The 72,089-nt window shown below is 46.5% G+C and overlaps 5 protein-coding genes across 5 annotated transcripts; 2 read left to right on the forward strand and 3 right to left on the reverse strand.

Annotated features, from left to right (window-relative positions):
- Positions 1-27,558: 27,558 nt before the first annotated feature.
- Positions 27,559-28,917, forward strand: LOC127315065 (putative F-box protein At2g02030). Its single transcript, XM_051345596.1, has one exon. It carries the CDS (start codon positions 27,559-27,561, stop codon positions 28,915-28,917), a length of 1,359 nt encoding a protein of 452 aa, XP_051201556.1.
- A 12,081-nt stretch (positions 28,918-40,998) lies between these two features.
- On the reverse strand, positions 40,999-42,940 carry LOC139829737 (serine/threonine-protein kinase STY13-like). Its single transcript, XM_071824644.1, has 2 exons — positions 41,840-42,940; positions 40,999-41,760 (listed from the first exon to the last, which is right to left on the reverse strand). The coding sequence occupies exons 1-2, from the start codon at positions 42,781-42,783 to the stop codon at positions 41,421-41,423; spliced, it is 1,284 nt and encodes a 427-aa protein (XP_071680745.1). The 5' UTR covers positions 42,784-42,940; the 3' UTR covers positions 40,999-41,420.
- Positions 42,941-45,009: 2,069 nt separating this feature from the next.
- LOC127311869 (serine/threonine-protein kinase STY13) lies at positions 45,010-46,792 on the reverse strand. Its single transcript, XM_051342354.2, has 2 exons — positions 45,833-46,792; positions 45,010-45,753 (listed from the first exon to the last, which is right to left on the reverse strand). Exons 1-2 carry the CDS (start codon positions 46,774-46,776, stop codon positions 45,414-45,416), a joined length of 1,284 nt encoding a protein of 427 aa, XP_051198314.1. The 5' UTR covers positions 46,777-46,792; the 3' UTR covers positions 45,010-45,413.
- An 847-nt stretch (positions 46,793-47,639) lies between these two features.
- LOC139834013 (F-box/kelch-repeat protein At2g43270-like) lies at positions 47,640-49,028 on the forward strand. The gene is made up of 2 exons (XM_071824396.1): positions 47,640-48,595; positions 49,007-49,028. Exons 1-2 carry the CDS (start codon positions 47,640-47,642, stop codon positions 49,026-49,028), a joined length of 978 nt encoding a protein of 325 aa, XP_071680497.1.
- A 913-nt stretch (positions 49,029-49,941) lies between these two features.
- On the reverse strand, positions 49,942-52,613 carry LOC127311868 (serine/threonine-protein kinase STY13). The gene is made up of 3 exons (XM_051342348.2): positions 52,468-52,613; positions 50,765-51,844; positions 49,942-50,685 (listed from the first exon to the last, which is right to left on the reverse strand). Exons 2-3 carry the CDS (start codon positions 51,709-51,711, stop codon positions 50,346-50,348), a joined length of 1,287 nt encoding a protein of 428 aa, XP_051198308.1. The 5' UTR covers positions 51,712-51,844; positions 52,468-52,613; the 3' UTR covers positions 49,942-50,345.
- Between the last annotated feature and the right edge of the window lie 19,476 nt (positions 52,614-72,089).

The raw sequence follows: 72,089 nt of genomic DNA on the forward strand, positions 1-72,089 counted from the left end.
TTTCCAATTCCAACCATATAACAATTTAACGAAGGAGAAACTTCGCCATGAATACTATGAGTAGAAACCAAGGACATACTTGTCCATATGCTACAGCGGAGCGTGTCTCTCTCCCATAAAGTGAATGCTAGGATCCATTTTATTCAAACAAAACAAAAAACAAAAACAAACCGACGCTCCAAGAAAAAGCACATAAGATGTGATGGAATAAAAATATAGTTTCAGGGGAGGAACCTGATAATGTTGTCGATGAAGAAGGGGATGCCTTGGGCATCCCCAAGTTTAGACGCTTGAGTCTTCTTGATATATGCAGGGGTGAACCACCGGGGCATCCCCAAGCTTAGAGCTTTCACTCTCCTTGATCATGTTGCATCATACTCCTCTCTTGATCCTTGAAAACTTCCTCCACACCAAACTCAAACAACTCATTAGAGGGTTAGTGCACAATAAAAATTAACATATTCAGAGGTGACACAATCATTCTTAACACTTCTGGACATTGCATAATGCTACTGGACATTAATGGATCAAAGAAATTCATCCAACATAGCAAAAGAGGCAATGCGAAATAAAAGGCAGAATCTGTCAAAACAGAACAGTTCGTATTGACGAATTTTAAAATGGCACCAGACTTGCTCAAATGAAAATGCTCAAATTGAATGAAAGTTGCGTACATATCTGAGGATCATGCACGTAAATTGGCTTAATTTTCTGAGCTACCTACAGGGAGGTAGACCCAGATTCGTGACAGCAAAGAAATCTGGAACTGTGCAGTAATCCAAATCTAGTACTTACTTTTCTATCAACGGCTTAACTTGGCACAACAAAACACAAAACTAAGATAAGGAGAGGTTGCTACAGTAGTAAACAACTTCCAAGACACAAAATAAAAACAAAGTACTGTAGGTAAAAACATGGGTTGTCTCCCATAAGCGCTTTTCTTTAACGCCTTTCAGCTAGGCGCAGAAAGTGTGTATCAAGTATTATCGAAAGATGGTACATTCTCAGCGGGGTGTGGAGTTTTCTCAACCAGGCATAGTATATTAGATACATAAGTTTTAGCATCCCCCTTTTCATTAGTCTTAGGCGTGCTACTCTCATCAAACAAATTTTCAGGAACAAGCCAAGCATAGTTATTTTCTAGTGCATCATTCATAGCTAAGAGTTTACATGGTATTGGTGCTTTGATCTCCCCACCATCATCAATATTATTAGTGTATCTTATTCTATCCATGTCCATCTTTTCAAGGAGACTAACAAAATTAGTATGTGAACCAAGCATATTAAATTTAGCAAAGACCTTTCTAGCTTCTCTTGCTAGACCACTAAATTCTCTAAGAAGGGTTTCTAAAACAAAATCTTTCTTTTCCCCTTCTTCCATATCACCAAGTGTGAGAAACATGTGTTGGATTATAGGATTGAGATTAACAAATTTAGTTTCCAACAGGCGAACTAAATGCGCAGCAGCAATTTCATAAGTAGGCGCAAGGTCTACCAAGTGTCTATCTTCAAAACTTTCAATGGTACTAACATGATTGAAAAATTCTTCTATATTATTTCTCCCAACTATAGACCCACGTCCTACCGGTATGTCTTTTGTGGTAAAATTAAAAGGAAACATGATGAAATAAGTAAAGTAAATGCAAGTAACTAATTTTTTTGTGTTTTTGATATAGCAAACAAGATAGCAAATAAAGTAAAACTAGCAACTAATTTTTTTGTGTTTTGATTTAGTGCAGCAAACAAAGTAGTAAATAAAACTAAGCAAGACAAAAACAAAGTAAAGAGATTGAGAAGTGGAGACTCCCCTTGCAGCGTGTCTTGATCTCCCCGGCAACGGCGCCAGAAAATATGCTTGATGGCGTGTAACTCACACGTTCGTTGGGAACCCCAAGAGGAAGGTATGATGCGCACAGCAGCAAGTTTTCCCTCAGAAAGAAACCAAGGTTTATCGAACCAGGAGGAGCCAAGAAGCACGTTGAAGGTTGATGGCGGCGGGATGTAGTGCGGCGCAACACCAGGGATTCCGGCGCCAACGTGGAACCTGCACAACACAACCAAAGTACTTTGCCCCAACGAAATAGTGAGGTTGTCAATCTCACCGGCTTGCTGTAACAAAGGATTAACCGTATTGTGTGGAAGATGATTGTTTGCAGAAAACAGTAGAACAAGTATTGCAGTAGATTGTACTTCAGTAAAGAGAATTGGACCGGGTTCCACAGTTCACTAGAGGTGTCTCTCCCATAAGACAAACAGCATGTTGGGTGAACAAATTACAGTTGGGCAATTGACAAATAAAGAGAGCATGACCATGCACATACATATCATGATGAGTATAGTGAGATTTAATTGGGCATTACGACAAAGTACATAGACCGCCATCCAACTGCATCTATGCCTAAAAAGTCCACCTTCAAAGTTATCATCCGAACCCCCTCCAGTATTAAGTTGCTAACAACAGACAATTGCATTAAGTATTGCGCGTAATGTAACTAGTGACTACATCCTTGAACATAGCACCAATGTTTTATCCCTAGTGGCAACAGCACATCCATAACCTTAGAGGTTCTTGTCACCCCTCCAGATTCACGGAGACATGAACCCACTATCGAGCATAAATACTCCCTCTTGGAGTTACTAGCATCAACTTGGCCAGAGCATCTACTAATAACGGAGAGCATGCAAGATCATAAACAACACATAGATATAACTTTGATAATCAACATAACAAGTATTCTCTATTCATCGGATCCCAACAAACGCAACATATAGAATTACAGATAGATGATCTTGATCATGTTAGGCAGCTCACAAGATCCGACAATGATAGCACAATGGGGAGAAGACAACCATCTAGCTACTGCTATGGACCCATAGTCCAGGGGTAGACTACTCACACATCACACCGGAGGCGACCATGGCGGCGTAGAGTCCTCCGGGAGATGATTCCCCTCTCCGGCAGGGTGCCGGAGGCGATCTCCTGGATCCCCCGAGATGGGATCGGCGTTGGCGGCGTCTCTGGAAGGTTTTCCGTATCGTGGCTCTCGGTACTGGGGGTTTCGTCACGGAGGCTATTTGTAGGCGGAAGGGCAGGTCAAGAGGCGGCACGGGGGCCCCACACCATAGGGCCGCACGGCCAAGGGGGGGGCCGCGCCGCCCTAGGGTGTGGCCCCCTCGTGGCCCCTCTTCGTCTCTCCTTCGGACTTCTGGAAGCTTCGTGGAAAAATAGGCCCCTGGGCTTTGATTTCATCCAATTCCGAGAATATTTCCTTACTAGGATTTCTGAAACCAAAAACAGCAGAAAACAGCAACTGGCACTTTGGCATCTTGTTAATAGGTTAGTTCCAGAAAATGCACGAATATGACATAAAGTGTGCATAAAACATGTAGATAACATCAATAATGTGGCATGGAACATAAGAAATTATCGATACGTCGGAGACGTATCAATAGGCATATGCATCCAAACGGGCGGGAGGGTGAGGAACAAAATCAACGGGACCAGTTTTGATCTGTTTACCTCCGTCCATCGCGTTGCTTGCCACCGAAGATGTCGATGATGTTGAACGTGCCATCGAGATCAGCTCCTTCACGCCTCAAATCCCCACAGACGGCGCCAATTGACAAGGTATCGACTTGTCAATGCCTACGGATTGTAAACTAGGGTTTTCGTGGAAGTAGAGGGAAAGTATATCTCAAGGGTTTCAGCCAGAAAAGGACTCGACTGCTAGAAAACTAGGGTTATGTTGACAATGAAATCGATCCTTTCTTCGTCCCTCGACTCCCCCTTATATAGGAGACGGAGCCGAGGGTTTCGTATTACACAAGTTACATATTCCGGGAGACTCTTTGAGTTCGACCCGTAAAGTTACAAATCACTTTATTCCTAATACAATTCTATCTTTCCATATCAACAGCTAATTGGGCTTCCGAACTTCGTATTCGTCGACTCATGGGCCTTCAGTAAACCCCGGGTACCATCTTTGGCAGGCCCATTGGGGATGCCTATGTCAGCGGCCTCGGGTGACCGTCGCGCCGGCTGTCGTCTCGGAGGTCCCCGGGGTTGGCTGGTGTGGAGGGCGCTTCCCTCCCATCATCGCTGTGGGCGCCGCCGCCATCGCGTCGCGAGGTGGGAGACGACCTTGTGGTCACGGAGGTTTCGAGGTGGGCCACACCGTGGCGTGGGCCGACCACCCGCCCCTTCGTGGGGTGCGACCCCGACCCCTGCCCCTCCTCGCTTACTGTCTCCACGGCCTAGGTGGGTGCTGGTGGAGTGCGGGATCTGTCTAGGTCGTTGGGCCGTGCGTAGGGGAGTTGAGGGCTCGACAGCAGCCTGCTCAGCCTGAATAACCCGGTGGGGCAACCTCAGCCCACGCAGGAGCCGTTTAGTTGCTGGTTGTGGCTCCTGAAGGTGGCTAATCAGCTATCCTTAACACGCCCTCCAAGGCCACTAGCGCGAGAAGGGAGGTGTCGGGGGATGCGTCGCCGATGGAGGAGGATGGCCCGATGCTGCAGGAGGTGGCGACCATGGAGGAGGTCCAGGTCCCTCGCGGACATCGCTCGAAGATGGTCCATGTTGGCCCAACGCGCATGAGTGCCCGGTTCAGCGGTACGGATGCATCGGTGCCGGTGATGCAGCGGGTGCTCGAGAGGACAATGAATAAGAACCTCGACGGTCCAGGTAAACTCCTAGAATCAGACTTTACTATCTTACCGCATGTTTCTGATTCTCACCTTCTAGAGGTTGCACATGATTCAGGTATGGCCTTTACTGTGGAGTCAGGATCGGCCATGGAGGCGATCTCGCTTATCCGCGATAAGGAGGAGGCGCAAGTGGCGTTGGCCCTTGCGGCATACTGGCGCTCCTTGTTGCGGCCGGAGGTGGAGACCCAGCTGGGCCCCACCGTCAAGGACACAGTTGGGGCTGTGTCGTCAATCTCGGGTATGGATGTTGAGGTTGCCTCTACGAACACTACCCAGGCTCCCCCGTCAGCCAAGACGCGGGGTAAAGGAAAAGCTACGCTGGTGTCCCGCCGTGGGCGGAGTAAATCCTGTGGTGCTTTATGAGAGCGGGGATTTGGAATATACGTGGGTAGCGTGCGCCGGGACGCCGGACCCAAATTAAGGACTTCATATATAGGGAGAATATTGACTTTGTTGGGCTCCAGGAAATGATGAAGGACACGTTTACCCCCTCTAAGATTTTGGCGATCGACCCCCTGGGGAAGTTTGCTTGGCATCATACTCCGGCGTTGGGGCGTTCAGGAGGGATGCTGATGGGGGTCAACGAAGACACCTTTGAGGTGTTGACCAGGAAGGAGGGTAGATACTTCATCCAGGCAGATGTGCTACAATTAGATTCTAGCTTCCGCTGGTCCTTCATCTGTGTGTATGGTTCGGTTGACCACCGCAGATCGCCTGATTTCCTGGGAGAGCTCGCAGTGACGATCCATGCATGCACTCTTCCGGTGGTCGTGGGGGGCGAATTCTGCTTGATTAGGGGATCAGAGGATAAGAACAACGATAACATCGACTGGCCGCGGGTTCATAGGTTCAATGAGTACATCGCAGACTTGGCACTGCGAGAGATCCATAGCGGCAGATCGAGGTACACTTGAACGAACCGGCAGCTTAACCCAGTTTGGTGTGTTCTTGACCGAGTCTTTGTCTCGGTGGATTGGAAGGCTATGTTTCCACTGTGTTCGCTCATGGTCCATACTATCCTGGGATCCAATCACTCCCCTTTAGTCCTCTCTTATGGGGAGGAGCTCAAGAAGAGGAGCCCGCGGTTCTTCTTTGAAAAGGGTTGGCTCGAAAGACCAGAGTTTGTGGACTTGGTCTCCTCCGAGCGGCGGTTGCTCGAGGAGGCAGGAGGCACCTTTACGGATCCTATTGATGCTTGGCAATTCCCGTCAACCGGCATCCGTAAGTTCCTCAAGGGATGATGAGCTAACTTAGGCAAGGCCGATCGGGACCTCAAGGATGGGATCTTAGCCCAAATCCAGGCGCTTTATCACCGAGCGGATTCCTCAGGGTTAGACGACGAGGGTTGGGCGCTCTGCTATCACCTTGAAGATCAACTCGCCCACCTGGCTAAGGTGGAGGAAGAGTATTGGCGTCAGCGTAGCAGACATCAATGGCTGCTGCAAGGTGACGCTAACACTTCCTATTTCCGTGCCATTGCTAATGGCCGTAGACGCAAGTGTGTGATCTCCCGACTCATGTCGGAGCAGGGTCCTATTTTGGACCCTAGATACCTCCATGAGCATATCTACTCTTTCTACCAGGGCCTCATGGGCGTCGCGGGAGATTCAAGTAGTTTTACCCTGAAAGAACATCTCTCCGTTTATGTTTTGTATGTTTGATGACAAAATATGTGATACTCTAATGTTTGATGAGATGGTGCAGAGAATATATATGTATTTGTATATGGTTGTTTTGTGTGAAAAACAATACAAAAAGAAGCAGGAATACATTCTCCAGGCCGGATATTTCGGGCCGGATATTTGTAGCCCCCAAAATCGGCTAAAGACTTTTGGCGATGTGGCTCAGTAAACCCCTGGATGGAGGCTGGAATTTTGCCCGGAAATTCCCCGAGGCCGGATTTTCCGGGGGGGGGGGGGGGGGGGCGGATTATCCGGCCCTCACTTACACCGGATTATCCGGCCCCCAAGATGTGCCAACGGATGCTCCTCCCCAAGCTGCTCAATTATTCCCCAAGTTCATCACCATTAGAGCCACCTCAAGAAACACAAGAATCACAAGATCTCCTCCTCCACCCAACCAAAGCTCTTAATCTTTGGAGATTCGAAGGAGAAGACCCCGATCTACATCTTCACCAAAGCGATTTGCATTTCCCCCTCATATGCTTGAGGGCCCATTTGCTAGTGTTTCTCTTTTGAGAAACCCTAGTTGTTTGTAGTTGATATTGTTCTTGTTCTTATTGTTTTTGTTACAGATTTGGGAGCCTCCAATTTGTTTGTGGATGTGTGCCCCAAGCACCTTGTAAAGGCCCGGTTTCCGCCTCGAGGAAATCCATTAGTGGAAGTGGGCTAGGCCTTCGTGGCGGTGCTCACCGGAGACCTGAGTGAAACCTTCGTGGCGTTGTTTTGGCTTTCGTAGCAACCAGACTCCTCCAAACGTAGACATACCTTCTTGCAAAGGAAGGGAACTACGGGAATCAACTCCGTGTCTCCGCGTGCTCTTATTATCTTCCCTATATATTGCATAGTTGTATCTTGCTTAGTCGTTGACCTTGTCATATAGGTAAATTCACATAGTTGCATATCTAGAGAATTTACCTTCGTGTCAAGCCTAAATTTTAAAAAAAAACTAAAAATTGGTTAGCACCTATTCACCCCCCTCTAGGTGCGGCATATGATCCTTTCATACCCTCTCTCAGGGACTTTGGGATGCGTTGGGGCATGTGTCCGAAGCTGAGAATGTGGATCTCATGGTAACCTTTACCGCGGAGGAGCTTGACAAGGTTTTAGCCTCCATGAAGGCAGATACGCAGGGATCCTACCTAGAAGACCCTAGGACTTGTGCGTCGGCTTTGTGTGTGTCTACGTAGGGGCGTAGATATGCTGTTATGCTAGGCTTTATGCTTTGTTCTTGTGGCTTGCCTATCTGTTGTTCTTACTGGACATGTGCGGTGTGTGGGCTGTTATGGTTGCACCCGGTGTGGTTGATACTTTGTTTGGATGCTGCCAATGTGGCTTTATTAATTTAAAGTCGGATTCTTCTCGAGCCTATTATCTTCTGCAAGTGGAGAGTTGGGTTTGTCGGGATAATTCACACAAATCCTTATAAAGACTCTAGTACTTCCTCTGTCCTTAAAAAGATGCTAAAGATTTGTCCAAATTCAGATGCATTCATATTTAGACAAAATTTCGATATCTATTTATGGTCACATGTAGTACTAAACAAAGCCTTATGGGATGAAGATCTCAGCAAGATATGATGTTATTGAATAATGTAAAAACCGATTTGCTTCCTTTTGATGTTTTAGATTAAATTATTTTGTTCAAATCAAACCCTCTCTTTCGCGGGTTCGGATCCTCTGGAGTTGGACACATCTCATCATCCCTTGCATTTTCCGTACGACCCAGATTTAATCAAGTGTAATAACCTCCGGTTTATCTAATTTGGCCACAAGCTCGTGATTTGGGGAGAGCCTCTGGTTCGGTGGAGAGTGGAGACTCCATGGAGGCTGCAAAGCTCACGATGCTGTGGGTGAGCTCCCGGTGTAGTCACGACTCAGTGGAGGCTGCACGCTCACAATTTGGAGCAAGCTGCAATGCGGCGGTGACATGCAAGCTCGCGATTTGGGCAGAGGAGGAGAAGAGGATGCCTACAAGCTTCATGCACTAGCCATGGACTAGCCATGGACGAATGTAGAATTGCTTTAAACATCAGCAAACACAATAAGACAATGAGCTAAAAATAAAATGATACAATTGTGTAACTCGTATTAACATAGCCAATCATGTAACTGTGATACCCGGGTGGGCTGCCTGCGTACTCGCTAGCCTTTCCACTGAGTTAGCACTGATTTATCTGGTTTCGCAATATTTCCCACCCATTTTTTATCTCTCAAATACATTGTCCCAAAAATGGAATTGTAGGGGAAAATTACAGCTAAATTACAGCCGTGGCCAAAAAGGAATTGCCAGAGAGCTAGTAAGGGAAGAAAAGAAGCCACAGACGGGATGATCTAAATCTGAATCGGGGCTGAGAATGTTTGGAACGTGATATAACTTAGCAAGATGGTTATGACTTTATAGTCTAAAATTTTCTGCTTGTCATTGTATACGCACATGCATCCCTTCAGCTGAAAATGTTATATTATTGATTTCAATTTTTACAGAATTGCAGAGAAGGCATGATGGTCATGTGCGTTCAGCTAGATGCAAACAGGTTCTAGGCATAGGCATGATGATAAACTTTGTTATATGTCGAAAGATGGCTAGGGTTCCTGTCGTGACCGCCAAGTTCGCCAAGTTCTAGCTAACCACTAAATCAACTTACAATGAAAGATGGCTAGGGTTCCTGTCGCGACCGCCATCAGAGAGGGTGCTGCTGAATCAGACGAAGATGCGTTGCTGAATCTGATGGTGGCTACTTGTAGACACGCAATGGAGACGGCCTCTGCCTTGAACTTGAAGCTGCCTGATTGTTGGGCAGGTGAAGATCAAATCATTTGGATTCTGATCGTGGACCATATTCCTATATATTACTAGGAAAACTCTAACTTTCAACTGGCTGATGGTACAACCGGTTTTAGGGGGAGGCCCTAGCTGGCGCTCGATCGCCAGATTTAAAGAGAGCGATCGGTTTCCGACAGTCCAATTAGGGAAAGCCGTGTTAGCAACTCTAAATCCGTATTTGAAAATTCAAAATGTTTTATCTCACAAACGACAACTCCGATTTAAGATCTGTTTTCACCAATAAATCCGACTCGACGAGATCTTCAAAACTAGCACCCATGTTGATATGTTTCGAGAAACTTTTTTTTCGGGCTAAAAGTTATCAACCCTCTCTATCTGAATAATCAACCCCTCCGTACTCGAGTGATCAACGGTAAATGTATAAAATTATCAACCTGGTGCAGGCTATTGAGGGAAAGTTCTGCATGCATGCATAAATAGACGAATTTGCTGATGTCAGCGGAATCTTTTTCAAATTTATAAATTCAAAACATTTTAACTTTCAAACGATAACTCCAAATTAAGATTCGCTTTCACCAATAAATCCGTCTCGACGAGATCTTCAAAACTAGCACCCATGTTGATATGTTTCGAGAAACTTTTTTTCGGGCTAAAAGTTATCAACCATCTCTATCTGAATAATCAACCCCTCCGTAGTTGAGTGATCAACGGTAAATGTATAAAATTATCAACCTTGTGCATGCTATTGAGGGAAAGTTCTGCATGCATGCACAAATAGACGAAATCTGCTGATGTCAGCGAAATCTTTTCCAAATTCGAAAATTCAAGACGTTTTAACTTTCAAACGACAACTTAAAATTAAGATTCGCTTTCACCAATAAATTCGTCTCGACGAGATCTTCAAAACTAGCACCCATGTTGATATGTTTCGAGAAACTTTTTTTCGGGCTAAGAGTTATCAACCCTGTTTGTTTGAATAATCAACCATCCGTATTTGAGTGATCAACCGTAAATGTATAAAATTATCAACCTCAAAGTTATTTTTATTTGAAACATTTTAGCGAATCTTTTTTAGTTTAGAAGCTATCAACCCGGTGTCCTGTTATTTATCAACAGTAAATATAAATAACTACCAACCCTAAAAATCTAATTTTATTTCGAATATTTGGCGACTCTTTTTAGTTTACAAGTTATCAACCCGGTGCCCCGTTATTTATCAATGGTAATAATAAATAACTACCAACCATAAAAAATATTTCATTTATAATATTTTAGCGAACATTTTTTAACTTTACAAGCTATCAACCTAGTGCCTCGTTATTTATCAACGGTAAATATAAATAAATAATAACTCTAAAAAATATTTCATTTAGAATATTTTAGCGAGTCTCTTTTAATTTACAAGCTATCAACCCGGTGACCCGCTATTTATCAATGATAAATATAAATAAATATCAACCCTAAAAATTTAATTTAATTTAAAATATGTAGGGACTTTTTTTTTGTTTACGAGCTATCAACCCGGTGCCCCGTTATTTATCAACGGTAAATTTAATTTAGAATATTTTAGCAACTTTTGTTAGCTTACAACTTAAAAATAGTACTTAATTTGAGTAGCAGGTGGTAGTTCATTTGAGTTGCAAGTGGATCTTCCCACCCGCTATTTCCCCCTTAAAAACCACTAGCCCGAAAAAGGGAATTATAAAAATTAATCGAAAAAACATGAATTACCGTACAAAATAACAACATAAAGGGAATTGCAAAAAAAGAGAATTGTCAAAAGGGAATTGCAAATAAAGAGAACTGAGAGTCTGCCTCGTGCTGGAAAAAAGAGCGTGCATGCATGCAGAAACTTGTGAGAGCTAGCCTCATGATGAAAAGTTGGCTCATTAAATGCAAACCCATGAGATGGTTTATGCATGCATGTAGTGTGAACGCTCTTGGTTGTATGCAACATGCAAGTGGGAACATGAGCTGTTAGTGTGAACACACATCTGCATGTGAACGTAATTAAACACATGAGCTGTTAGTGTGAATACACATCTGCATGTGAACGTAATTAAACAGTACGAGACAAAAAAGGGAATTGATTCGCGCTTCCGCGCGAGCGCTCCGCGCCGACCAAAACTGATCGCTTGAGCAATCGATTGCCAAGGAGGGGATTCGGGTTTTAGGCTGGTGCCAATGCACCACCCCACTCTCACCCGCCACGTCAGATTTTTTCTTCACTCTCACCCCACTCTCACCCTACTCTCACCACACGGTGCCAATGCATAGGCTATAGTGCCAGCTTTACTTCTCTTTCCTCCACGTCAGCTTTTCTCTCTCCTCGACATCAGCTTTTTATTTTCACATTACAACAATATAAATAATGCAAGGAAATTATTTTATTGAACTAAAATTGTTACCGATTACATCATAAAATAGTGCCAGCTCTATTTAAATTTTTGTGCAAAAAGCCCCTCAAAATTTGGCTCAAAACACCCTAAAATGCCAAATCCTACCATGTTTTTATTTTTCTGCAAAACCCCAGGGGTTTTTCTGCAAAACCCCCTTTGTCTTCTACCTCTCGCCCCGCCTCTTCGCCCCACCCCGCCATCGCTGCCGCCTCCCTCCCACCTCGCTCTCGCCGCCAACGCGGGCGGCTGCCGGGCGGGAGCGGGCGATAGCGCCGGGCGCCCCCGCCGTCGCCCCTCCCTCTTGTCTCGCCCGCCTTCCGCCTCTCTCCCGCCCCGCGCCGGGCGGTACCGCCCCCGCTCTCTCCCACGTTGGCACCAGCCTTAGTGTCGTGCGCGTCGCTCTGTTGCATTCTTTCTCGTTTGCGCGCGCTTGCCGCTTCTGGCGCGCGATCTCTCACCTCTCTGCATTAGCCAAAGCAAGCACGCCACCGATTCCCGCCCACGTTTACGCACATGGCCCAACAATCCAGCTTGCCTAGCTAGCTACTCCACGAGTAGCATGCATGGCTGAGTGCATATGCTAGCTAGCTTAGCTCAGGGTGTGTTTGGTAGGTTGGGTCTATAGAGAATCTCTATCTCTGCTCATACATGTTGACCTCAGCTAAGTTGAGCTGAGATATTGGCATGTGTTTGGTAGTCTGAGTCTGTTAAGACATGCTGAGTTGAGATGTTGTTTGGTGGGATGGTATGTGTTAAGAGATGTTGAGGTCTATGTCTTGAAATCTGAAATTACCAGGAAGTCCATATTTTACACAAAAGGCCTTAAATAGAAAACAAAAAAAGCAATCGGGTCCTTAGATCCCGATTGAGATGACCGTGCCTCCGATTCCGGCATGATTCGTGCCCGGCGGTGGCATACGTCTCGCCATAGGTCCAGAATCTCGAGGCGGGGCCGGAGCTTGGTGCTCGGGCGCGGGCCTGACCAGCGGAGGCCGTGGCTGCGGAGCTCGGTGGACGGGGGCGGAGCTTCGTGCTTGGTGGTCGGATCCGACAGAGGAGCTGCGCCAGGGCGTCGCCGGACGTGTGAGGGGAGCTCGGGACGGCGCCATGGCAACGAGGAGCGCTGGGACGTGCGAGGAAGGCGGCGGCGCGCTCGCAGGGACCGCCGGCGGCGAGGGAGAGGCGGAGGCGCGCGGCCAATGTTCAACGAAGAGAGCTGAGGTAGAGAGAGACGCGGGGGGAAATGCAAGGCTCGGCGGGGTCGGGTGCGCAGCTGCGTCCCACGCGCGGCCAGCCGCGGGTCGCGCGGAGCGTTTTTTTGGATGCCCTCAGCCGAGCTCACTTGAGAAGCTCGATTTGAGCTTCTCAACCCGACCAGGCTGAGGGATGTTTTCCGGGTGAGGTGGGCAGTGCCGACTTGGACCGACCCGGTCTAACAAACAGCAAAAACTGAGAAAATGTGGGATGAGGTGGGAAAAATCTGAGTCCTACCAAACACACCCTCAGTGTATTTTCTGCGGTCTCATCAGCTCGATCATAGCTTGCCTAGATAACTAGCATGCTTGTATATTACTTTTGCTTAGTGCATTTTTTGCCGCTCTATCTATTATTTTTGTTATGATTTTTGGATATTACATACGGTGTCACGATTGCTACATGTGCTACTCGTTTTTGTTGTGCAAGCACGCACAAAGTGATACAATATTTTTTGCGTGAGATTGCACCAACATGTTACATACGTGTTTCTATAATGTTGGATAAGGTAGAAAAAAGGTTGGATATGCTGCAGAAAAATGTTGCAAAACAATGTAACATTTTCAAAATGTTACATAGGCAACCAAAATAGGGTATATTCAGAATTATTTTGTACCACTTCCGTATTTTTATACCACATGCAGAAAAATGTTGGAGAAAAAATGTTACATACTTTAAAAAAATGATACGTACGTACCGTTTTTGTACTGTAATCGGACACGTGCGATTTACTCACTTAACTAGATTGGACGGTTCGTGGAGGCGGCTGATGCTTCCGAATTTTACAGCTGTCATATTATACCCTATATAAAAGCTGGCTGATTTAGAGCGCATCTTTTGCCTTGGCTACTATTTATGAGCTATTTATCTTCAATTGGTTACAGACACGTACACCATCTTCTTCTCTTTCTTACCTGGTTTAGCGCGCGGTTATTCTATGTTTCCATTTTTTTTAGCGTGGTTGGCAACCGGTTAGGGCATCTCCAGCGGCGCGACGAAACGGACGCTGAGCGATCGTTTGCGTTCGCGTGGACCGGAAATGCGTCTGGCACCACCTCCAGCGGGGTGACACAAAGTGACCGGGCCGTCGGAGACGCAAACCTCTGCGGACGCTCGGCGGACGCGCAAAGTGTCCGCTCGCTTCCCCACCGGGCCCGCCTGGCAGCGAGTCTACATCGAGGGCATCACTTCGGAGGTCAGCAAGGCCGCGTCTGCGCCGCAGCCTTCGCCATCAATGGCGCGCCAATTCTGGGCGCTTCCTCCACCGCCGCCACAACCATATCCCTGGGCGCCTCCACCGCCGCCACAGTCGCAGCCCTGGGCGCCTCCTCCACCGCCGCCACAACCATATCCCTGGGCGCCTCCACCGCTGCCACAGCCGCAACTCTGGGCGTCTCCACCGCCGCAGCCCTGGGCGCCTCCTCCACCTCCAGCACCGTCGGCGCGCCCGGCGTACGCTCCCCCGGATGGCAACTGGCCGTGGGTGATACCGGAGCTCATCCAGCTCGACAGGGACAAGGAGCAGCAGTAGGCGTTAGGGTTTTTTTCCATGTAAATTATGTTTCATGTATTAAAAAAATGATTCGGCCAAAAAAAATGCGTCGTGCCGCTGGAGCCACCCCTGACGCAAACGGACGCACGGTTGATTTCGACCATTTCGGCCGACGCAAATGGACGCGCGCAGACGTTAAAATGCGTCGCGCCGCTGGAGATGCCCTTACCGGTCTATCTTCTTCTTTCCTGCATATATGGATGTGGTTGCTCCCTGTGATTCAGGTTCCTCAACTGTCTTGGTCAAAGCGGTGTTGCTAGCCCCACCTCTACCGCTTAGTTTGACACGTAAAGAGATCGAACCTTCACGTTGCAAAACCAGACAAATCTGTAACCCAAACCGATCAACTCTATTTTTTTTTATCTCTTCCTTCCATGGAAGTCGCCCACTCCCATCCTTCTCCCTGACAAAAATATTGGTGTGGCACAGCGGTGGTGCACAAAACCATGGCCTGGCGAGACTAGGCTGAAGTTGGTGGAGGGAGCCTTCCGTCTCTGGAGGTCGGCGTCGACCGGCTGACCATGGCGCACCTGGGGAGCTGCCAGGCCGTGAGCCGGAGCGGGCCGGCGGAGCCAGGCGGGCGGGCCAAAGGGGTGGAGCCGGCGGGCGTCGGAGCTGGAGGGCGCAACAAGGCGGAGCAGCCAGGCGTGTCGAGGACGATCAAAACTGTAACTAGGGTTTAAGCATTGCACTTTGTCTCGGGCCGCCTTGCGTGTTAATATAGGTGCAAAGCACCGACAATACAGGAAAGATTAGATTGGTTTCGGTTCTCACGTAAACTCTCCAAACTATACAACGGAGAGATCGGAGATACCTTAACCAAGACATGTAGAACACAACACGCTATTTTACACCCTCCCTCAATCTAAACTTATCTAAGTTAAGATTGTTACGGAATGCCGCTAACTGTCTAACTGACAAGGGCTTGGTGAATCCATCAACAACTTGATCACCTGTTGGAACAAACCGAATGTTCAATTGCCTACCAGCAACTCTCTCTCGAACAAAGTGATAGTCCACTTCTATATGTTTTGTTCTAGCATGGCACACTGGATTAGCTGACAAATATGTAGCTCCAAGATTATCACACCGTAATGATGCTACCCTTGGATGTTTTATTCCTAGTTCGCTCAACAAGGCCTGTACCCATATTACTTCAGCTGTTGCATATGCCAAAGATTTGTACTCAGCTTCAGTACTTGATCTAGACACTGCAGCTTGCTTTCGAGCACTCCAAGCCACCAAAGAAAACAGCAAAGCCTCCAGTAGAACTTCTGTCATCTGTACAGCCTGCCCAGTCTGCATCTGAGAATGCACTCACTAATGTAGACTTTGACTTAACAAGTTTCATTCCAAGAGACATAGTATACTTCAAGTATCGAAGAATCCTTTTTACAGCTATCCAATGTAGAGATGTATGAGCATGTAAAAACTGACACGCCTTATTAACCGAGAAGGAGGTATCTGGTCGTGTCAACGTGACATACTGGAGTGCACCAACTATACTCCGATACCGAGTAGCATCTCCAGCACTAAGAGGATCCCCTTCAGTAAGAGACAACTTTTCGGATGTTGAAAGCGGGGTGGTAACAGGCTTGCACTCCCCCATGCCAACACGCTGCAGAATATCCGAAACATACTGTTCCTGAGACAACAACAGTCCATGAGGCAGATGCTTAACTGCAATGCCAAGAAAATAATGAAGAGAGCCAAGATCCTTGAGCGCAAAATCCATGCGCAAGTCAGAGAGAAGTGCAGTAACAACATCACTAGAGGAACTGACAATAATAATATCATCCACATAGACAAGCATAAAAATTGTAACTCCATGCTTGTGATAAAATAATAATGAGATGTCAGCCTTAGAAGCTCGAAAACCAAGATCATGGAGCTTAGAGGACAAGCGAGAATACCAGGCCCGAGGAGCTTGTTTGAGTCCATACAATGCTTTATCAAGCTTGCACACATAGTCAGGATGTTCAGAACTCTCATAGCCAAGAGGTTGCCTCATATAGACCTCTTCTACCAGAATACCATGATGGAACACATTCTTCACATCTAATTTGTGCAAAACCCAATTCTGAGAGACAGCAAAGGACAAAATAAGGCGAATAGTAGCTTCCTTAACAACGAGACTGAAGGTATCGTCATAATCAACCCCATATCTCTGTTTAAATCCTTTGGCCACAAACTTGCTTTATAACGATCAAGAGAGCCATCAACATGATGCTTAACTTTGTAAATCCACTTACAATCAATAATATTACTGCCAGACGGAGAGGAAACCAGATGCCATGTACGATTGTGTAGAAGTGCAGATAATTCTTCGTCCATAGCCGCTTTCCAACTAGCATGACCAAGTGCCTCTTGAAGATTTTGAGGCTCACCAGTCGCACAAAAATTACCCCACCGAATAAACCCATCTGGGAGTGTCTTTGGTTGTACAATCCCACTCTGAGAGCGTGTACACATACGCTGAACTGGTGCAGGTTGAGCCGCAGACGTTGACGGCACAGAGGATCTAGCTTGCGCAGGCGATCCAGGCAGAGATCTCTCGGGATCAGCAGCGGCAGCAAACGGCAGAGAATCTGCAGATTCGGCAGCAGCGCGGGAACCAGCACTGGATGACGCGCTGTCGGCCACCTCCGTGCGAGACAAGGACAGCGAGCCGGTCCCGGGCGAAGGAGCGGTGGAGGAGGCTCCACGTGGTTGGTGCGGAGAGATGTCCGCAGATGGCGACGCGGGAACGCGCGGCGCAGGTGACGAAGGCATAGATCCCGATCCGGATGTGGTCTGACGCGCCAGGGAATGATCAGCCGAAGTTGTATCGGGATTGCCACCATGATTCCCTGCATCAGAAACCTCCTGCACACTATCATCAAGAGAAAAATTAGCAGAAACAGACATATGATCACGCCGCAATTCATTGTCCTGATCCAAAATTGAAGGATTCCGTAAAACAGAAGGGAGAAGCAGGAGTTCAGCTTTAAGCAAAGCCCCAGCATTGGGACGCAACTGAGCAAAGGGAAACACAGACTCATCAAAGGTGACATCACGAGAGATGTATAAGCGACCAGTAGAGATATCGAGACGTTTGTAACCCTTATGAAGACCACTATAACCAAGGAAAGCACACTGCTTGGAACGAAACTGAAGTTTGTGTTGATTATAGGGCGAAGATTCGGCCAGACTGCATAACCAAAGGTGCGAAGAAAAGAGTAATCTGGCGATGTTTTAAACAGGAGCTCTCAGTGGGTGTTTTATTTTGTAGAACTCTACTGGGTAGGCGATTAATGAGATAGACAGCTGTGAGAAAAGCTTCATCCCAATATTTTAGCGGCATTGATGCATGAGCTAGGAGACAGAGGCCAACCTCAACAATATGACGGTGCTTGCGCTCCGCAGAACCATTTTGTTGGTGAGCATAGGGACAGGACACATGGTGGGAAATTCCAATGCGGGAGAAAAACGAACTCAACTTTTGATACTCACCACCCCAGTCAGATTGTAGGGCGAGAATTTTCCTATCAAAGAGACGTTTCCACATGTTGTTGAAACTCTCGAAATTTCTGAAACACATCAGACTTCTGCTTAAGAAAATAGATCCATGTAAATTTGCTAAAATCATCAATAAAACTCACATAGTACTTATAGCGACCAACAGAAACAGGAGCAGGACCCCAAACATCTGAAAAAATAAGCTCCAAGGGAGCACTAGAAACACTAGTAGACTTAGGATAGGGCAATTGATGCATCTTGCCCTTTTGACACGCATCACAAACTGACTCATCATGTTTACTAGAACACGGAATTTTATTGCTACTAAGGATTTGCTGAACTATAACTGAAGAGGGATGACCAAGGCGAGCATGCCACCGAGTAGATGAAGCACTTGTACTAAGAACTTGCTTGGTATTTGGTGGAGACACATCATGAAGAGGATAGAGACCATTCCTACTCGCGCCTTGCAGAAGGGTTCTCCCCGAAGCTTGATCCTTAATAGGAAAGAAACGAGGGTGAATCTCAACATATGAATCATTATCAGAGACAAGTTTGGATGCAGAAACGAGACTTTTAGTGGCTTGAGGAACATGCAAGACATTTTTAAGATGAATAGGACGATCAGGAGTATGAAAAGTTGCATGACCAATATGTTGTATCGCCATACCTTGTCCACTTGCCGTGTGGATTTGTTCATTGCCATCGTAGCGGTCACAGACAGCTAGTTTCTCAAGCTCTCCCGTGATATGATCAGTGGCGCCCGTATCAATATACCAATGGGGATCTACCCCATGGGAACCGGTAGTTGCTGCATTGGCTTGTGGCTCGGGCGTGAAGAAGTTGCGGTTGAATCTCTTGAAGCACTTGTAGGCAGGATGACCAGGTTTGCTGCAAATTTGCCATGGCGAACCATTGTAGCGAGGGCCGCGATTGCCTTGCTGCTGCTGTGAGTTATTTCCTCCGCCATTGTAGCCTCCACGACCCCCTTGCTGTCCATCACGACCACCTCCATAGCCTTGATACCCACCACGATTATTGTAGTGGTTGTAGTTGTTATAGCCACCCCGATTATTATCGGATCCGTATCCTCCACGGTTTCCTCCATATCCACCACGATGACCGGAACCACCATTGCCGCCGCCACGAGAGGCAAGGTTAGCAGAGAAGCCAGCACCATTATCTTCAGTCTGTGATGCAATCCGAGCTTCAGTTGATAGAAGCATGGAATAAACCTCACTTAGGGTGATCCCGGTGAAGGTGACTCGGGCATTGATTGCCTCCACGAGCGGATTGTATTCCGCATCCAGTCCATGCACGCCTGCGTCGATGATATCATCATCATCAAGCTTCTTCCCGGCCATGGCCAATTCATCAACAATTGCCTTCAGTTTTCCGATATATAGCGCTGCGCTCATCTCCCTCTTTTTCAGCTCGTTCAGCTATCGACGAAGATTCTGGACGCGTGCGCGAGATTGCGGGGCGAACATCAGCAGGATCGCCTTCCAGGTTTCATGTGCTGTTTGGTGCTCGGTGAGTTGAATCAACACTTCGCGAGAGATTGAATTGACGAGGTAGGCCAAAACTTGCTGGTCCTTTTCTATCCACGCCGTGTAGAGGGCGTTCTCCTCCTCTTCCTTCACTGTCTTCCCATCAACTAGCTTCTCAACGGTGATCTTCTCCCCCGGTGCTTTGATTGATCCATCAAGGTACCTGAACAAACGAGCACCACGAACTGCAGGTAGAACTACAGCTTTCCATACTAGGAAATTATCAGGCGTGAGCTTCTCTGTTACGTCGCGGCTGAGAGAGTTGCCGGCGAGGGAGCTCGATGATGCCGCCATGGATCAAGATCTGTGTGTAGATGTGTTTTAGGAAGAAGAAGACTCTGATACCATATCAAAACTGTAACTAGGGTTTAAGCGTTGCCCTTTGTCTCGGGCCGCCTTGCGTGTTAATATAGGTGCAAAGCACCGACAATACAGGAAAGATTAGATTGGTTTCGGTTCTCACGTAAACTCTCCAAACTATACAACGGAGAGATCTACCTTAACCAAGACTTGTACAACACAACACGCTAACATAACACGCTATTTTACAGTGTGGGCCCCGAGTCGGTGGAGCACCGCGGTAGTAAGAGGCGCGAGAGGAGCGGCTGGGCGTGCAGGGAGCCGGAGCTTGTCGTGGAGCACGTGGAGCGGCCGGAGGGCGCGGGGTGAGGACGTTGCAGGAGCCCGGGAGCAGGACAGCGGAAGGGCGATGGAAAGCGAGTCGGCGCCGTGAGAGGAGTGTTGGGATTCGCCCACGGATCAATCACATCAAACTAGACGAACACACGCAAACAAAAAAATTTATCGCCAAAGGCACATATCGTGCCTTGTCTTTATTTTCTGTTTTCTGAACTCACGATACAAACTTCTACACCTTTGCTACGTATATAAAGAACCTGGACCTAGCTAAAACGTTCTGCTAAACCTACTCGTACCCGAACGTGTAAACCGACACGTACTAGTACTCCTAATCCAACTTGGAAACTAACCTGACTAGGACTCTAACAAGGACCAAAACCAACTAGAGATTACAACTCACGAACACACCACGGTTTGGCATGGAAACCAAATCTAACATGGACTCTTACTAATTTGACTCACAAGTCTAATACTAGGAAAGATTATTGCTAACAATCTCTCCCTAATCTTGACTGTTGGTCTTCCGTGCTTCTCTGATCTTGACTCCTTGCACATCTACGTCTTGTCTAGGTCACGCTCCACGACAAGTCTAATTGGCTCTCCCCAATTTTGACTTGGCGAATTTACGGAACAATTCAAGAATGATCCGGACTACCCAGCCACGCTAGCAACCGTGGAACACACCGTCCACCCTAGCGCAATACATGCCGACTACCTCGTGGACTACACCATCCACTCCAGTCTCATGTAGAGACAGGTCCTCATTAAAGAGACTCCCCTTCACTGGTTTACCGCCCCCTTCACACTTGACATTGATCCTCTCGTCGAGACACGTAGACGACTTGGTTGAGGCACGCTGACAGCTACCCGCTATCCTCTTGTTGCGTCTTCGCCCATGGTGATATCCCTCACCGGACAGTCCCTCAACCTCCACACGCTTCAACTGCAACAGATCCTCACAGAGACAAGCACTTGGACACGACGACGACGACTCACAGACACGACGACGCTGACTCGGCATGCCAACTTGCACGCCCAAGACTCCTTGACTCATCGGACTCCTCCGAAGACAACCTTGACGAAACTCCCGGACGACGATCTTGATGAGACTTCCGGCACCGCACCTCGGCACCACCTCTCCCATCAACGATCATCCGCCTCCACCTCCTTGCCGATGACGTCACCCCGTCATCTCCTCCGTGTCGCTCCGCTGAGCGACAATCGCCCGCCGCCTCGCTAACGACGGCGCGGCGCCTGCTCCACCCGGTCGCTCCACCGAGCGGTGGTCGCCCGCCCCGAGGCGCTAGTAGGGTCGCCTCCCCGGGGCAAGCACAACTTCTTCGACCTTGCTCTGATACCAATTGTTGGGATTCGCCCACGGATCAATCACATCAAACTAGACGAACACACGCAAACAAAAAAATTTATCGCCAAAGGCACATATCGTGCCTTGTCTTTATTTTCTGTTTTCTGAACTCACGATACAAACTTCTACACCTTTGCTACGTATATAAAGAACCTGGACCTAGCTAAAACGTTCTGCTAAACCTACTCGTACCCGAACGTGTAAACCGACACGTACTAGTACTCCTAATCCAACTTGGAAACTAACCTGACTAGGACTCTAACAAGGACCAAAACCAACTAGAGATTACAACTCACGAACACACCACGGTTTGGCATGGAAACCAAATCTAACATGGACTCTTACTAATTTGACTCACAAGTCTAATACTAGGAAAGATTATTGCTAACAAGGAGCAGACGGAGCGGCAGACTTGGCGCGGCGTGGCCGGAGTGGCGGAGGTGCGGGACTCGCGGTGCGCAGTCGGACACGACGACCAGGGCGCGGGCCGTGCTGCTTTGGCGCACAGGGGAGGAGCACGGACGCGGTGCCATCCACGGCGACGCGCTGCAGGTGTGAAGGGCATCGTGGGTCTAGAGGGGCGGCGTCGTGACGGACAAGGGGCGCGCGGGGGGAGATGAGCGGGCGTAGGGAGCTGCTGCGAGCGTGCCGGAGACGACAGGGCAAAGGAGCGATATGTCGCAGACTCCCAGGAAGGAGGCACGTCGTGCTGTTGCTGGGCGCGCGGGACGCAGGCGAGGGTGGAGGGCGGGCGTCCGGCGGTCCGGGCGGAAGCGCTGGCCGGCGCTAGGACCTGTAGTCCGGAGCGGCCGGCTTGCTTGCTCGCATGAGAGGCGCATGCGCTGGTTGAGGGAGAGGCGCGGGGAGGCCATCGGTGGAAGCATCTCTGCTGCTTTAATCTCTTTAATTTTTAGTTGCCAACCGCGGTGCTGACAAAGAGTTTCAGCAGATGAATAAAAATATGACGTATTGAATTCTAACTGTTCCCTCCCTCTCGCCTTTGTTCTTTGTTTTCTTCAGCATCACAATTTCTGTTCGAATTTAGCCACTAATCTACCAGGAATGAACGGAAACAAAACAGCTAGGACGCGACATGAAAAGACAGCATACCAGCCAATGACGACTGAATCCATGCTTGCTCCCACTTATCCTCATCGACTTGCAGTTCCCCGAATCTCTTTCTACAGCAGTGGGCATATAGAGCCGCGTCAACACTACTTCCCGCTAGCAAGGTTCCTACGCTGGCGGAGGCCAGTCTCAGCACTTGCAGCAACGCGCATACTCTAACGGAGGCCAGCCTCAACACCTGCAGACGGAGGCCAGCCTCAACACCTGCAAAGTGGAGAACATCATAGCCAGCATTTAAGATGCGAGTGGAGGGCATGTTGTCTACACCATCACCGCTTTCTGCCGAAAAACATGCGCAACCACGCGTACATCGCATCGCCCAGGTGGCGCTCCTAGCCACGTACCGACGGACTACTTTCTAGTAACACTACCGCTGACATCTCAATATAAAAATCCCCATAACAGTGCTTACACGATTAGTGCAAATTCATGTTTAATAGCATTTTACACACAAAAGGCCATGGGCACGGGGAGTGGTGTTTTGGAACATGGGAGCATATGCTCCCTATATTTTGAAATGCATCTTACACATATTTTAAATTTCAAAAAAATTGAAACAAAAAATTCGCACATACATCTTCATGTGCTAAGCGCTCACAAAGTCGTTTCATAAAAAATAAACTTATCATGTGACGTGTGTAAAAAAGACAAAATTCAGCGCTAAAAATAATGCTTTTCACAGGATAAGTTTTCTCTTTTTTACATAGGCCACAAAAAATATTATTTTTTTCGTGAAACTTGACGCACACACATATATTATGGAGATGTACATGTAGAATTTTTTGTCAAAATTTTTCTACACTTCAAAATATATTTTTTTGGTAGAGGGAGCATACGCACCCGGGAGCCGAATTGAATCACCGACTCCTAGTTCCTTATTAAGACCCACACTTTCCATGGTTAGTCTGACATGACCTGCGTGTCTACTAGCTAGCATAAGTGTACACCAAGGCGAGACATGAAGAATGCCGGCCAGTCTATCTCCATAGGCATGGCATCTTCGCGGAAGAGGCCGGTTACCTCCTCCACCTCTCCTGTTTGGATGTCAAGCCTATGCACGCGCCATGACGACGCATAGAAGATAAACAGCGTGCCGCTCTTCTCTCCTGACCACACGCGTATCAGTCCATCACGAGTCAGAGCTGCATTTAGGTTGAATGTCCCAACACGGAGCCAGAAGGTTTCAATCTCTCCAACATTGTCTCCCCGCGGCGTCCAGATATCTAGCTGCAGGAGGTCAGCTGCATTTCTGCGAAGGTGGAACAAATTGAGTGTCCCGTCAATGGCGACGCCTAGGGTAGGGCAGCCATAATCTATGGTGTTGAGTTGGTCCGCCGGTGGGATGGAGAGCTCCGTCAAAGAGATGTTGCCGGCCTCGATGCCGACGTTGAAGGTGTAAAACTTTGATGATTTCATACAGAGCCAGCGCGCCATGCCTTGGCACACGACACCACTGCGGTTCCACAAGGGAATCGTAAACCCGCCCTTGTCGTACAACCGTGTGGTGTCGAAACACCTTGTAGGCGTGCTCCAACTGGGTTTGGCAGATGAGAACGTGTAGAGATTGCAATCCTGACAGTATCCATACGTATAATTATCGACGACGGTTAGCACGGTGAAGAATGTCGAATAACCTGGTGTTGATCTGCGCTGCTGCTGCTGCCCGTCTGAGGAGCAGTAGTCTGAACCGGTAAGAATGGCACAGCTTATGGAGGTGACGGGACATTCCAGCGGTGGGAGCACGTCGCATGTGCCCGCGAGGGGGTCGCACAGGGCCAGGTGGACCGAGTTGGTATGGGAACCACAGGCAAGACGAAGCAAGAGGAGGCCACATCGCGCTGTGAGCGGCGTCGCGCCATCGAAGAGGCCAGCGGGCACGCCGGTGACGAACGATGTGAGGAAACGACGCCGAGCGCCAAGCGGTGTCTTCTTGGGTGGCTTCACGGCGGGGACAAAGAACGGTGGCTGCTGTGAGTAGATGCCCGCTCTGTCCACGCCAAGTTCCGCGTCCTCGTGTTTAGAACGCCGTTGCTGGACGAAGAACCCGAGGAGAGAGAACCGGTGGCACACCTTCTCCGGCCAGCGGTGGCCGAGGAAGGATTTGTCGGCTATGAGGGCACACCATCGCTTGCACGTCGCGGCACATCGGAACAGGTCGGCGCTGTCGGTCGACACTCGGAACAGGATCTCGACGACGATGTCGTCAGGGACCTTGTCCGCCGCCGCGTGCGTCATTAGTTAGGGCGATTGATCGGGAGGGTTTTGGCTGGGGCGACCAGAGAGAGAGAGAGTGGAGGCAAGTATATATTGCCCGAAACTGGAACAGATGGATCGCCAGAGTTCAGATACGGCACCGTCTCTGTTGTCTTGGACGAGGGGTCTGATTGGAATCTCAGTGGCTCACGGGCTCCGTACGTTCGTCCGCTGGAAAAAAAGGAAAACCTCAGTCTGGCCGAGTTCGATCGGGAAAAATCGGGACGCAGCGCGCCAAGGAAACGAACAGGAGAGAAACGAGGTCAGGGCAAACTCGACCACATCGCCTCCTCCTTCGTGTCACCCCAAGGGAGGGAAAGTCTGCTCTTCACCGCCGCCCCAGAGTACTGTGCCGCCATCCTCAGATTAACGCCTTCCAAGAGTACCCCGCGGCAAGCCTCAGCTTCCCGCCGCCACGCCAGATCAGGAACTGAATCCCGCCTCGGACCACCCCACTGGCCGCCGGAGCGCCGACAACAGCCAGCGTGAGCCGCTAGAGATCCTGAACACTTAGAGCATCCCCACTCGTTGGCGCTCCCCACGTCTAAATCCGGTGAAATTTTCGTCCGGATTGGATGAAGATTTGGCGTGGGGAGCGCCGAAGTTCCAGCTGTCCCCCCGGCAGGAAACCCCCAACCTCGACCATTTGACATATTTCAAACAAATTCAACATAAAATTTAACAAGTTCGGCAAACAAGAGTACGAAAATTGCTGAAATAAATTCGGCGATAATCAGTACAATGTTTAACAAGTGCTGAAACAAATGAAGCACACAATTTCACAATTTTTCAAACAAATTAAGACAGACTAGTTGGCGTCGGCGTTGGCGTTGCCTCGGAGCCTCCATATGTGCTCCACCAGCTGATGCATTGTAGAGTCTCGAATCTCCTGACGCATAGCAAAGAAGGCGGCCCATGATGGAGGCACCTGGTGATTAAGCTGTGCAAGAGGATCCTCTCTCTCATATGGTGCTTCTTGCTCAGCCAGAGGAACCGGATGCTTTCGCTCATCTTCAATAATCATATTGTGTAGGCACACACAGCAGTTCATCACCTCCCACATCTGATCTTTGGACCAAGTCATAGCGGGGAACACCGGACGACAGCAAATCTCTGCTGGAGGACACCAAATGCTCGCTCGACGTCTTTTCGGCAAGCTTCTTGTTTCTTGACAAACTCGCAAAGTTTGGGGGTGCCAGGGTTGGAGATAGTCTTCACAAATGTTGCCCACTTTGGATAGATACCGTCTGCAAGGTAGTATTCTTTGTTGTAGTGCCGACCATTGATCATATAGTCCACCGGAGGAGCATGACCCTCAACAAGCTTGGAAAAGACCGGGGAGCAGTTTAGGACGTTGATGTCATTGTTGGATCCAGGCATACCAAAGAAAGAGTGCCAAATCCAAAGATCATGGGTAGCCACTGCTTCAAGTATCACAGTGCAGCCTTTTTTGTGACCCTTGTACATTCCCTGCCACGCAAACGGACAGTTCTTCCATTGCCAATGCATGCAGTCAATGCTTCCAAGCATCCCTGGAAAACCCCTAGCTTCATTTGTTGCAAGGATCCTCTGAGTGTCTTCGACAGTGGGTGATCTCAAGAAATAGTCCCCGAACAACTGCTATGACGGCCTGCAGAACCGGTAGAAACAATCAGGGCGGTGGACTCCGCCATCCGAAGATAGTCATCTGCAGTATCACCGGGAGCTCCATACGCCGACATCCTCATAGCCACCGTGCACTTCTGCAGTGGACGAAAATCCAACCAAACCAGTGCAATCCGCCTTGCATCTGAAGTAGGGATCAAAGTGGCGGATGGCATACACAATTTGCAGAAATAGCTTTCTGCTCATCCTGAAACGACGCCGGAAAACACTCTCACCGTGCAATGGATTGTCGGCGAAGTAGTCGGCGTACAACATGCAGTAGCCCTCCATTCGCTGTCTCGGCTTGCACTTCCGGCGACCTCGTGCCGACCCACCACGTCGACCAGTTGCCAGTCCGGCGTACATGCTTGCCAAGCAACCAAGGATCATCATGTGCTCGTCGTCTTGGGCGGCTGCTGTCATCTCTTCTTGCATAAGCTCGACGAACATCTGCTCCTCCTCTTCGTCCGAGTCCATGGCCGGCGAGGCAAATGGACGAACACCTGACGGGCGTGGTCGAGGCAACCCGAGCCGCGAGCGACGAGGAGCAAGCAGGCCGGAAAACAGGCCGGCGAAAGAGCAGCCAGATAGGCCGTCGTCCAAAGACGACGGAATATAGGCAGGTGGGGAAGGAGGGGCGGCGGAATCTGGGCAACAAGCCGGCGGGGTGGTGCCGGCGGCGAGAGAGATACGAGGGGTGGGGGAGATTTTGAGCGACGTGGCGGTGGGGTTCGTGCGTCGAGTCACCGACAGATCGGGCCCTTCCCCGCTTTTCACTCGTCCGGAGTCCCCGAGCGCTCCCCGGGGGGCCGGGGGTGGCGTGGGCTCGCCGGATGGATGAAGGGCCAAATCCGGACGAAAACGAGGAACCGGGGGTGCGACTGGACCGAATTACGCCGTCCGGATGGAAAAAACGCTCGCCGGGGGCCTCGACGGGGGCACGAGTGGAGATGCTCTTACATGTGCTGGCTGCAGAGGTAAGCAGCAAAACGTATCCGGCTCGAACGACTAATACTGCAAACAGGAACCACGTTTATACATATACGAACAAACGCTCCCGTAAACGCTGTTTGTGGCTGTAGCCTGTAGATCGATGAATCCGGACATGGACGAGACGAGGAAGATGCTCGTCATGATGATTATACATCGATCTATGAATCTGACCATGCAAGAGGTGACGAAGAGGATGCTCGTGATGATGATTGTAGATCGAGCTGTGAATCTGGCCATGGAAGAGGTGACGAGGAGGATGCCGCGGGCGCCGTACCTGCCTCACGAGCTAATCGCGTGGGAGATCCTCCTCCGGCTGCCCGTCAAGTCGCTGATGCGGTTCAAGTGCGTCTGCAAGGCGTGGCGTGACACTGTCTCGGGCGACACCTTCTCCCAGGCGCACACTTGCCGACTTCGCCGGCAAACCATGAAACCTTCCAGCCTCCTCATCGCGCCATATATCAGAATGGTCGACCGCCATGGTCCCTTCAATGACCCTGTGTACACCACACCGGGGTTGCACCTGTGGGAGGGGAACCAGCGGAACGACAGCGTCATGACCCGGTTCCCCGCGGATGATTGTTGGATGCAAACAAGGCATGGGTTCGCGCACTGCGATGGGCTTGTCATGATGCCTGACGCCGAGAACACCGTGCGCGTGCTCAACCCGGCCACACGACGCAGCCTGACGCTGCCATTGAGCCTCAACTGCGCCACCTGTATGTGTTTTCTCTATGAAGGCCAAGTCCAGAACACGTTCGGTTTCGGGCGCGACCCTCGCTCCGGCGCGTACAAGGTCGCTCGCTTCTTTCACCGTGATATACTTGACGCCCCCTTCCCTACATGTAACCTTGGGATGGAGGTGTTTACCATCGGAGAGGACGACTGCTGGCGTGAGACAGTTGCCAAGCCACCGTGTCCTTTTCTAGTGGGACGAACGGCGACCTTCTTTAAGGGCTCCTTGATCTGGACAGTCGATTATGATTCGCCTCCTTATGGGGACACGCTTTATGATGATGACGGAAACGAGGTAATGTTTGTCCGCTTCAGCTTGGAAGACGAGTCATTCAACTCCATAACTGCGCCTCGATGGTACCTTGGGTCTGGTTACGAGCGGTTCAGATTAGCCGAGCTGCACGGGGAGCTAGCAATGGCGTGTTCCAACAAGAACTCGGTCGTATGGATGTACGACGATGTAGACAGTGTCAACCCGCCACATTCGGTTGAGGGTCTTGTCCTGGACTTTCCCTACCAGTCCCGCACACGTCTGGTTGCCGCGTTTGATGGTGGGATAGTGTTTCAAGACGAATCGGATAGCCTCCGTTTCCTGACAGGTCAAGGTTCTATCCATATGGTTGGCGTGAACACCCTCAAGTTTAGAGACACTCACACCGACATGCTTGGAGAATGCTTAGACATAACTTTCCATGGCTTTGATGTAATCCCTTATATTCCGACCCTAGTTCCAATCTAGCTAAAATGATGGCTTGCTAACTATGTAATCTGGTGATTAAACAAAATTTCAGCTCAGCATACCAAAATATGATCGTTAGAGGTTAATTTTATGAACTTCTATACAAATATGATTTCATTGTTATTTTCAGTTTTCACACTGATCAGTCTTACCTAGATCCTTAATATTTATATATGGGATACTATCAAAACAATCTTGGAGATTATTACAGAACCCGGAATCAATATGTGCTTGTGTGCTAAGGGTAAAGTACTTACTAATGGAGATTTGTTGAATACAGGCCCAAACAAGGTCTCCTCATTTCACTTGTTAGAGCATTATTGTTGGTTTACAAACGTTTAAGGGTTCTCACATATGGAGAGTTGGGTTGCGTACGTGCTAGGATAAATATATGGGAGCACCACTGGATTCCTAGTAACCCAACATGAAAGATACCGAACACTCGGGATCAGATTCTTCTAAGGATTGTGGATGAACTCATCATTCCCTTCCTAACACTTGGGATGAAAAGCTTTGATTGAGGAGTTATTCCTTCGAGTGGATGCAACAAAGTAAGCATCCCACTAAGTGATCACCTCACAGAGGACTTTGTTGCATGGCATCAAACGAAAACTTTTTTTTTCAGTTCGGTTGACATATTACGTTGAGTGGGAACATCAATTTGGTGCTTAAGTGAGAAGAGTCGATGGTCAAGGTACATCGAGGATTAACCCGGTTTGCTGCATTGTGTACCAACCAGGGATTTTTTTCTCGGCCGAGATTTCCGATATCTCGGCGGAAACCGGAAATCTCATTACCCTCCGGAAAAGTCTGCTACCGGACAAAAAAATCGGTAACATTTGAATTTTGACTTAGAAACACAAGTTTAAGTAAGCATGTGAACATGATTTAACACGCATAGCTTGGTCGTTTCTGGTGGCAAGTAGTTTATGGTATGCTCAGAGGTCGCGGGCTCCAATTTGGATTCGAACTCACGACGTTCTGTTTAAAGCACGAATACATGACCGCTGCACCCAGCGAAAACTACGTTATCATTAAGATAGCTACATAATTTGTTTTAAGGTTCAAAAAATTTGAATTCAAAATTTGTTTGAATTAATTTGGATGGAAAATTACAGAGATTTTCGAGATTCCCCGGTAACTGTTAATTCTGATACCCTCCGGTAAAAATTGTTAACCGAGAAAAAAAACCTTGGTACCAACCAATGTGAAAATATTCTTATGGAAGGATCTTCATGGTGCAGTTCAAGGAACGGGAATACATGCATTTAGACATATCAAAGTACATCCAAAGTGCCCATTTTGCCAGCTTGGTCGGAAGATATCAAACATCTATTATTTTCTTGTGCTAGGGAACGTGAGGTTTGGAAGAGACTCGGCCTAAACTAATATGATTGATGAAGCCTAATCTGTCGGCAGCTAAGGCTCGGTGGCTTTGGAGTATAATTTATGTATTCCGAAAAGCAATCACCAATTCTATCAGCTGGGCTAACAAGAATCTGTTGTCGTGGTTGCATGCTTATCTGGTTGCAGAGGCGGGAATCGGTGAAAGTTATTTCGATCTCTTCCCAGATAGTTTAGCATGCACTGATTTTTTTAGATAATGTGTGCTTTATTACTTAAGGAAGCAATTACACTCGACCTCTGCATAGCTAAAATGCACACAACCATTGAAGAGTCTCAAAAATTTGTAGTGATAATAAGGCAAGTTATATATCAAACAAGAGCAACCGTAAGACGGCTAAGGTGAGGGCGGAGACCCAATCCGTAGATTATGCTACCACCCATAGGAAAAAAATATTTCTCATCGTGTCCTCCAACCATGTACAGACCTCCGTAAAGAGCTCGCGATTCTCCATTTTTTGCAGCACAGACCACGAATGGAGAGTAGCGGTATATCTGTAGATAACCTGCAAGACAGAATAATTCTTATCATTAAAAACTTTGTCATTTCTACATAGCCATAGCGACCATAAAAGGGCAAGCGCCCCCACTCTAATAAACGTCCTAAATATGTGATCGATACTATGAAACCAAATACCAAAGATATTGGCCACACTAGTCGAGGGATACAGATCAGAAGCTACTTGGATGCATGACCATATAGACATGGCAAAGCGACATTGGAAGAACAAATGTTTAATCGTCTCGTTGTGGTGACATAAAACACACTTATCTTGGTTAAGATTACTCCTCGAGGCAACTGAATGGAGTCCAAATGTAGAAGTAAGGCATTCCATGCAAGAAGTCTCGGACCGATTAAATCCCGTCTAAACGTTACTTTCGGATGTGAGGTTGCCATTACTAATGCAATGGTACCACTTTTGCGACGAACAATGTTGTATAACGCTGGATATTATTCAGAGAGAGGCCTATTCCCTAGCCACGTATCCTCCCAGAATCATATTTGTGATCCATCCTTAATATTGAAAGTACCATATTTGAAGAAAAATTTCTTCGCTGCCATTAGGCCAGCTCAGAAATGCGAGTCTCCCGGTTTTCAGTGGATCTAGGATAACGCTTTCTCGCCAATGTACTTTCTTTTAAGTATGGTCTGCCATACGCCATGTTCTAATAGAACCTTATATAGGATATATCCACTTACCTAACAAGGCCGAGTTCTTGACCTCAAGGTCATGAACCCCCAACCCTCCCATATCTCTGGGTCGGCATATGATAGACCAGTTGACCAGTCAATATTTCTTATTCTCGCTATCCCCTTGCCAAAAAAATCTCGATCTATAATAATCGAGCTTGTGTAACACACCTTTTGGTAAAATGAAAAAGGATATCATATACAACACCATGTTAGTGAGTACTGCATTAATGAGTACCAGTCTTCCTCCGAGTGATAGCAATTACCTTTCCAACTACTGAGTCTCTTCTGAAGTCTATAGTTAATGTCCGATAATGAATCGGGATGCCCAGATAGTTGATGGGAAACTAGCCTTGCCCACAGCCAAACAGTTCCGAATATTCCGCGACTGAGTCCTGAGCCTCGCCAAAGCAGAATAATTCACTTTTATGAAAGTTTATTTTGAGACCCGATAAATATTTGAAAACTGCCAAAATTAGCTTTAAATTTCGAGCCTTTTTTATGTCATGTTCCATAAATAAAATTGTATCGTCGGCATATTGAAAAATTGATAAACCCCGATCAACAAGATGTGGGATCACACCCTCAATTTGACCATCAAATTTAGCTCGTTCGATGAAGATAGCGAGCATATCATCCACAATATTGAATAATAGTGGTGATAGAGGATCGCATTGGCGTAATCCTTTTCGTGTCTGAAAGAAGCGTCCCGTGTCGTCATTGACACGGATCCGACCGGTAAAGCATAATTCAAAGGGGATAAAATAGCATGAACTAAGCATGCATGGATTATATAAGCTGAATGTGGATGCATCTTTTTATACGGATGCATTAGATGCAATGGGTGCTGTTTTCCGCAGCCACCGTGGCGAGGTGGTCGCTGGTAGGACTTGCCCGTTGGAGAATGTTCTGAATGTAGCCACATCCGAGGTCCTAGCTCTGCTACCTCCCTCGTCATTCTTGGTGGAACTCGAGCAAAATTCCGCCCGAAGCTGTTGGTCCAGGATGAAATTTCTGTCTCGTCATAACGCAAGGAGGAGTATAGGCCACAGTCAATTTGGCCTTGCAACCTGGATATATACATGTGAGGTGGGGATTTTTCTTCGTCCTTATAAAAAAGTTTACGGTTGAACGAGTTTAGGAGATCTGATCTGCACTTATTTTTATAGAGAAACTAAAAAAGGACAATTCAACCTATTTACGGGATCTGCTAGATATGCTCTAAGATTATGGTCTACGAACATTAGAACTATTCCACAGGCTGGGCCACAATCTCAAGACGAGGAAGAAGAGATCTCACCTGCGAGCGCATCAGAGGAAACGGCCAGGACGGAGCTGATCCGCTGCGCCGGCCTGCTGCGGCGGAGGACTCAGGCAAGGAGGCCTGTGCACGATGGCACAGTGAACACAACACGGCTATTATTGAGTCACTATTCCCTTAACCGAAATTATTGAGTTGGAACCGTATCAGATCATGTACGTAGTATACGGGAACCGCCAAGCTTATTTGTGCTGAGCGAACTCCAATTATTGCACGCCAAAAAGAAAAAAGTCCAATTATTGAGTTGGAAGTTGGAACCGTATCAGACCATGTAGTATAGGTAACCGCCAAGCTTACGAGTCTGGCTGAAACTCCAATTGCATCGCAAAACCAGATCGAATAGACTCCATAATTGTGGTCTATAACAGACGTGTACACACGCACGCACATACCCTCCCCTAACCGTGGATCTAGACATGGACGACGAGACAAGGAAGATGCCGCCGCCGTCGTACCTGCCTCACGAGCTGATCGTGTCGGAGATCCTCCTCCGGTTGCCTGCCAATTCGCTGCTACAGTTAAAGTGCGTGTGCAAGGCGTGGCGGTACACCATCTCCGACGACACCTCCTTCTCCGAGGCGCATGTCCGCCGACATCTGCCGCATATAGGGAGGCCCTCGAGCCTCCTCATTGCACCATACATCACAAACATCGACGACCTTAAAGACCAGTACTCCACCCCGGGGCTATACCTTTGGAAAGAGAACCAACGACAGCAGGATGACGTTGCGACGCTCATGCACGACATGGCCTGCTTCCCCGCCCATGATTATTGGAGGGAGACGAGGCACGGGTTCGCGCACTGTGACGGGCTCGTAATGCTGCCCGACGCCGAGGGTGCCGTGCGTGTGGTCAATCCAGCCACGCGGCGCAGTCTGACGTTGCCGCGGAGCGCCGCCCTGTCTCAGCGCTCCGGATGTCTCGAAGTGAAGAATGCGTTCGGCTTCGGGCGCCACCCTAGCTCCGGCGTATACAAGGTCGCCCGTTTCTTCCACTATGACACCCTCGCCCTGCCGGTGGCTACCTACACATTCGGGGTGGAGGTGTTTACCATCGAAAAGGACAGTTGCTGGCGCCAGACAAAAGTAGGGCCGCCGTACCCTTTCCTAGCAGGACATACGGCGACCTTCTTCAAGGGCTCGTTGATATTCACGGTCGATATTGGGGCGCTTATAAACCATGCCATGCCTTTCGATGCTGCTGCAGGCATGCCCTGCTTTGTCCGTTTTAGCTTGGAAGACGAGTCATTCAACATCATGGCGGCGCCCCGATGGTACGACGGGCCTCACTATGAGAAGTCCAAGTTAGTCGAACTGCACGGGGAACTAGCCCTTGCTCGTCTCAACGATGAGTCAGTTGATATATGGATGTACGATGATGTCAACTCGCCAAGGTGGGTCCGACGATGTAATGTCCTCAACTTCCCATCGTGTATTCATCCGATAGCTGAGTTCGATGACGGGATAGTATTTCAACACGCAGCATACTACCTCTGGCGCCATACTAGCAGAGGTTCGGAGTATATGGTTGGCATGAAAACTCTGAAGTATCTCAACCCCCACACCAACACTTTTTTTGCATTCTCAAGGATGAGTTTCGACGGATTTGATGTAATCCCTTATACTCCAACCCTAGTTCCAATCTAGTCCGCCTTCAACTGTGCAATCAGCTTACTTCCACTTCCACTAGGAACATACTAGAATACGGTTGTTTGATGTAGATTTATGAACTTCGGCAAAAATGATTTATTAGATTTTCTGTCAAGTGTTCTTTGTGTCATCAAGTGTTCTTGAACCAATGCTGGAGTGGATACATCTTGTTGTTTCCCCTTTTTTATATTCTTTGAAGTCCTCATAAGAATTGCAGTCGAAACAACAACGTTTGTTGTCGCTGGAGCTCATCTTCAGGAGTGGTCTATTTTTTCTGCCCGCTTTGTCTATCTCGTATGACTGATTGAACTGAAATAGCATTATGCTCGAAAGTCAAGTTGAAGTAATTTTGTGGGCTTAGTAAGATGACATTGTGCTTTAGTATCTTTTTGTTTGTAAAAAAAGAGTAAAAACCCCAGTCATTGCAGCAAATGGTGAAGACAATTTTGCATTTTTGCAAAGCAACGTTGGATTACAAATCAAAAGCTTCACGGAGCTACAAATAATTACACACAATACCAATTACTACACAGAACACAAATTTACCATTATCATTGAACAACGCAGATAAATTTTACCATGGTCATGAGAAACCTAGATAAGCATGAGCAAGCGCGAACAGTTTGACTACACAGAAGTCAAATATACTCCCTCTGTGTTTTAATTACGTTGTGTTCTAAATTTACTCAAAGTAAAACTTTTGTTAAATCTAACCAATTATATGTAGTAATTTTACTTTGAACTAAACATAGGACATAGGTTAATTATAGGGATTTGCTAGTTAGCTTAGGGCTTTGTACTATGGTTCACATACATGCTGATGGCATGGTATTTTATACAATGTCCTACTGATTTTATTGGAAGCGGGTCAGATTTGAACTAAGAGTATACTTTTACTTGTTCCAGATTTTTGCAAAATTCATTTTTAAGTCCACAACATGTTGTTTTATCACATATACGATATGCGGTTCCATGTGATTCCCTCCAGTGCACCTTGTAGCGACCGCGTCAATATTTAATGTCTTCGCCTAGTGTCAAGATTTGAAACTAGGCAAAGATAGTCTTTGCCGTGTGCAAAGATTTTGGCAGTAGGCAAAGATTGTCTTTACCGAGTGTTTTGGTTTGATTCTAGGAAAAGATGATGTTTTGCCGTTAGAGGGCACTCGACAAAAGCTGATGACGACATCGGTTTCCCATCCATCACGGGCCTAGAAGCTACATAGGGGGCACCTTTTTACCGAGTGTAAAAATTCAACACTAGGCAAAGGTAGTCTCTGCCGAGTACCTTATTATGACATGCGGCAAAGAAAATATTAGGCATTTATTTTTTTCTTCGCCGAGTGCATTTTCTATCCTTATTAATTGTGTACCAACTTTTGCCGTGTGATTTATGGTTAGAACATGGCAACAGGAGTCTTTGCCGAGTATCCCGTATTTTAGCACTGGGCAAAGATGAAAATACACGGAAAAGTTCTCGATCGTGCCGTCGCCGTGGATCAGGCGATCAGCACACATTGCGCGTACAACGGTACAAGTGATATATTTGTTGGCTCATCCAGCAAGGAGAACGTGAGGATCAGACATTCATAGAAGCCTAGGCATCGTGATTTCAATTGGGCGGGCATGGTTTTTCCCGATTGCGATCTTGCGGTTCTTGGGGAGAATTTTACGGAGGAGGAGGTTATTGGGGCCATCAAATCTATGCCTAGTGACAAAGCTCCCGGCCCGGATGGCTTCACCGGGGCTTTCTACAAAGCTTGTTGGCCTATAATCAAAGTCGATGTTATGAGAGTGATCTACCTTTTCTCCAACCTTCATGCGCATAATTTTCGGTGGCTAAACTCCGCAAACATTGCACTCTTGCCTAAGAAAGATGGCACGGAGCAACTCACGGACTTCCGGCCTATTAGCCTCATTCATGGCGTGGCTAAGATTATTGCGAAGATGATGTCGTTGCGGCTTTCCCCATTCATGGACACTCTCATATCCAAGTCCCAAAGCGCTTTCATCAAGACAAGGAGCATCCATGACAACTTTCTAAACGTCCGCAGCTTCACCCGTAGGCTTCATCGTACAAAAACACCCACAGTTTTTCTCAAACTTGACATCAAGAAGGCGTTTGATTCGGTGAGGTGGGACTATTTGCTTGACCTCATGCAAAGATGTGGCTTTCCATCGAGGTACCGAAATTGGGTTACGGCTCTTCTCATCACCTCCTCCTCCCGCGTGCTTCTCAACGGTGTGCCGGGGGCCCCCATTGTGCATGGGAGGGGGCTGCGGCAAGGGGGCCCCTTATCTCCTCTTCTTTTCGACCTTGCCATTGACCCCTTGCAGCAGCTACTTGACTTGGCTACGGCCAATGGCGACCTCCATCGGCTTCATGGGCGTGGTCCTTCTATTCGCACATCCCTCTACGCCGACGATGCGGCAATCTTCATTGCTCCTTTCAGAGAGGACTTTGTGGCTTTGGCTCATATTCTTGAAGGCTTTGGGGAAGTTACAGGGCTTGTTACTAACATGCACAAGAGCATTGCCGTGCCCATTCGCTGCTCCGCCCTTGATCTTGATGATATTATGCAAGGCTTCCCTATTAGGCGCACCAACTTCCCAATCAAATACCTCGGCTTGCCTCTCTCGACTCGAGGCCTCAAGGGCGTCGATGTGCAGCCCCTTGTGGACAAAGTGGCTTCCAAGCTCGTCCCTTGGGAAGGCAAGACTATCGCCGCCGCCGGTCGGGGCACTTTGGTTAAATCGGTGCTCACTTCCCAAGCCATCTTCCACATCACGTCGCTTGTGGTGCCACCGGGTGTCTTGCAAACCATCAACAAGCTTCAAAGGTCCTTCTTTTGGGCGGGGACGGACAAAGTTTCGGGGGGGCAATGCAAAGTTAATTGGAAAATTGTTTGTAGGCCGAAGGAGAGAGGTGGTCTCGGCATCATCGACTTGGATAAATTTGCGAGAGCTTTGAGGCTTAGGTGGCCGTGGCTTGTTTGGAAAGATCCCTCTAAGGCGTTGATTGGTGCGGACCACCCTTGTGATGACGCGGATATGAATTTTTTCTATGCGGCTACCACCATAACCATCGGAGATGGGCGCATTGCGAGTTTTTGGCATGTTCCTTGGCTTGATGGTGTGAAGCCTAAGGACATTGCACCATCCATTTTCGCCATCTCTAAACGCAAGAACTTCACCGTCAATAAAGGGCTACACCATGATTTTTGGATTGATAAGATCGACACCGCCGGGGGCATCTCGACTAACAACATCTCCGAGTTTGTGGATCTATGGTCAAGGGTTCATGAGGTTCGCCTATCTGAGGGCACTACGGATGACATCAAATGGAAGTTCACTAACTCGGGTGTCTACACGGCCGCGTCGGCATACAAGGCCCAATTTGAGGGCATGACCTTTTCCCCTATGCCCCAATTGGTGTGGAACAATTGGGCCCCTCCTAAGTGCAAGCTTTTTGCATGGCTCGTGTTGCAAGATCGTGTCTGGACGGCCGACCGGCTCCAAAAGCGTGGATGGCCAAATTGCGGGGTTTGCCAATTATGCATGAGGGAACCCGAGTCCGCAACACACCTCCTCTTCAAATGCCGCTACTCCCGGAGGATTTGGAACTCTTTACTTTCTTGGCTTGGGATCATCTCGGTCGACACCTCTAATTGGCCTAACTTCGTGACGGTCGAAGATTGGTGGCTAAGCTTCATCTTCGTCAATGGCACGAGACGGAAATCCTTAGCGTCTCTCATCATGCTCACCTCTTGGGAAATTTGGAACGAACGCAATGCGAGGGTTTTCCGTAAGGTTTTCACCATGCCGATGGTTGTTGTAGCTAAAATTAAAGGAGAGGCGGCTCTTTGGAGCGCGGCGGGTGCTACACACTTGGGTTCTATCATGCCGCGAGAGTGATCTTTTATTTTCCGAGTTTGTACTCGGCTTGTAACAAACCATAACTCTTTCTTATTCAATGAATGGGGCAAAGCTTTTGCCCCCTTTCTTTCAAAAAAAAAAAAAAAAAAAAAAAAACATAAACACGGCGATCGGATCACTATTCCTTCATAACCTGGAATTATTGAGCTGGAACCGGATCTGAACACGTACGTGTGCTGCTGGGGGAAGCAGCGAAACGTATCCGGCTCGAACGACTACTGCAAACGGGGAACACAGTATACACCCAACTTAACGCTCCCGTCAACGCCGAGGTGTTTGTAGTTCGATTGATGAATCTGGCCATGGATGTCGAGGACGACGAGACGAGGAGGCTCTGCCGCCGACGCCGTACCTGCCTCGGGAGCTGATCGTGTCGGAGATCCTCGTCCGATTGCCCGTCAAGTCGCTTCTGCGGTTCAGGTGCGTCTGCAAGGCATGGCGGGACACCGTCTCCGGCGACACCTCCTTCTCCGAGGCGCACACCCGCCGACTTCGACAGCAAAAGAGGAGTCCATCCAGCCTCCTCATTGCACCATACATCACAATCGTCCACCCCGACGAGGACGAGGACCTCATGAACGACTACGCAACCCCGGGGTTGTACCTGTGGGAGGAAAACCAGCGGCAAGATGGTGTGGCGACGCTCGTGCACGACATGGCCTGGTTCCCCGTGGAGACTTTTTGGGACACGAGGCATGGGTTCGCGCATTGTGATGGCCTCATCATGCTGCCAGAATCCAAGGGTACCGTGCATGTGCTCAACCCGGCCACGCGGCGCAGGCTGACGCTGCCACAAAGCCCCAACAACTCCGTAACTGGATGCCTGAACGTATACGGCTTCGGGCGCAACCCTAGCTCAGGTGCCTACAAAATCGCTCATCTCTTCCATGTTGAGTCCTATAGCTTGGGGATGGAGGTGTTTACGGTCGGGGAGGACCATTGTTGGCGTGAGACTGTTGCCAAGCCGCCGCACCCTTTTATAAATGGACGGACGGCGACCTTTTTCAAGGGATCCTTGATTTTAACGGTCGAACATAGGGTGTCTGGGTATTATAATAGGTATTTTGCACGCGAGACAAGCTTTGTCCGCTTTGGCTTGGAAGATGAGTTATTCAGCATCATGGCAGGACCCCAATGGTATCCTGCCCCCTGCCACGACGAGTCTAGACTAGCAGAGCTGCACGGCGAGTTAGCCCTGGCACGTCGAACCGACGAGTCAGTCAAGATATGGATCTGCGAGGATGTCAATCAGCCACGGTGGTTTCGACATCATGTACTCAACTTTCCGTTATGTACAAGTGCGTTCGATGACAGGAAAGTGTTTCAACACACATCACACTTCCTTTGGCGACATATTAGTGAAGGTTCTAAGCATATGATTGGCATGCAAACCTTGAAGTATCACAACCCCGACACCGACACGGTTGTTGAATGCTCAAACACAACTTTCAACAGCTTTGATGTAATCCCTTATATTCCAACCTTAGTTCCAATCTAGTTTAAAATTCGTCATGTAATCAGTTAAGAGAATTTCCATGGGAAAACACCAATATATGGTTTGAGTCTGATTTTGTGAACTTTGATTGAAAAAATAAATGATTTGATTATGGTTTCAGAGATGAGTTTTAGTGTTTTTTATGTTTTGGCTTGTTCAGGTTGGAAGCCCATCATTCATAGTTTCGGTTCCATGCAACATCATTGTCATTGTCTCGTTAATTCGACTCGATGCCCACTCATGATGTAGTAATTGGTTTATTTTGATGCGAAGGAGCATATGGTTTATTTTGATGCAATGCTTAATAGGGCGCTTGGCATGCCTCAAATTCCCTTCTAAAGACGGAAGACATACGCATATTTGACAGACATTGTCACATAGTATAAAACATGTTACTGGTCGCAATTGACTTACATTGCCATCCAGCGGTTGGTAAATTCAAGCAACTCCAATGTCTGCAATCTTGGTTGGTTTCTTTGCTGAATTAGAGGATTATCTGACTTCAGATCTCTATGAACAAATCCAATTGACACAGCATAGCGATTGAAGCGCTATTCCTTTGGAATTGCCATGATTTATTGAGCTGGAATCGGATTTGAACACGTACGTACGTATTTACCATATGTCAGTAACACTGCTCGATGGCATAGAACATGGAGATCGCCGTAAATTGATATGGTTCGGTGTCAGCCCAGCAGGCTGAACCGAGGCAGAAATAGGCGACCATTCTCGACCCAACAGTTCATTTCGGCTTAGAGAGTTAGAGCTTTTATCAATGCAGTAAATGATCCAGAAAGACAGTAAGTAAATGACCCGGCAGTACAGTTTGGAGCTTTTGACAAAGACAGTAAATGACCCAGCAGGCCATCGGTCAGGTCTTGTGTCATCCCAGCAAACTCTGAACTGAAGAACAGGTAGACAAACAGCAATCTCGACTCAGTTGTACATTATGAACAAGCACATAGAGGTAGACAGACAGCAATCTCGACGCAGACAATAGTTTATCCAGAAAGACAAATAATCAGATGAGAATAATATGAAGTAGACTTGGTGGCACACGAACTGCAATACTTGTAGTCGCCTCCAATCAACAAAACCAGGAGATAATAACCTCAGGTAGCTCGAAATTTCAGACAATGAACACACAATTACACAATGGCTAGAAGGCAACTCGAATATGCAGCTGTTATTAACACACGACAGCTCTTTTGTTTTCGAGAATACATACCATAGGTCATTGCTAACAATACCAGATAGCATCCTCCCAAAAAAAACAGTACAAAGTAGCATCCATATTTGACAAGCAATCACCCCAACCCATGCAGCTAAGACAAGATAGAATGCAGCAGTGTAAGAAACCTTAGCACAGGGATCAGACCTTGGGATCGGCACACAAATCCCGAGTGCATCAGTGTGGCCTATACATCGAGATTGCACCGTCTCCTTTCTCACTCACTCTCATTCTTCTTCCCCTTTTTCATTTCTGGTACTATGGATCCTGCACTAATCTTAGTCGGTGGTCATGGGCTCGGAGATACAGCAGCGGAACCGTGCTTTACGGACATTGCTAACGACTTCCATCTCGGCAGTCTCAAGCATGGTCACAACCTCGTTAAATGACGGGCGGACTTCAGGATTTGCGTCCCAACAGCGAGTCATGATGTGGCTTAGAGAAGGCAGACAATCTTGTGGGATTGGTGGACGGGCATTCTTGTTTACGACAGCAAAGGCTGCCTGAACAGCCGTCATGTTTGTGAAGGGGAGCATGCCGGTCATGAGCTCCCACAAGACAATCCCAAAGCTATATACATCGACTTTGTGATCATAAGGCCTGTGCTGGATCATCTCCCTGTAAACACACAAGACATAAGAATGATCGGCAGGTATTTGCACAATTAAAATATCTGTAGTGGTGGCAATTGACTTACGGTGCCATCCAGCGGTATGTCCCCGTCTCTGGAGTCATTCCCTCGGTTTTTACCTCAATTCGAGCAACTCCAAAGTCAGCAATCTTGATTGATTTGTCTGCTGAAATTAGAAGGTTGTCTGACTTCAGATCCCTGTGAATAGACCCCAGGGCATGCACATATGCCATTCCCCGGGCAACATCAAGTGCCTGTTTCACAGCCAATCTCAGGGGCACGGACTTGGTCTGCCTTCGGGCAAGGAACTGCCTGACAGAGCCACCTTTTGCGTACTCTGTAATGATACACCAAACAATCGACTTCCTGCATGCCCCGATGAACCTTACAATATTTGGGTGCCTCAATGTCGACAACATCATCACTTCCTGCACAAATTGCTGTTCCATCAATTGCGCTCTCTCTAGGTCATTCTCAGGCTTCTCCAGCAGCTTAATGGCAACATCTTCCCCATTGTACGTTCCCCGGTATAGCTTCCCAAAGGCCCCTTGAGCAAAAGGAGCTCCCATGTCCAGCTTCCCCAGATCAATGGTCCACTCCTCGTAATTAGTAAGTATCTCCGTCGGATGAGTCGGGTCCATCAAAACCCGAGCCAACGCATCCTCCTTCAGAACAGACGCAGCAGCCCGGTTCGGGTAGATGACGCTGTTGCAGACAGAATAGTTTGGCGTCGGAGCATCACGGAGGCCCGGGTGGTTGAGCATGACGGTGCGCGACTCGTTCGAGGCCACGCTGCTGTTGTCCACCGACATGGCGACCGAGCCACCCACAAAGTTCATCGAGTTCATGTTGTCCGCGCTATCCACAGACATGTGGGAGCTCTCCCCGACCTTGTGGTAGTACGGCATGTCGTAGAAGCCGTTGCTCTCGTTTTCCAGCTTTCCCCTGCCACCGCCGCCACCCATGCCGCCGCCGCCTAGCATATTGTGAAATCTTGCCCCCTCGATCATCTTCAAATATGTAACGCTAGTAGCAGAGTTTCTGGAAAGTGTCCCTTTTCTGGCAGATGGTAATATAGCAGAGTTTCTGATAAGTATCCCTTGTCCAGCAAGAGAATGTCCTCCTCAGCGCCCCCACTGTTCCCTGCATATATAACCAACCATGGAATGTTAAACATTGCTATGTAATAACATGCACACTATGTAACCTGCATAACTTGAGGTAAATTTGCCCCTGCGTATAGCTGAGTGTGAGTACTGCAGGGCCTAAAATATCCATGAAGCAGCAAAACTGAAGTTTCTTGGTACAAACCAAGGCTTCACTCACACGAAGGAACCTAAGGTAAATTTGCCCCTTTCTACATTTCTTCAGCTAAGGTGTGAGACTGCAGGTCCCAAAATTCCAGCCGGGAGCAAAATTAAAGCTTTCTCGATGCATACCCGAGCTTCACTCACGCGAACGACCCACAGATGATACTAAGACGTGGCAGCGAAGCTTCCCTACCGACGCATTCCTCCCCAAACTAGCCTAACCTACACGGCCTCGCACGAACATGGCAGCAATTCACGGACTACGCCCCCTGCCGAGATCACTAATCGCCTCCGAAATTCAGCAAGCAGGAGCAGCAACCGAGAGACATGGACTCGTCGCCAGCTCACGGAACGACGGCAGCCGACAAGAAATGTCCAGGCGCAACCCTAGCAAGACAAGCTTTGTCCGCTTTGGCTTGGAAGATGAGTTATTCAGCATCATGGCAGGACCCCAATGGTATCCTGGGCCCCACCACGATGAGTCTAGACTAGCTGAGCTGCACGGCGAGCTAGCTCTGGCATGTCGAAAGGACGAGTCCGTCGAGATATGGATCTGCGAGGATGTCAATCTGCCACGATGGTTTCGACGTCATGTACTCAACTTTCCGCTATGTACAAGTGCGTTCGATGACCGGAATGTGTTTCGACGCACATCACACTTCCTTTGGCGACATATTAGTGAAGGTTCTAAGCATATGATAGGCATGAAAACCTTGAAGTATCACAACCCCGACACCGACACGGTTTTTGAATGCTCGAACACAACTTTCAACGGCTTTGATGTAATCCCTTATATTCCAACCTTAGTTCCAATCTAGTTTAAAAGTCGTCTGCTAACGATGTAATCAGTTAAGAGAATTCCCATGGGAAAACACCAATATATGGGTTGAGTCTGATTTTGTGAACTTTGATTGAAAAAATAAATGATTTGATTACGGTTTCAGAGATGAGTTTTAGTGTTTTTTTAATGTTTTGGCTTTACTGTGTTCAGGTTGGAAGCCCATCATTCATAGTTTCGGTTCCATGCAACATCATTGTCATTGTCTGTTATTCCACTCGATGCCCACTCATGATGTAGTAATTGGTTTATTTTGATGCAAAGGAGCATATGGTTTATTTTGATGCAATGCTTAATAGGGCTTGACATGCCTCAAATTCCCTTCTAAAGAAGGAAGACATACGCATATTTGACAGAAATTTTCACATATAAAACATGTTACTGGTCGCAATTGACTTCGAGCGGTTGGTAAATTCAAGCAACTCCAATGTCTGCAACCTTGATTGATTTGTCTGCTGAATTAGAGGATTTATGACTTCAGATCTCTATGAACAAATCCAAGTGACACAGCATAGCGCTTGAATCGCTATTCCTTTGGAATTGCTATGATTTATTGAGCTGGAATCGGAGTTGAACACGTACGTACGTATTTACCATATGTCAGTAATACTGCTCGATGGCATAGAACATGGAGATCGCCGTAAATTGATATGGTTCGGTGTCGGCCCAGCAGGCTGAACCGAAGCAGAAATAGGCGACCATTCTCGACCCAGCAGTTCATTTCGGTTTAGAGCTTTTATCAATGCAGTAAATGATCCAGAAAGAGAGTAAGTAAATGACCGTCAGTACACTTTGGAGCTTTTGACAAAGACAGTAAATGACCCAGCAGGCCATCGGTCAGGTCTTGTGTCATCCCAGCAAACTCTGAACTGAAGAGCAGGTAGACAAACAAGAGCAGGTAGACAAACAGCAATCTCGACTCAGCAATACATTATGAACAAGCACATAGAGGTAGATAGACAGCAATCTCGACGCATACAATAGTTTATCCAGAAAGACAAATAATCAGATGAGAATAATATGAAGTAGACTTAGTGGCACACGAACTGCAATACTTATAGTCGCCTCCAATCAACAAAACCAGGAGATAATAACCTCAGGTAGCTCGAAATTTCAGACAATGAACACACAATTACACAATGGCTAGAAGGCAACTCGAATATGCAGCTGTTATTAACACACGACAGCTCTTTTGTTTTCGAGAATACATACGATAGATCATTGCTAACAATACCAGATAGCATCCTCCCAAAAAAACAGTACAAAGTAGCATCCATATTTGACAAGCAATCACCCCAACCCATGCAGCTAAGACAAGATAGAAAGCAGCAGTGTAAGAAACCTTAGCACAGGGATCAGACCTTGGGATCGGCACACAAACCCCGAGTGCATCAGTGTGGCCTATACATCGAGATTGCACCATCTCCTTTCTCACTCACTCTCTTTCTTCTTCCCCTTTTTCATTTCTGGTACTATGGATCCTGCACTAATCTTAGTCCGTGGTCATGGGCTCAGAGATACAGCAGCGGAACCGTGCTTTACGGACATTGCTAACGACTTCCATCTCAGCAGTCTCAAGCATGGTGACGACCTCGTTAAATGACGGGCGGACTTCAGGATTTGCATCCCAGCAGCGAGTCATGATATGGCTTAGAGAAGGAAGACAATCTTGTGGGATTGGAGGACGAGCATTCTTGTTTACGACAGCAAAGGCTGCCTGAACAGCCGTCATGTTTGTGAAGGGGAGCATGCCAGTCATGAGCTCCCACAAGACAATCCCAAAGCTATACACATCGACTTTATGATCATAAGGCCTGTGCTGGATCATCTCCCTGTAAACACACAAGACATAAGAATGATCGGCAGGTATTTGCACAATTAAAATATCTGTAGTGGTGGCAATTGACTTACGGTGCCATCCAGCGGTATGTCCCCGTCTCTGGAGTCATTCCCTCGGTTTTTACCTCAATTCGAGCAACTCCAAAGTCAGCAATTTTGATTGATTTGTCCGCTGAAATTAGAAGGTTGTCTGATTTCAGATCCCTGTGAATAGACCCCAGGGCATGCACATATGCCATCCCCCGGGCAACATCAAGTGCCTGTTTCACTGCCAATCTCAGGGGCACAGACTTGGTCTGCCGGCGGGCAAGGAACTGCCTGACAGAGCCACCTTTTGCGTACTCGGTAATGATACACCAAACAATCGACTTCCTGCATGCCCCGATGAACCTCACAATATTTGGGTGCCTCAATGTTGACAACATCATCACTTCTTGCACAAATTGCTGTTCCATCAACTGTGCTCTCTCTAAATCATTCTCAGGCTTCTCCAGCAGCTTAATGGCAACATCTTCCCCATTGTACGTTCCCCGATATAGCTTCCCAAAGGCCCCTTGAGCAAAAGGAGCTCCCATGTCCAGCTTCCCCAGATCAATGGTCCGCTCCTCATAATTCGTAAGTATCTCCGTCGGATGAGTCGGGTCCATCAAAACCCGAGCCAACGCATCCTCCTTGAGAACAGATGCAGCAGCCCGGTTCGGGTAGATGACGCTGTTGCAGACCGAATAGTTTGGCGTCGGCGCATCACGGAGGCCCGGGTGGTTGAGCATGACGGTGCGCGACTCGTTCGAGGCCACGCTGCTGTTGTCCACCGACATGGCGACCGAGCCGCCCACAAAGTTCATCGAGTTCATGTTGTCCGCGCTATCCACCGACATGTGGGAGCTCTCCCCGACCTTGTGGTAGTACGGCATGTCGTAGAAGCCGTTGCTCTCGTTCTCCAGCTTTCCCCTGCCACCGCCGCCACCCATGCCGCCACCGCCCAGCATATTGTGAAATCTTGCCCCCCCGATCATCTTCAAATATGTAACGCTAGTAAGTAATTTGTTCACCCAACATGCTATTTATCTTATGGGAGAGACACCTCTAGTGAACTGTGGACCCCGGTCCATTCTTTTACATTAAATACAATACTTGTTCTACTGTTTTCTGCAAACAATCATCATCCACACTATACATCTAATCCTTTGTTACAGCAAGCCGGTGAGATTGACAACCTCACTGTTTCGTTGGGTCAAAGTACTTTGGTTGTGTTGTGCAGGTTCCACGTTGGCGCCGGAATCCCTGGTGTTGCGCCGCATTACATCCCGCCGCCATCAACCTTCGACGTGCTTCTTGACTCCTACTGGTTCGATAAACCTTGGTTTCTTACTGAGGGAAACTTGCTGCTGTACGCATCACACCTTCCACTTGGGGTTCCCAACGAGCGTGTGCTTTACGCGTCATCACTGTCCAACTAGGCTTGGATAAAACTTTTGACATATGCATGCCATGTTATGGTCTCATTAATATGCCTTTCTCTCAAAAGCTAATTTGGTTTTTCTCTTTCTCTCTCACATTTTCCACTTTATGGCTGAAGAGGTTGCCTCCTGATGAAGAGACTGCCTCCTTATCCGAACCTAATTTGGACCACCCGAACCAAGATAAAGCTGTGAGGCAACACCCCTATGGCTATGCATTGGCCATGCCCTCATGGGGGCTAGGTGGGGCGTGGATAAGATTTCTGTGGACAAGACAAGAGCCACGTGCGGGTTAAACTGTTCGACCGTACGATCTAGATCGGACGAGCGAGACAGGTGAGCACTGCCAGAGACAACACGGTGCCAAGCACGAATTAGAAATTGGGGAGGTGTTTGTAGTTCGATCGATGAATCTGGCCATGGATGTCGAGGACGACGAGACGAGGAGGCTGCCGTCGACGCCGTACCTGCCTCAGGAGCTGATCGTGTGGGAGATCCTCGTCCGATTGCCCGTCAAGTCGCTGCTGCGGTTCAGGTGCGTGTGCAAGGAATGGAGGGACACCGTCTCTGGCGACACCTCCTTCTCCGAGGCGCACACCCGCCGACTTCGACAGCAAAAGAGGAGTCCATCCAGCCTCCTCATTGCACCATACATCACAATCGTCCACCCCGACGAGGACGAGGACCTCATGAACGACTACGCAACCCCGGGGTTGTACCTGTGGGAGGAAAACCAGCGGCAAGATGGTGTGGCGACGCTCGTGCACGACATGGCCTGGTTCCCCGTGGAGACTTTTTGGGACACGAGGCATGGGTTCGCGCATTGTGATGGCCTCATCATGCTGCCAGAATCCAAGGGTGCCGTGCATGTGCTCAACCCGGCCACGCGACGCAGGCTGACGCTGCCACAAAGCCCCAACAACTCCGTCACTGGATGCCCGAACGTATACGGCTTCGGGCGCAACCCTAGCTCAGGCGCCTACAAAATCGCTCATCTCTTCTATGTTGAGTCCTATAGCTTGGGGATGGAGGTGTTTACGGTCGGGGAGGACCATTGTTGGCGTGAGACTGCTGCCAAGCCGCCGCACCCTTTTATAAATGGACGGACGGCGACCTTTTTCAAGGGATCCTTGATTTTAACGGTCGAACATAGGGTGTCTGGGTATTATAGTAGGTATTTTGCACGCGAGACAAGCTTTGTCCGCTTTGGCTTGGAAGATGAGTTATTCAGCATCATGGCAGGACCCCAATGGTATCCTGGGCCCCACCACGATGAGTCTAGACTAGCTGAGCTGCACGGCGAGCTAGCTCTGGCATGTCGAAAGGACGAGTCCGTCGAGATATGGATCTGCGAGGATGTCAATCTGCCACGATGGTTTCGACGTCATGTACTCAACTTTCCGCTATGTACAAGTGCGTTCGATGACCGGAATGTGTTTCGACGCACATCACACTTCCTTTGGCGACATATTAGTGAAGGTTCTAAGCATATGATAGGCATGAAAACCTTGAAGTATCACAACCCCGACACCGACACGGTTTTTGAATGCTCGAACACAACTTTCAACGGCTTTGATGTAATCCCTTATATTCCAACCTTAGTTCCAATCTAGTTTAAAAGTCGTCTGCTAACGATGTAATCAGTTAAGAGAATTCCCATGGGAAAACACCAATATATGGGTTGAGTCTGATTTTGTGAACTTTGATTGAAAAAATAAATGATTTGATTACGGTTTCAGAGATGAGTTTTAGTGTTTTTTTAATGTTTTGGCTTTACTGTGTTCAGGTTGGAAGCCCATCATTCATAGTTTCGGTTCCATGCAACATCATTGTCATTGTCTGTTATTCCACTCGATGCCCACTCATGATGTAGTAATTGGTTTATTTTGATGCAAAGGAGCATATGGTTTATTTTGATGCAATGCTTAATAGGGCTTGACATGCCTCAAATTCCCTTCTAAAGAAGGAAGACATACGCATATTTGACAGAAATTTTCACATATAAAACATGTTACTGGTCGCAATTGACTTCGAGCGGTTGGTAAATTCAAGCAACTCCAATGTCTGCAACCTTGATTGATTTGTCTGCTGAATTAGAGGATTTATGACTTCAGATCTCTATGAACAAATCCAAGTGACACAGCATAGCGCTTGAATCGCTATTCCTTTGGAATTGCTATGATTTATTGAGCTGGAATCGGAGTTGAACACGTACGTACGTATTTACCATATGTCAGTAATACTGCTCGATGGCATAGAACATGGAGATCGCCGTAAATTGATATGGTTCGGTGTCGGCCCAGCAGGCTGAACCGAAGCAGAAATAGGCGACCATTCTCGACCCAGCAGTTCATTTCGGTTTAGAGCTTTTATCAATGCAGTAAATGATCCAGAAAGAGAGTAAGTAAATGACCGTCAGTACACTTTGGAGCTTTTGACAAAGACAGTAAATGACCCAGCAGGCCATCGGTCAGGTCTTGTGTCATCCCAGCAAACTCTGAACTGAAGAGCAGGTAGACAAACAAGAGCAGGTAGACAAACAGCAATCTCGACTCAGCAATACATTATGAACAAGCACATAGAGGTAGATAGACAGCAATCTCGACGCATACAATAGTTTATCCAGAAAGACAAATAATCAGATGAGAATAATATGAAGTAGACTTAGTGGCACACGAACTGCAATACTTATAGTCGCCTCCAATCAACAAAACCAGGAGATAATAACCTCAGGTAGCTCGAAATTTCAGACAATGAACACACAATTACACAATGGCTAGAAGGCAACTCGAATATGCAGCTGTTATTAACACACGACAGCTCTTTTGTTTTCGAGAATACATACGATAGATCATTGCTAACAATACCAGATAGCATCCTCCCAAAAAAACAGTACAAAGTAGCATCCATATTTGACAAGCAATCACCCCAACCCATGCAGCTAAGACAAGATAGAAAGCAGCAGTGTAAGAAACCTTAGCACAGGGATCAGACCTTGGGATCGGCACACAAACCCCGAGTGCATCAGTGTGGCCTATACATCGAGATTGCACCATCTCCTTTCTCACTCACTCTCTTTCTTCTTCCCCTTTTTCATTTCTGGTACTATGGATCCTGCACTAATCTTAGTCCGTGGTCATGGGCTCAGAGATACAGCAGCGGAACCGTGCTTTACGGACATTGCTAACGACTTCCATCTCAGCAGTCTCAAGCATGGTGACGACCTCGTTAAATGACGGGCGGACTTCAGGATTTGCATCCCAGCAGCGAGTCATGATATGGCTTAGAGAAGGAAGACAATCTTGTGGGATTGGAGGACGAGCATTCTTGTTTACGACAGCAAAGGCTGCCTGAACAGCCGTCATGTTTGTGAAGGGGAGCATGCCAGTCATGAGCTCCCACAAGACAATCCCAAAGCTATACACATCGACTTTATGATCATAAGGCCTGTGCTGGATCATCTCCCTGTAAACACACAAGACATAAGAATGATCGGCAGGTATTTGCACAATTAAAATATCTGTAGTGGTGGCAATTGACTTACGGTGCCATCCAGCGGTATGTCCCCGTCTCTGGAGTCATTCCCTCGGTTTTTACCTCAATTCGAGCAACTCCAAAGTCAGCAATTTTGATTGATTTGTCCGCTGAAATTAGAAGGTTGTCTGATTTCAGATCCCTGTGAATAGACCCCAGGGCATGCACATATGCCATCCCCCGGGCAACATCAAGTGCCTGTTTCACTGCCAATCTCAGGGGCACAGACTTGGTCTGCCGGCGGGCAAGGAACTGCCTGACAGAGCCACCTTTTGCGTACTCGGTAATGATACACCAAACAATCGACTTCCTGCATGCCCCGATGAACCTCACAATATTTGGGTGCCTCAATGTTGACAACATCATCACTTCTTGCACAAATTGCTGTTCCATCAACTGTGCTCTCTCTAGATCATTCTCAGGCTTCTCCAGCAGCTTAATGGCAACATCTTCCCCATTGTAAGTTCCCCGATATAGCTTCCCAAAGGCCCCTTGAGCAAAAGGAGCTCCCATGTCCAGCTTCCCCAGATCAATGGTCCACTCCTCGTAATTAGTAAGTATCTCCGTCGGATGAGTTGGGTCCATCAAAACCCGAGCCAACGCATCCTCCTTCAGAACAGATGCAGCAGCCCGGTTCGGGTAGATGACGCTGTTGCAGACAGAATAGTTTGGCGTCGGCGCATCACGCAGGCCCGGGTGGTTGAGCATGACGGTGCGCGACTCGTTCGAGGCCACGCTGCTGTTGTCCACCGACATGGCAACCGAGCCGCCAACGAAGTTCATCGAGTTCATGTTGTCGGAGCTATCCACCGACATGTGGGAACTCTCCCCGACCTTGTGGTAGTACGGCATGTCGTAGAAGCCGTTGCTCTCTTTTTCCAGCTTTCCCCTGCCACCGCCGCCGCCCATACCGCCACCGCCGCCTAGCATATTGTGAAATCTTGCCCCCTCGATCATCTTCAAATACCTAACGCTAGTAGCAGAGTTTCTGGAAAGTATCCGTTTTCCGGCAGGTGCTAATATAGCAGAGTTTCTGATAAGTATCCCTTGTCCAGCAAAAGAATGTCCTCCTCAGCGCCCCCACTGTTCCCTGCATGTATAACCAAGCCACATAATGTTAAACATGCTATCTAATAACATGCACACCACATAGATAACCTGCATAACTTAGGTAAGTTTGCCACTGCCTATAGCTCGGTGTGAGTACTGCAGAGCCAAAAATATCCATCAAGCAGAAAAACTGAAGTTTCTTGATACAAACCAAAGCTTCACTCACACGAACGAACCTAAGGTTAATTTCCCCCTTTCTACATTTCTGAAGCTGAGGTCTGAGACTGCAGGTCCCAAAACTCCAGCCGGGAGCAAAATTAAAACTTTCTCGATGCATATCCGAGTTTCACTCACGCGAACGACCCGCAGATGATACTAAGACGTGGCAGCGAAGCTTCCCTACCGACGCATTCCTCCCCAAACTAGCCTAACCTGCACGGCCCCGCACGAAGATAACAGCAATTCACGGACGGACTACACCCCCTGCCAAGATCACTAATCGCCTCCGAAATTCAGCAAGCAGGAGCAGCAACCGAGAGACATGGACTCGTCGCCAGCTCACGGAACGGCGGCAGCCGACAAGAAATGTCCAGGCGCAACCCTAGCAAGAAAGCAAGCAAGCAGCCTGGAGCTGGGCGGGCAGGGCGCGCGCGGGGCACGTACCTGGGGCGGGAGCTGAGGGGCCCGGCGGCGGAGGGGCCCGGCGGCGGAGGCGATTGGACGGTGGAGAATCCGGGGAGGGATGGGCGGGCGGGGATTGGCGTGCTGCGAGGCGACGACTCGGGGCAGGAAGTCGGGAGTGGGGGAGAGGAGAGACAGAGACCGAGAGGAACAGCTCACTGGCTTTTCTTCCGGTTCTGCCCCTCCCTCCCTTTTTTCACTCTTCTGCTGCCGAGGATAACACGGCGCATCCCAAAGGCCCAACTCTTTGTTACAGGGCCAGGTACCTCGGCCTCGTAGAAAGCCTGGATAAATACACAAAATGATTTCAACAGAAGCCCGGAGTATGTAAATAGTGTTTTTTTTTTAAACAGAAGGTGGCATTCCATTAAAGTGACACGTGACTGGTACAAATTGCATACATGCCCTTAACAACACTAGCCCTAAAGAACCTAGTATTTAAGGATAGGGCTTGTAAATTTACAAAACACACCGCAGAACAAAACAGGTCCTGGAGCTTCACCGCCACCGCTCGCCGGCATCCTCGAAGCGTCGCCGCCGAGGAGCTGGGAGAAGATGCTCGAAATCCTTCTTCCGGCGAAAAACCGCCTCCCCTGGCTACCTCCAAGCCGCCGGGAATGAATCACTTGGCTGCGAGGAGGCGTCGAGCTCCAGGTTGAGTAGCAGTCGCCTTGTCGGCTATAGATCGCAGCGGCCATGGTGCCGACTGCGTGGTTGCGCTTGTCGAAGAACCACCAGAGATAGAGCTGGCGCCGCCTGGTCGAGAACACCGCATCGCCCCTTCTTCTCCCCTCGTTTCCATGGCCGGACAGAGAAAGAGACAGGGTTGTGCAGCCTCTCAGCAGATAGCACCAGCTAGCCCTACTCCGACGTATCGATAATTTTTTATGTTCCATGCAACATTATTGATGATATCTACATGTTTTATGCATACTTTATGTCATATTTATGCATTTTCCGGCACTAACCTATTAACGAGATGCCGAAGAGCCAGTTGCTGTTTTCTGCTGTTCTTGGTTTCAGAAATCCTAGTAAGGAAATATTCTCGGAATTGGACGAAATCAACGCCCAGGGACCTATTTTCACACGAAGCTTCCAGAAGACCGAAGGAGTCACGAAGTGGGGCCACGAGGTTCCCAGACACCAGGGCGGCGCGGCCCAGCCCTTGGCCGCACCGACCTACTGTGTGGGGCCCTCGTGTGGCCCCCCGACCTATCTCTTCCGCCTACATATAGTCTTCGTCGCGAAACCCCCAGTACCGAGAGCCACGATACGGAAAACCTTTCAGAGACGCCGCCGCCGCCAATCCCATCTCGGGGGATTCAGGAGATCGCCTCCGGCACCCTGCCGGAGAGGGGAATCATCTCCCGGAGGACTCTTCACCGCCATGGTCGCCTCCGGAGTGATGAGTGAGTAGTTCACCCCTGGACTATGGGTCCATATATAGCAGTAGCTAGATGGTCGTCTTCTCCTTATGTGCTTCATTGTCGGGTCTTGTGAGCTGCCTAACATGATCAAGATCATCTATTTGTAATGCTATATGTTGTGTTTGTTGGGATCTGATGGATAGAGAATACTATGTTATGTTGATTATCAATCTATTACCTATGTGTTGTTTATGATCTTGCATGCTCTCCGTTATTAGTAGAGGCTCTGGCCAAGTTTTTACTCTTAACTCCAAGAGGGAGTATTTATGCTCGATAGTGGATTCATGCATACATTATATCTTGGAAAGTTTCAGAAAGTTCTAAGGTTGTGGATGTGATGTTGCCACTAGGGATAAAACATTGATGCTATGTCCGAGGATGTAGTTATTGATTACATTACGCACCATACTTAATGCAATTGTCTGTTGTTTTCAACTTAATACTGGAAGGGGTTCGGATGATAACCTGAAGGTGGACTTTTTAGGCATAGATGCATGCTGGATAGCGGTCTATGTACTTTGTCGTAATGCCCAATTAAATCTCACAATATTCATCATATCATGTATGTGCATTGTCATGCCCTCTCTATTTGTCAATTGCCCAACTGTAATTTGTTCACCCAACATGCTATTTATCTTATGGGAGAGACACCTCTAGTGAACTGTGGGCCCCGGTCCATTCTTTACATCGAATACAATCTACTGCAATACTTGTTCTACTGTTTTCTGCAAACAATCATCATCCACACTATACATTTAATCCTTTGTTACAGCAAGCCGGTGAGATTGACAACCTCACTGTTTCGTTCGGGCAAAGTACTTTGGTTGTGTTGTGCAGGTTCCACGTTGGCGCCGGAATCCCTGGTGTTGCGCCGCACTACATCTCGCCGCCATCAACCTTCAACGTGCTTCTTGGCTCCTACTGGTTCGATAAACCTTGGTTTCTTACTGAGGGAAACTTGCCGCTGTACGCATCACACCTTCCTCTTGGGGTTCCCAACGGACGCGTGTTGAACGGAAAGACATACATCAACTACGCGCAGCAAGCAAATTTCTGGCGCCGTTGCCGGGGAGATCAAGACACGCTGCAAGGGGAGTCTCCACAATCCAATCTCTTTACTTTGTTTTTGTCTTGCTTTATTTTATTTACTACTTTGTTTGCTGCACTAAATCAAAATACAAAAAAATTAGTTGCTAGTTTTACTTTATTTGTTATCTTGTTTGCTATATTAAAAACACAAAAAAATTAGTTACTTGCATTTACTTTATCTAGTTTGCTCTATTTACTGTTGCTAAAATGGGTACTCCTGAAAATACTAAGTTGTGTGACTTCACAACTACAAATAATAATGATTTCTTATGCACACCTATTGCTCCACCTGCTACTACAGCAGAATTCTTTGAAATTAAACCTGCTCTACTGAATCTTGTTATGCGAGAGCAATTTTCTGGTGTTAGTTCGGATGATGTTGCTGCCCATCTCAATAACTTTGTTGAATTATGTGAAATGCAAAAGTATAAGGATGTAGATGGTGACATTATAAAATTAAAATTGTTCCCTTTCTCATTAAGAGGAAGAGCTAAAGATTGGTTGCTATCGCTACCTAACAATAGTATTGATTCATGGACTAAATGCAAGGATGCTTTTATTGGTAGATATTATCCCCCTGCTAAAATTATATCTTTGAGAAGTAGCATAATGAATTTTAAACAATTGGATAATGAGCATGTTGCACAAGCTTGGGAAAGAATGAAATCTTTGGTTAAAAATTGCCCAACCCATGGACTGACTACTTGGATGATCATCCAAACCTTCTATGCAGGACTAAATTTTTCTTCGCGGAACCTATTGGATTCAGCTGCTGGAGGTACCTTTATGTCCATCACTCTTGGTGAAGCAACAAAGCTTCTTGATAATATGATGATTAATTACTCTGAATGGCACACGGAAAGAGCTCCACAAGGTAAGAAGGTAAATTCTGTCGAAGAAACCTCTTCCTTGAGTGATAAGATTGATGCTATTATGTCTATGCTTGTGAATGGTACGACTAATGTTGAACCTAATAATGTTCCGTTAGCTTCATTGGTTGCTCAAGAAGAACATGTTGATGTGAACTTCATTAAAAATAATAATTTCAACAACAATGCTTACCGGAACAATTCTAGTAACAACTATAGGCCATATCCTTATAATAATGGTAACGGTTATGGTAGTTCTTATGGGAATTCTTACAACAATAATAGGAACACACCCCCTGGACTTGAAGCTATGCTTAAAGAATGTATTAGTACTCAAACTGCTTTTAACAAATCTGTTGAAGAAAAGCTTTGGAAAATTGATATACTTGCTTCTAAAGTCGATAGTCTTGCTGCTGATGTTGATCTTTTGAAATCAAAAATTATGCCTAATGAAAATCATAATAATAAAATTGTTACTACAGCAAATGCCATCCAAGTTAGAATTAATGAGAATATAAGATTGATGGCCGAATTGCGTGCTAGGTGGGAAAGAGAAGAAAATGAAAAAGAAGATAAAATAGTTAAAGTTTGGACTATTACCACCACTAGTAATGCTAATGCTTCACATGTTGCTGCACCTCCTACTATTAATGGTAAAATAATTGGTGTTGGCAATGTTTCCACTTCTAATGCAAAGCGCGAAAAACTGCCTGGAACTGCTAAAACTGCTGAAACTGCCTGTGATAAAACTGCTGAAATTTTTTCCAACATTGGGGATGATGATCCCATTGCTTTAGATTATAATGGTTTGGATTTTGATGATTTCCATATCTCTGAAGTTATAAAGTTCTTACAAAAACTTGCTAAGAGTCCTAATGCTAGTGCTATAAATTTGGCTTTCACGAAACATATTACAAATGCTCTCATAAAAGCTAGAGAAGAGAAATTAAATCGCGAAACTTCTATTCCTAGGAAGCTAGAGGATGGTTGGGAGCCCATCATTAAGAGAAGGTCAATGACTTTGATTGTAATGCTTTATGTGATCTTGGTGCAAGTATTTCCGTTATGCCTAAGAAAATCTATAATATGCTTGACTTGCCACCATTGAAAAATTGTTATTTGGATGTTAATCTTGCTGATAATTCTACAAAGAAACCTTTGGGGAGAGTTGATAATGTTCGCATTACCGTTAACAATAACCTTGTCCCCGTTGATTTTGTTGTCTTGGATATTGAATGCAATGCATCTTGTCCCATTATATTGGGAAGACCTTTTCTTGAATCGTTGGTGCTATCATTGATATGAAGGAAGGTAATATTAAATATCAATTTCCTCTCAAGAAAGGTATGGAACACTTCCCTAGAAAGAGAATGAAGTTACCTTTTGATTCTATCATTAGAACAAATTATGATGTTGATGCTTCGTCTCTTGATAACACTTGATACACACTTTCTGCGCCTAGCTGAAAGGCGTTAAAGAAAAACGCTTATGGGAGACAACCCATGTTTTTACTACAGTACTTTTATTTTATATTTGAGTCTTGGAAGTTGTTACTACTGTAGCAACCTCTCCTTATCTTAGTTTTGTGCATTGTTGTGCCAAGTAAAGTCGTTGATAGTAAGGTTCATACTAGATTTGGATTACTGCGCAGAAACAGATTTCTTTGCTGTCACGAATCTGGGTCTAATTCTCTGTAGGTAACTCAGAAAATTATGCCAATTTACGTGGGTGATCCTCAGATATGTACGCAACTTTCATTCAATTTTAGCATTTTCATTTGAGTAAGTCTGGTGCCTCAATAAAATTCGTCTTTATGAACTGTTCTGTTTTGACAGATTCTGCCTTTTATTTCGCATTGCCTGTTTTGCTATGCTTGATGGATTTCTTTGTTCCATTAACTTTCAGTAGCTTTGTGCAATGTCCAGAAGTGTTAAGAATGATTGTGTCACCTCTGAACATGTAAATTTTAATTGTGCACAAACCCTCTAATGAGTTGTTTTGAGTTTGGTGTGGAGGAAGTTTTCAAGGATCAAGAGAGGGAGATGATACAATATGATCAAGGAGAGTGAAAGCTCTAAGCTTGGGGATGCCCCGGTGGTTCACCCCTGCATATTTCAAGAAGACTCATGCGTCTAAGCTTGGGGATGCCCAAGGCATCCCCTTCTTCATCGACAACATTATCAGGTTCCTCTAGTGAAACTATATTTTTATTCCATCACATCTTATGTACTTTGCTTGGAGCGTCGGTTTGTTTTTGTTTTTGTTTTGTTTGAATAAAATGGATCCTAGCATTCATTGTGTGGGAGAGAGACACGCTCCGCTGTTGCATATGGACAAATATGTCCTTAGGCTTTACTCATAATATTCATGGCGAAAGTTTCTTCTTCGTTAAATTGTTATATGGTTGGAATCGGGAAATGCTACATGTAGTAATTGCTATAATGTCTTGGATAATGTGATACTTGGCAATTGTTCTGCTCATGTTTAAGCTCTTGCATCATATACTTTGCACTCATTAATGAAGAAATACATAGAGCTTGCTAAAATTTGGTTTGCATAATTGGTCTCTCTAAGGTCTAGATAATTTCTAGTTAAGAGTTTGAACAACAAGGAAGACGGTGTAGAGTCTTATAATGTTTACAATATGTCTTTTATGTGAGTTTTGCTGCACCGGTTCATCCTTGTGTTTGTTTCAAATAACCTTGCTAGCCTAAACCTTGTATCGAGAGGGAATACTTCTCATGCATCCAAAATCCTTGAGCCAACCACTATGCCATTTGTGTCCACCATACCTACCTACTACATGGTATTTCTCCGCCATTCCAAAGTAAATTGCTTGAGTGCTACCTTTAAAATTTCCATCATTCACCTTTGCAATATATAGCTTATGGGACAAATAGCCTAAAAACTATTGTGGTATTGAATATGTACTTATGCACTTTATGTCTTATTAAGTTGCTTGTTGTGCGATAACCATGTTCCTGGGGACGCCATCAACTACTCTTTGTTGAATATCATGTGAGTTGCTATGCATGTTCGTCTTGTCTGAAGTAAGGGATATTTACCACTCATTTAATGGTTAGAGCATGCATAATGTTAGAGAAGAACATTGGGCCGCTAACTAATGTAGGATAACGTTGCATAGAAAACAAAAAATTTCCTACGGCGAACACGCAATCCAAGCCAAGATGCAATCTAGAAGACAGTAGCAACGAGGGGGTATCGAGTCTCACCCTTGAAGAGATTCCAAAGCCTACAAGATGAGGCTCTTGTTGCTGCGGTAGACGATCACTTGCCGCTTGCAAAAGCGCGTAGAAGATCTTGATCACGATCGGTTCCGGCGCCACGAACGGGCAGCACCTCCGTACTCGGTCACACGTTCGGTTGTTGATGAAGACGACGTCCACCTCCCCGTTCCAGCGGGCAGCGGAAGTAGTAGCTCCTCTTGAATCCGACAGCACGACGGCGTGGTGTCGGTGGCGGTGTAGAAGTCCGGCGGAGCTTCGCTAAGCTACGCGGGCAATATGAAGTGGAGGAGCAAAGCTAGGGTTTGGGAGGGGGTGGCCGGCCACTCAAGGGGGGCGGCCAGCTTATGGTCTTGGGGTGGCCGGCCCCCTCCCTTGGCCCCTCATTATATAGGTGGATCCCAAGTGTTGGTGTCCAAGTCTTCGAATAAGACCCGAAACCAAAACCTTCCATAGGAGGGGGGAAACCTAGCCCAACTAGGACTCCCACCCAAAGGTGGGATTCCCACCTCCCATGTGGGGGTGGCCGGCCCCTATGGTGGAGTCCACTTGGGACTCCACCCCCACTAGGGCTGGCCGGCCATGGAGGTGGAGTCCCTTGTGGACTCCACCTTCCTTGGTGGTTTCTTCCGGACTTTTCTAGAACCTTCTAGAACCTTCCATAGAACCTTCTGCGACATTTTATTTCACATAAAATGACATCCTATATATGAATCTTATTCTCCCACCATTCCGAACTCCTCGTGATGTCCGGATCTCATCCGGGACTCCGAACAAATATTCGAACTCCATTCCATAATTCAAGTACTACCATTTCAACATCCAACTTTAAGTGTGTCACCCTACGGTTCGAGAACTATGTGGACATGGTTGAGTACTCACTCCGACCAATAACCAATAGCGGGATCTGGAGATCCATAATGGCTCCCACATATTCAACGATGACTTTAGTGATCGAATGAACCATTCACATACATTACAAATTCCCTTTGTCTCGCGATATTTTACTTGTCCGAGGTTTGATCTTCGGTATCACTCTATACCTTGTTCAACCTCGTCTCTGACAAGTACTCTTTACTCGCACCGTGGTATGTGGTCTCTTATGAACTCATTCATATGCTTGCAAGACATTAGACGACATTCCACCGAGAGGGCCCAGAGTATATCTATCCGTCATCGGGATGGACAAATCCCACCGTTGATCCATATGCCTCAACTCATACTTTAGGATACTTAATCCCACCTTTATAGCCACCCATTTACGCAGTGGTGTTTGGTGTAATCAAAGTACCTTTCCGGTATAAGTGATTTACATGATCTCATGGTCATAAGGACTAGGTAACTATGTATCAAAAGCTTATAGCAAATAACTTAATGACGAGATCTTATGCTACGCTTAATTGGGTGTGTCCATTATATCATTCACACAATGACATAACCTTGTTATTAATAACATCCAATGTTCATGATTATGAAACTAATCATCTATTAATCAACAAGCTAGTTTAAGAGGCATACTAGGGACTTCTTGTTTGTCTACATATCACACATGTACTAATGTTTCGGTTAATACAATTCTAGCATGATATATAAACATTTATCATAAACATAAAGATATAAATAATAACCACTTTATTATTGCCTCTAGGGCATATCTCCTTCAGTCTCCCACTTGCACTAGAGTCAATAATCTAGATTACATTGTAATATACCTAACACCCATGGCATTCTGTTGGTCATGCTTTGCCCTAGGGAGAGCTTTAGTCAACGGATCTGCTACATTCAGATCGGTGTGTACTTTGCAAATCTTTACTTCTCCATCTTCGATGTACTCGCGAATCGAGTGGTAACGCAGCTTGATATGCTTCGACCTCTTGTGTGACCTTGGCTCTTGTGCATTGGCGATGGCACCCATGTTATCACAAGTAAATGATTAATGGGTCCAATGCACTAGGAACCACACCGAGCTCTACAATGAACCTCTTCATCCATACCGCTTCGATGAAGCCTCGAAGCCGCTATGTACTCTGATTCTGTTGAAGACTTCGCCACCATGCACCGCTTCGAGCTTGCCCAGCTTACTGCAGCACCATTCAATATAAACACGTACCAGATTGTGACTTAGAGTCATCGTGGATCGGTGTTCCAACTTGCATCGGTGTAACTTGTTACAACGAGCTCTTGGTCACCTCCATAACAAAGAAACATATCCTTAGTTCTTTTCAAGTACTTCAGGATATTCTTGACCGCTGTCCAGTGTTCCATTCCTGGATCACTTTGATATCTGCTAGTCAAACTAACAGCATGTGCTATATCCGGTCTTGTACATAGCATGGCATACATAATAGAGCCTCGCCCGAAGCATAGGGGATGTTACTCATCCTTTCTCTTTCTTCTGCCGTAGCCGGTCCTTGAGTTTTACTCAATACCTTGCCTGGTAACATAGGTAAGAACCCTTTCTTACTTTCGTCCATTCTAAACTTCTTTAGAATCTTGTCCAGATATGTACTCTGTGATAGCCCTATTAGGCGTCTTGATCTATCTCTATAAATCTTGATGCCTAATATATATGATGCTTCACCAAGGTCTTTCATTGAAAAACTATTATTCAAATATCCCTTAACAACTGCTTAATAGTTCTATATCATTCCCGATCAATAATATGTCATCTACATATAATATCAGGAATGCTACAGAGCTCCCACTCACTTTCTTGTAAATACAGGCCTCTCCATGACACTGTATAAACCCGAAGTCTTTGATCACCTTATCAAAGCGTTGGTTCCAACTTCTTGATGCTTGCTTCAGTCCATAGATTGAACGCTGAAGTTTGCATACTTTGTCAAGATTTTGAGGATCGACAAAACCTTTGGGTTGTACCATATACAACTCTTCCTCAATGTCTCCATTAAGGAACGCCGTTTTGACATCCATCTGCCAAATCTCATAATCGAAAAATGCAGCTATTGCTAACAAAATCCTCACAGATTTTAGCTTCGCTACAGGTGAGAAAGTCTCATCGTAGTCAACTCCTTGAATTTGTCGGAAACCCTTTGCGACAAGTCGAGCTTTATAGACGATAATATTACCATCGATTCTGTTTTTCTCTTGAAGATCCATTTATTTTCGACAGCCTTTCGGCTATCAGGTAAGTCTACCAAAGTCCATACTTTGTTATCATACATGGATCCCATTTCGGATTTCATGGCTTCTTGCCATTTGTTGGAATCTGGGCTCATCATCGCTTCTTCATATGTCGCAGGGTCCTCATCATTGTTATCTACAATCATGACATTTAGACAAGGATCATACCAATCAGAGTGGCACGTTCCCTTGTCGATCTGCGAGGTTCAAGAGTTTCCTCGTTCGAAGTTTCATGATCATTATCATTAGCTTCCTCTGTTGCCGGTGTAGGCGATGCAGTACAACTTCCGATCTTGCGCTACTCGATCAACGAGTATAGATTCATCAATCTCATCGAGTTTTACTTTTCTTCCAGTCACTTCTTTAGTGAGAAATTCTTTCTCAAGAAAGGTTCCGTTCTTAGCAACAAAGATTTTGCCTTCGGATCTGTGATAGAAAGTGTACCCTATAGTTTCCTTAGGGTAACCTATGAAGACGCATTTCTCCGCTTTGGGTTCTAGCTTGTCCGGTTGTAACTTCTTTACATAGGCTTCGCAACCCCAAACTTTCAGAACGATGACTTAGGTTTCTTATTAAACCATAATTCATACGGTGTCGTTTCTACGGATTTTGATGGTGCTCTATTTAAAGTGAATGCTTTGTCTCTAATGCATAACTCCAAAATGATAACGGCAAATCAGTAAGAGACATCATACTACGAACCATATCTAAGAGAGTTCGATTACGACGTTCGGACACACCATTTCGTTGAGGTGTTCCCGGCGGTGTCAATTGTGAAAGTATTCCGCATTTCTTTAAATGCATGCCAAACTCATAACTCAGATATTCACCTCCACGATCAGATCGTAGAAATTTGATCTTCTTGTTACGTTGATTTTCTACTTCACTTTGAAATTCCTTAAACTTCTCGAAAGTTTCGGATTTATGTTTCATGAAATAGATATACCCATATCTACTCAGATCATCTGTGAAGGTTAGAACATAACGATAACCACCGCGCGATGCTACGCTCATTGGTCCACATACATCGGTATGTATGATTTCCAATAAGTCGATGGCTCGCTCCATCATACCAGAAAATGGAGTCTTTGTCATTTTTCCCATTAGACATGCTTCGCATCTATCAAGTGACTCAAAGTCAAGTGATTCAAGTAATCCATCGGTATGGAGTTTCTTCATGCGTTTCACTCCAATATGACCAAGGCAGCGATGCCACATATAAGTAGAATTATCATTAAGTTTAATTCGCTTAGCATCAATGTTATGTATGTGCGTATCACTACTATCGAGATCTAACAGAAATAAGCCATTCTTTTGTGGTGCTCGACCATAAAAGATATTATTCATAAAAATAGAACAACCATTATTCTCAGACTTGAATGAATAACCGTCTTGCATTAAACAAGATCCAGATATAATGTTCATGCTCAACGCAGGTACATAATAGCAATTATTTAGGCTTAAAACTAATCCCGAAGGTAGATGTAGAGGAAGTGTGCCGATTGCGATCACATTGACCTTGGATCCGTTTCAACGCGCATCATCACTTCATCTTTCAAATAGCTTGTCGTTTATTCTTTAGTTCTGTTTCGAGTTACAAATATGAGCAACCGAACCAGTATCAAATACCAGTGTACTAGAACGAGAACCAGTGAAATGAACATCTATAACATGTATATCAAATATACCTTCTTTCTTCTTCTTGACAAGGCCGCTCTTCGGATCAGCCGAGATACTTGGAGCAATTACGCTTCCGGTGTCCCTTCTCCTTGCGATAATAGCACTCGGCATCGGGCTTAGGGCCGTTCTTAGGTTTCATAGGAGGCGTGGCAGCTTTCTTGCCACCCTTCTTGAATTTTCCCTTAGACTTGCCTGTTTCTTGAAACTGGTGGTCTTGTTGACCATCAACACTTGGTGCTCTTTCTTGATCTCAATCTCGCCAGCTTTTAGCATGCCAAAGAGTTCGAGGTAACTCCTTGTTCATGTTCTCGCATATTGTAGTTCATCACAAAGTTCTTGTAACTTGGTGGCAGTGATTGAAGGACACGATTAATCCCGATCTGTTAGGAATCACTATTCCCAAGTCATCGAGTTTCTTCGCATGCCCGGTCATGGCGAGCATGTGCTCACTAACGGAGCTGCCTTCTTCCATCATACGGTGAAGAAATGTTTCGATGCTTCATAGCATTCCACGGCCGCATGAGTCTCGAATATAGCTTTCAGCTCATTCATCAACTCATGAGGATCATGGTGCTCAAAACGTTTTTGAAGATCGGATTCCAGATCGCACAGATGGCACACTGAACTTGAGAGTACCGAGTTTTCCGAGTCGCGTAAACGACTTTTACTTCATCGGATTCATCTTCTGCAGGAGGGTCACCTAGCGGTGCATCAAGCACAAATTGCAGATTTCCGCCAGAGAGGAAGATCCTCACATGACGGAACCAGTCGGTGAAGTTGCTACCGTTGCTCTTAAGTTTCTCTGTCTCTAGGAACCGATTAAAATTGATTGGGGACGCCATCTCTACAACATATATTTGCAATAGTTTAGACTAAGTTTATGACAAATTGAGTTCAAATTTTAATTCAACATAATTAAAAACCTAAGTGAACTCCCACTCAAAACAATATCCCTCGCATTGTCTTAGTGATCACACGAACCAAATCCACCGCACCTAAACCCGATCATCACGAGAAAAGGTGTGATTTCAATGGCGAACACTCAAAGTGTTCATCATATCAACCATATGATTCATGCTCTACCTTTCGGTATCACGTGTTCCGAGACCATGTCTGTACATGCTAGGCTCGTCAAGGCCACCTTAGTATCCGCATGTGCAAAGCTTGTCTTGCACCCGTCATATGTACTTATTGAGTCTATCACACCCGATCATCACGAGGTGCTTCGAAACGACAAGACTTGGCAACGGTGCTACTAAGGATGAACACTTTATTATCTTGATATTTTAGTGAGGGATCATCTTATAATGCTACCGTCGCGATCTAAGCAAAATAAGATGCATAAAAAGGATTAACATCACATGCAGTTCATATGTGATATGATATGGCCCTTTTGTTTTTGCGCCTTTGATCTTCATCTCCAAAGCACGGATATGATCTCCATCATCTTCGGGCATGATCTCCATCATCGTCGGCGTAGCGTCAAGGTCAATGGCGCCGTCTTCATGATTGTCCTCCATGTAGCAACTATTACAACTACTTTGAAATACTACTCAACATGAAATTTAAAGACAACCATAAGGCTCCTGCCGGTTGCCACAATACAATAATGATCATCTCATACATATTCATCATCACATTATGGCCATATCACATCACCAAACCCCAAAAACAAGTTAGACGTCTCTAATTTGGTTTGCATATTTTACGTGGTTTAGGGTTTTCGAGAGAGATCTAATCTACCTACGAACATGAACCACAACGTTGATACTAATGTTTTCAATAGAAGAGTAAATTGAATCTTTACTATAGTAGGAGAGACAGACACCCGCAAAGCCTCTTATGCAATACAAGTTGCATGTCGAACGAGGAACAAGTCTCATGAACGCGGTCATGTAAAGTTAGTCCGAGCCGCTTCATCCCACTATGCCATAAAGATGCAAAGTACTCAAACTAAAGATAACAGGAGCATCAACGCCCACAAACCATTGTGTTCTACTCGTGCAACCATCTATGCATAGACACGGCTCTGATACCACTGTAGGATAACGTTGCATAGAAAACAAAAATTTTCCTACGGCGAACACGCAATCCAAGCCAAGATGCAATCTAGAAGACAGTAGCAACGAGGGGGTATCGAGTCTCACCCTTGAAGAGATTCCAAAGCCTACAAGATGAGGCTCTTGTTGCTGCGGTAGACGATCACTTGCCGCTTGCAAAAGCGCGTAGAAGATCTTGATCACGATCGGTTCGGCGCCACGAACGGGCAGCACCTCCGTACTCGGTCACACGTTCGGTTGTTGATGAAGACGACGTCCACCTCCCCGTTCCAGCGGGCAGCGGAAGTAGTAGCTCCTCTTGAATCCGACAGCACGACGGCGTGGTGTCGGTGGCGGTGTAGAAGTCCGGCGAAGCTTCGCTAAGCTACGCGGGCAATATGAAGTGGAGGAGCAAAGCTAGGGTTTGGGAGGGGGTGGCCGGCCACTCAAGGGGGGCGGCCAGCTTATGGTCTTGGGGTGGCCGGCCCCCTCCCTTGGCCCCTCATTATATAGGTGGATCCCAAGTGTTGGTGTCCAAGTCTTCGAATAAGACCCGAAACCAAAACCTTCCATAGGAGGGGAAACCTAGCCCAACTAGGACTCCCACCCAAAGGTGGGATTCCCACCTCCCATGTGGGGGTGGCCGGCCCCCTATGGTGGAGTCCACTTGGGACTCCACCCCCACTAGGGCTGGCCGGCCATGGAGGTGGAGTCCCTTGTGGACTCCACCTTCCTTGGTGGTTTCTTCCGGACTTTTCTAGAACCTTCTAGAACCTTCCATAGAACCTTCTGCGACATTTTATTTCACATAAAATGACATCCTATATATGAATCTTATTCTCCGGACCATTCCGGAACTCCTCGTGATGTCCGGGATCTCATCCGGGACTCCGAACAAATATTCGAACTCCATTCCATAATTCAAGTACTACCATTTCAACATCCAACTTTAAGTGTGTCACCCTACGGTTCGAGAACTATGTGGACATGGTTGAGTACTCACTCCGACCAATAACCAATAGCGGGATCTGGAGATCCATAATGGCTCCCACATATTCAACGATGACTTTAGTGATCGAATGAACCATTCACATACATTACAAATTCCCTTTGTCTCGCGATATTTTACTTGTCCGAGGTTTGATCTTCGGTATCACTCTATACCTTGTTCAACCTCGTCTCCTGACAAGTACTCTTTACTCGTACCGTGGTATGTGGTCTCTTATGAACTCATTCATATGCTTGCAAGACATTAGACGACATTCCACCGAGAGGGCCCAGAGTATATCTATCCGTCATCGGGATGGACAAATCCCACTGTTGATCCATATGCCTCAACTCATACTTTCCGGATACTTAATCCCACCTTTATAGCCACCCATTTACGCAGTGGTGTTTGGTGTAATCAAAGTACCTTTCCGGTATAAGTGATTTACATGATCTCATGGTCATAAGGACTAGGTAACTATGTATCAAAAGCTTATAGCAAATAACTTAATGACGAGATCTTATGCTACGCTTAATTGGGTGTGTCCATTATATCATTCACACAATGACATAACCTTGTTATTAATAACATCCAATGTTCATGATTATGAAACTAATCATCTATTAATCAACAAGCTAGTTTAAGAGGCATACTAGGGACTTCTTGTTTGTCTACATATCACACATGTACTAATGTTTCGGTTAATACAATTCTAGCATGATATATAAACATTTATCATAAACATAAAGATATAAATAATAACCACTTTATTATTGCCTCTAGGGCATATCTCCTTCAACTAAAGCCATGATCCATGGTGGAAGTTTCAGTTTTGGACAAATATCCTCAATCTCATATGAGAAAATTAATTTTTGTTGAATGCTTATGCATAAAAGAGGAGTCCATTATCTGTTGTCTATGTTGTCCCGGTATGGATGTTTAAGTTGAGAATAATCAAAAGCGAGAAATCCAATGCGAGCTTTCTCCTTAGACCTTTGTACAGGCGGCATAGAGGTACTCCTTTGTGACACTTGGTTAAAACATATGTATTGCGATGATAATCCCGGTAATCCGAGCTAATTAGGATAAGGTGCGGGCACTATTAGTATACTATGCATGAGGCTTGCAACTTGTAAGATATAATTTACATAACACATATGCTTTATTACTACCGTTGACAAAATTGTTTCTTGTTTTCAAAACCAAAGCTCTAGCACAAATATAGAAATCGATGCTTTCCTCTTTGAAGGACCTTTCTTTTACTTTTATGTTGAGTCAGTTCACCTATTTCTCTCCACCTCAAGAAGCAAACACTTGTGTGAACTGTGCATTGATTCCTACATACTTGCATATTGCATTTGTTATATTACTCTATGTTGACAATTATCCATGAGATATACATGTTACAAGTTGAAAGCAACCGCTGAAACTTAATCTTCCTTTATGTTGCTTCAATACCTTTACTTTGAATTATTGCTTTATGAGTTAACTCTTATGCAAGACTTATTGATGCTTGTCTTGAAGTACTATTCATGAAAAGTCTTTGCTTTATGATTCATTTGTTTACTCATGTCATTTACATTGTTTTGATCGCTGCATTCATTACATATGCTTACAATAGTATGATCAATGTTATGATGGCATGTCACTCCAGAAATTATCTTTGTTATCGTTTACCTGCTCGGGACGAGCAGAAACTAAGCTTGGGGATGCTGATACGTCTCCGACGTATCGATAATTTCTTATGTTCCATGCCACATTATTGATGATATCTACATGTTTTATGCATACTTTATGTCATATTTATGCATTTTCCGGCACTAACCTATTAACGAGATGCCGAAGAGCCAGTTGTTGTTTTCTGCTGTTTTTGGTTTCAGAAATCCTAGTAAGGAAATATTCTCGGAATTGGACGAAATCAACGCCCAGGGGCCTATTTTCACACGAAACTTCCAGAAGACCGAAGGAGTCTCGAAGTGGGGCCACGAGGTTCCCAGACACCAGGGCGGCGCGGCCCAGCCCTTGGCCGCGCCGACCTACTGTGTGGGGCCTTCGTGTGGCCCCCTGACCTATCTCTTCCGCCTACATATAGTCTTCGTCGCGAAACCCCCAGTACCGAGAGCCACGATACGGAAAACCTTCCAGAGACGCCGCCGCCGCCAATCCCATCTCGGGGGATTCAGGAGATCGCCTCCGGCACCCTGCCGGAGAGGGGAATCATCTCCCGGAGGACTCTTCACCGCCATGGTCGCCTCCGGAGTGATGAGTGAGTAGTTCACCCCTGGACTATGGGTCCATAGCAGTAGCTAGATGGTCGTCTTCTCCTTATGTGCTTCATTGTTGGATCTTGTGAGCTGCCTAACATGATCAAGATCATCTATCTGTAATGCTATATGTTGTGTTTGTTGGGATCCGATGGATAGAGAATACTATATTATGTTGATTATCAATCTATTACCTATGTGTTGTTTATGATCTTGCATGCTCTCCGTTATTAGTAGAGGCTCTGGCCAAGTTTTTACTCTTAACTCCAAGAGGGAGTATTTATGCTCGATAGTGGGTTCATGCCTCCATTAAATGCAGGACGATGAGAAAGTTCTAAGGTTGTGGATGTGCTGTTGCCACTAGGGATAAAACACTGATGCTATGTCCGAGGATGTAGTTATTGATTACATTACGCACCATACTTAATGCAATTGTCTGTTGTTTTCAACTTAATACTGGAAGGGGTTCGGATGATAACCTGAAGGTGGACTTTTTAGGCATAGATGCATGCTGGATAGCGGTCTATGTACTTTGTCGTAATGCCCAATTAAATCTCACAATATTCATCATATCATGTATGTGCATTGTCATGCCCTCTCTATTTGTCAATTGCCCAACTGTAATTTGTTCACCCAACATGCTATTTATCTTATGGGAGAGACACCTCTAGTGAACTGTGGACCCCGGTCCATTCTTTACATCGAATACAATCTACTGCAATACTTGTTCTACTGTTTTCTGCAAACAATCATCATCCACACTATACATTTAATCCTTTGTTACAGCAAGCCGGTGAGATTGACAACCTCACTGTTTCGTTGGGGCAAAGTACTTTGGTTGTGTTGTGCAGGTTCCACGTTGGCGCCGGAATCCATGGTGTTGCGCCGCACTACATCTCGCCGCCATCAACCTTCAACGTGCTTCTTGGCTCCTACTGGTTCGATAAACCTTGGTTTCTTACTGAGGAAAACTTGCCGCTGTACGCATCACACCTTCCTCTTGGGGTTCCCAACGGACGCGTGTTGAACGGAAAGACATACATCAACTAAGCGCAGCACCCTACTAGTCTCACTTTTTGCAGGGGAAGAAAAATCATCAGGCAAGCCAGTTCCCCCCTCGCCACCATGGCCGGCCAGGGAATAGAGCTTGTCGAAACCTTGTACACCGCCGTGCTTCTCCCCCTGCCGCCACGGCCAGCCAGGAGGAGCAGGGCAGTCACCAAACGCCTGCACAGATGGAGATATCTACTAGGCCCTTTATTGAAGGAGATCCTAGAGCAGAAGGCCTGCCGCGGTTGCTCCCACCGTTGGAGCTCGCCGCCGCCGATCCACCACCAGAAGCGCCAGATCCTAGCCATAGATCCAGCTGCCCTACTACTAAAAACTGGCAAAAGGCCGAAAAACCTATTTCTACTCCTAAGATCTACTCCGGCGCCTTTCCTCCGCCATCTCCCGCCGGCTAGGCCGACGGAGAAAGCTCGGGATCGGCCCGATCGGCAGAAGAGAACTCTCAGAAGCGGTGGGAGGAGAGGGGAAGAGGAGAGGGAGGAGAGCTCCCAGACGTAAATAGTTTCATAGTGAGAAAAATTACTAAAGCATGGACAGTCTAGATATGTTATATCACCCTATTAGTGAAAAAAATATCATGTTATTTTAAAATCTTGGTTTGAATGTGACTAAAGACTACAATATTAATACTTCATTATGCCTCGAAACGTGCTATATTTGAAGTATTAAGAAATCAACTCTATACCTCTTTTTTCTGTAACAGGAGTATCGCCAAGGATGCATAAAATACTATGTCTTTTTTGCAATAGTTTGTTGCCAAACTAGAACCAAAACATGTCTAGATACATTTTTTTGGCAGTTACTTTAAACCGGAGGGAGTATCATTTTTTTGCAAATTCAAAGATTGTGGTATAATAATTTAATGATAATCTTATATATAAGATAAATAAATTTCAAAAATAAGCCGAGCATGTGAAATACATATAAATATAGACATATATAAATAATAATTATTAAATTTGAGAATTTGAAATTTAAAATTACAAAAAATAAGACAAGCATGTGATTTACATATAAATAGACATATACAAAAGTTTATTTTTAAAATTTGGGATCTTGAGTCCCATCCAGATCCTCCGCCCTCGATCTGCTGGCATGGTTTCAGTGGGTCTGGTGGCCGGTGTTGAGGGGACTGACGACCTAGCTTCAAATAAAGGGGGTTTGGTCCTAGGATCCCTCTCATGACATAATGAGGATCCACTTGATGCATGTATTCATTGATCTGGTCGGAGTGTCGAGTTTTAGAAGACTTCGCCATCAAACTCCAATGGATGAAATGCCTGGAGATTGCCGAATCAGATGTGAGTCACGTGCAACCATATTTTTTCTGGCTGTCCGATTTCAGAGGGAGCGATGCGAAGCTTCGCTGTTTGTATCCATAGTGGGACATGTCTTTCATCCCATGGTGAAGTCAATCGCGAAGAATGATAGTAAAGCCGGGATCTAAGGACTAATAATGGTGGTACGAATCCTTGTGAGGATGAGGTTTTGGCTTGGTTATCAGTACTTGGAGAAGTGGTATAGGGACAACAACACAGGAGAAATTCAGAATTTAAACTTGCAGGATGAAAACCGAGGTCGGGAGTGAATTGGTTGTATCTAGCAATGTCCTCGTTAAAGGCATTTGTGAGCATGGACTTTCTTGATGAAAACCTATGATCTAAGCTTGTGCATCATTTCCTTTTCAAGGTGTCATTTTAGAAAAAGATGGATTTCCGGTACTGTTTTGTTTAGATTTTGTCCGATGTTATAAGAAATATGTATCTTTTCATTTCTATATCTTTTTTTATT

Source organism: Lolium perenne, chromosome 7 (assembly GCF_019359855.2).
Source record: "Lolium perenne isolate Kyuss_39 chromosome 7, Kyuss_2.0, whole genome shotgun sequence".
NCBI lineage: Eukaryota > Viridiplantae > Streptophyta > Magnoliopsida > Poales > Poaceae > Lolium > Lolium perenne.

Excerpts from the sequence above, each read along its gene's own strand:
- LOC127315065 (XM_051345596.1), top strand. The coding sequence starts at position 27,559 with ATGGACGAGACGAGGAAGATGCTCGTCATGATGATTATACATCGATCT.
- LOC139829737 (XM_071824644.1), bottom strand. The coding sequence starts at position 42,783 with ATGATCGAGGGGGCAAGATTTCACAATATGCTAGGCGGCGGCGGCATG. Across the intron at positions 41,761-41,839 it reads ACATACCGCTGGATGGCACC|GGAGATGATCCAGCACAGGC; the intron begins GTAAGTCAATTG and ends GTGTGTTTACAG.
- LOC127311869 (XM_051342354.2), bottom strand. The coding sequence starts at position 46,776 with ATGATCGGGGGGGCAAGATTTCACAATATGCTGGGCGGTGGCGGCATG. Across the intron at positions 45,754-45,832 it reads ACATACCGCTGGATGGCACC|GGAGATGATCCAGCACAGGC; the intron begins GTAAGTCAATTG and ends GTGTGTTTACAG.
- LOC139834013 (XM_071824396.1), top strand. The coding sequence starts at position 47,640 with ATGGATGTCGAGGACGACGAGACGAGGAGGCTGCCGTCGACGCCGTAC. Across the intron at positions 48,596-49,006 it reads GATGTCAATCTGCCACGATG|GTTGGAAGCCCATCATTCAT; the intron begins GTTTCGACGTCA and ends TACTGTGTTCAG.
- LOC127311868 (XM_051342348.2), bottom strand. The coding sequence starts at position 51,711 with ATGATCGAGGGGGCAAGATTTCACAATATGCTAGGCGGCGGTGGCGGT. Across the intron at positions 50,686-50,764 it reads ACATACCGCTGGATGGCACC|GGAGATGATCCAGCACAGGC; the intron begins GTAAGTCAATTG and ends GTGTGTTTACAG.